Source organism: Oncorhynchus mykiss, chromosome 24, assembly GCF_013265735.2.
Source record: "Oncorhynchus mykiss isolate Arlee chromosome 24, USDA_OmykA_1.1, whole genome shotgun sequence".
In the NCBI taxonomy this organism is placed as follows: Eukaryota; Metazoa; Chordata; class Actinopteri; order Salmoniformes; family Salmonidae; genus Oncorhynchus; species Oncorhynchus mykiss.
Window position 1 is genome coordinate 16,387,320 of NC_048588.1, and position 72,089 is coordinate 16,459,408.

General features: G+C 43.8%; 3 protein-coding genes across 6 annotated transcripts in view; 1 reads left to right on the top strand and 2 right to left on the bottom strand.

Moving 5' to 3' along the window:
• gosr1 (golgi SNAP receptor complex member 1) overlaps nucleotides 1–2,192 on the top strand; it is a 64,989-nt gene extending 62,797 nt beyond the window's left edge. For all 4 annotated transcript variants that reach the window (XM_021582419.2, XM_021582420.2, XM_036961940.1 and 1 more), the window contains exon 9: nucleotides 1,442–2,192. In XM_021582419.2, coding sequence (XP_021438094.1) covers nucleotides 1,442–1,566 — 125 coding nt within the window. In that variant the 3' untranslated portion in view covers nucleotides 1,567–2,192. The remainder of the gene's footprint in view (nucleotides 1–1,441) is intronic.
• A 3,764-nt stretch (nucleotides 2,193–5,956) lies between these two features.
• LOC110503859 (trafficking regulator of GLUT4 1) lies at nucleotides 5,957–20,055 on the bottom strand. Its single transcript, XM_021582421.2, has 3 exons — nucleotides 18,869–20,055; nucleotides 9,099–9,225; nucleotides 5,957–8,769 (listed from the first exon to the last, which is right to left on the bottom strand). The coding sequence occupies exons 1-3, from the start codon at nucleotides 19,283–19,285 to the stop codon at nucleotides 8,759–8,761; spliced, it is 555 nt and encodes a 184-aa protein (XP_021438096.1). The 5' UTR covers nucleotides 19,286–20,055; the 3' UTR covers nucleotides 5,957–8,758.
• Nucleotides 20,056–26,365: 6,310 nt separating this feature from the next.
• On the bottom strand, nucleotides 26,366–34,962 carry aipl1 (aryl hydrocarbon receptor interacting protein-like 1). Its single transcript, XM_021582422.2, has 6 exons — nucleotides 34,700–34,962; nucleotides 33,881–34,060; nucleotides 30,279–30,467; nucleotides 27,475–27,651; nucleotides 27,085–27,226; nucleotides 26,366–26,887 (listed from the first exon to the last, which is right to left on the bottom strand). Exons 1-6 carry the CDS (start codon nucleotides 34,805–34,807, stop codon nucleotides 26,688–26,690), a joined length of 996 nt encoding a protein of 331 aa, XP_021438097.1. The 5' UTR covers nucleotides 34,808–34,962; the 3' UTR covers nucleotides 26,366–26,687.
• Between the last annotated feature and the right edge of the window lie 37,127 nt (nucleotides 34,963–72,089).

The window sequence follows — 72,089 nt, forward strand, 5'->3', positions numbered from 1 at the left end:
TTTTTGAGCAGTGTATATACACATGTCAGAGCAGCATTGGACTGAGACAGTCGCATAGTATAGAGTACAGTATATACATATGAGATGGGTGATGCAATATTTACAAACAATTAAAGTGACTAAAATACAGTATAATAGTATAGAGTACAATTTACACATATGAGATGAGACATTTAAGATACGGAGACATTAAAGTGGCCAGTGATTCCTATTATATGTCAATAGGCAGCAACCTATAATGTGCTAGTGATGGCTGTTTAGCAGTCTGATGGCCTTGAGATGGAAGATGTTTTTCAGTCTCGGTCCCAGCTTTGATGCACCTGTACTGATCTCGCCTTCTGGATGATAGCGGGGTGAACAGGCAGTGGCTTGGGTGGTTGTCCTTGATGATCTTTTTGTCCTTGCTATGGCATCGGGTGCTGTAGATGTCCTGGCGGGTGGGAAGTTTTCCCCCTGTAATGCGTTGGGCAGACCGCACCACCCTCTGGAGAGTTTTGCGGTTGTGGGCGGTGCAGTTGCCGTACCAGACAGTGATACAGCCCGACAGGATGCCCGCAATTGTGCATCTGTAAAAGTTTGTGCGTTTTAGGTGTTCTTTTTTAGCCTAACTTCTTTAGCCTCCTGAGGTTGAAGAGGCTCTGTTGTGCCTTTTTCACCACACTGTCTTTGTGGGTGGTCCATTTTAGTTTGTTAGTGATGTGTACGCCAAGGAACTTGAAGCTTTCCACCTTCTCCATTGCGGTCCCATCAATGTGGATGGGGGGGTGCTCCCTCTGCTGTTTCCTGAAGTCCACGGTCATCTCCTTAGTTTTGTTGATGTTGAGTGAAAGGTTGTTTTCCTGGCACCACCCTCCGAGCCCTCACCACCTCCTTGTAGGCCGTCTCATTATTGGTAATCAAGCCTACCACTGTTGTGTCGTCTGCAAACTTGATGATTGAGTTGGAGGCGTGCTTGACCACGCAGTCATGGGTGAACAGGGAGTACAGGAGGGGGCTGAGCACGCACCCTTATGGGGCCCCTGTGTTGAGGATCAGCAAAGAGGTGTTTCCTACCTTCACCACCTGGGGGCGACCCGTCACGAAGTTCAGGACCCAGTTCCGCAGGACGGGGTTCAGACTGCTCTAATTACGTTGATAACCAGTTTATAATAGCAATAAGGCACCTCAGGGGGTTGTGATATATGGCCAATATACCACTGCTAAGGGCTGTATCCAGGCACTCTGCGACGTGTTGTCTAAGAACAGCCCTTAGCCGTGGTATATTGGCCATATATCATACCTCCTCGGGTCTTATTGCTTGAATATACCCCGGCTGTCAGCCAATCAGCATTCAGGGCTCGAACCACCCAGTTTATATTTCCAATGTAATGATTATTTGAACAGTACATGTAATAAGAGGTGGTTGGCACTTGTTTCTGTTTGCCTTAACTTCCTCGTCCAGATCGTTTCCCAGCCATCAACAACCTCGTCCAGCGACTCAACCTGCGGAAGAGACGAGACTCCCTAATCCTGGGCGGAGTCATCGGCGTTTGCACCATCCTCCTGCTGCTCTACGCCTTCCACTGATGACGAACAGACCGGTCGAACAATCGTTACTTTGCGTTTGTAACATCGGAATCAGAACTCTGGAGAATGGGCTTTAGTGAGTGGAGGCTACTGGACAGACAGACACCCTCTTTGCCCAATCGCTTAACAGGATTGATCGAAGGCAGCATGGACTACCTGATTTTGTATTTAGCAGTGGGAGGGAAGGAGGAGAAGGATATGTGAGATGGAGCAGCACCTTTTTTCTTTTTTTATCAAAAGTTTGCTGTTCAACGCTGGTTAAGGGAACAGAGACCAAATGTACTGATATGACTAGATTTGAAATAATTATATATATATATATTTCAAATATATTAGTACATTGAGATAGGCCAAAGTCCATATATGACTTTCGCCCATCTCAAGGTAGTAATATATTTGAAAGAATTATATCTTAAAGAAAATTAAAAATAACACTTGCTTTAAGGAGTTTAATGCTCTGAAGACAGTCCCTCTCTTTCGTTTCCACCGTCTGTCTGATTTCTGTGATGGAAGGATTTTTAGTTGAATGGTCCTTTTTCGTGATGGGATATTCAGGAGGTTCGTATTCATCATGGGCTGTACATTGCATTATTAATAAATTATTCATTTACAGTATGTGATACTAGGCACTTATTTTATTTGTCTATTTCTTTTACTTCGACATGTATTGATAAAATGTATTTTTCATTGAAGAAACTCCAGTGCTGCAAATACAGTTATTCTATAAACAAAGGCCACATACAGGTGTATGGTTAAACTGAAACTGAAAGTCTCAGACTTCTTTCATTACGTGTTTCCTTCAACTCACAACCTCTACATCAGGGCTGCCCAACCCTCTTCCTGGAGATCTACTGTCCTGTGGGTTTTAGTCCAACCCTCTTCCTGGAGATCTACTGTCCTGTGGGTTTTAGTCCAACCCTAATTTAACACACCTGATTCTACTAATTAGCTGCTCAACAAGACCTTAACTAGCTGAATTAGGGTTGGACTGAAAACCTACAGATCTCCAGGAAGAGGGCAGCCCTGGGCTACATTCTAAGATTAATCTACAGTGCCTTGCGAAAGTATTCGGCCCCCTTGAACTTTGCGACCTTTTGCCACATTTCAGGCTTCAAACATAAAGATATAAAACTGTAGTTTTTTGTGAAGAATCAACAGCAAGTGGGACACAATCATGAAGTGGAACGACATTTATTGGATATTTCAAACTTTTTTAACAAATCAAAAAATGAAAAATTGGGCGTGCAAAATTATTTAGCCCCTTTACTTTCAGTGCAGCAAACTCTCTCCAGAAGTTCAGTGAGGATCTCTGAATGATCCAATGTTGACCTAAATGACTAATGATGATAAATGCAATCCACCTGTGTGTAATCAAGTCTCAGTATAAATGCACCTGCACTGTGATAGTCTGAGGTCCGTTAAAAGCGCAGAGAGCATCATGAAGAACAAGGAACACACCAGGCAGGTCCGAGATACTGTTGTGAAGAAGTTTAAAGCCGGATTTGGATACAAAAAGATTTCCCAAGATTTAAACATCCCAAGGAGCACTGTGCAGGCGATAATATTGAAATGGAAGGAGTATCAGACCACTGCAAATCTACCAAGACCTGGCCGTCCCTCTAAACTTTCAGCTCATACAAGGAGAAGACTGATCAGAGATGCAGCCAAGAGGCCCATGATCACTCTGGATGAACTGCAGAGATCTACAGCTGAGGTGGGAGACTGTCCATAGGACAACAATCAGTCGTATATTGCACAAATCTGGCCTTTATGGAAGAGTGGCAAGAAGAAAGCCATTTCTTAAAGATATCCATAAAAAGTGCCGTTTAAAGTTTGCCACAAGCCACCTGGGAGACACACCAAACATGTGGAAGAAGGTGCTCTGGTCAGATGAAACCAAAATTGAACTTTTTGGCAACAATGCAAAACATTATGTTTGGCGTAAAAGCAACACAGCTGAACACACCATCCCCACTGTCAAACATGGTGGTGGCAGCATCATGGTTTGGGCCTGCTTTTCTTCAGCAGGGACCGGGAAGATGGTTAAAATTGATGGGAAGATGGATGGAGCCAAATACAGGACCATTCTGGAAGAAAACCTGATGGAGTCTGCAAAAGACCTGAGACTGGGACGGAGATTTGTCTTCCAACAAGACAATGATCCAAAACATAAAGCAAAATCTACAATGGAATGGTTCAAAAATAAACATATCCAGGTGTTAGAATGGCCAAGTCAAAGTCTAGACCTGAATCCAATCGAGAATCTGTGGAAAGAACTGAAAACTGCTGTTCACAAATGCTCTCCATCCAACCTCACTGAGCTCGAGCTGTTTTGCAAGGAGGAATGGGAAAAAATGTCAGTCTCCCGATGTGCAAAACTGATAGAGACATACCCCAAGCGACTTACAGCTGTAATCACAGCCAAAGTTGGCGCTACAAAGTATTAACTTAAGGGGGCTGAATAATTTTGCACGCCCAATTTTTCAGTTTTTGATTTGTTAAAAAAGTTTGAAATATCCAATAAATGTCGTTCCACTTCATGATTGTGTCCCACTTGTTGTTGATTCTTCACAAAAAAATAGTTTTATATCTTTATGTTTGAAGCCTGAAATGTGGCAAAAGGTCGCAAAGTTCAAGGGGGCCGAATACTTTCGCAAGGCACTGTATTTAGCTTAATATGCCACTTAGCAGACATTTATCTACAGTGAGTGCATGCATACTTTTTTCATGTGTATGTGCTCCCCTGTGGTGATGGAACCCACGACCTTGGTGTTGCTAGCACCATGCTTTCACCAACTGAGCCACACAAGATCACTTGAAATACAGAGATCTGGAAGAGTGATCAGCATTCAGGCCTCTGTCCTTCTTCATGATCTAGGATCGTATACTGCTAAGGCCTACCTTGAGATAGGCAAAAGTCAACACACTTTAGGTCATACATTGATGTCAACTGAACATTTCCCCCAGCTCTAGGCTGAATAATTGCTTATTCGACTAACATTTAACATCACTAATATGAACGTTGATTTGAAAGATGCTACAGTTCTAAGAAGTTTAGTTTCTTTCTCTTGAAATTGTCAGTGGCATTTTAAGTGGTTTTAGTGGAAGTGGCTGGAGATGTTACAGTAAACAAAGCTGCAGCAGCTAGATTACTGTTGGAGGAATGAGGTGCTCTCACATTAATTCACTCTGACAGAATCTGTGTCACCCGCACACACTCCCTCAGACCTCTTTTGTAAAACTGTGTGCACCTGCCTGCTTGTGAGCATGTGTGTGTCGTGACAGCCACACTGCAGGGGAGATGTTACTGCAGTCTGTGGGGGGTGACGGCTTCCCCCCCAGGACTCTACAGGAACCTGTCATGTCTCCCCTGTCATCTCCATAGTCAATTACTGAGTTTTAAATGAATTACCTCGTCTTTCTGTCTCTGTTTTACATCTCACCATTTATCATCTGGTAACTAGACAAGGATGTTTTAGTCTCAGTTGACTGATATATTGAAGTTTGTTATATTTGTATAGCTACATGAAGTGGGATTATCGATAACCATTCCAAGTACACCAATTTTCTCATTTTTCATGTGATGTCACTCCTTTATTCCTTTCATTCTTTATCTCTTTTCAGGTTTCTTCTCTGAGGGTAAATGGGAACTGTATTTTGGCACCTGAGTGCAGTACTGCTATTGGTCTATAACTGGTTCAACAAACATCCTTACAGTAAACACAGCTAGCCTACTCTGGTGGTACAGTATAGAGTCTGAATATTTCATATCCTTTTGTCTGGTTTGAAGATCACTGGAGCAGAACTAAGTATTGTGTACTTTCACTGTGACTCAAGTTCCTCCACAAAGAAGAATAAAGTGAGTTTAAAAGGCTGATTCTAGCACAGCTCACAGATGCAGCTCACGTGAGGGTGTCTAATGACGTGTAGAACCACAAACAAGGAAAGGTGGCGTCACCAAAAAACACGACTATTTGAGAAATCAAGCAAACATTTTTCATCCCATTTTTCAGAGCAACAGGATATACCAAGGGGCTACTGCTGTAGCTAAAGATATCCAATCTTATTCTTTAATAATCAATCAAAAAAAATACTAAAAATGTTAATTCTTAGAGTAGTTAGAGTGTGTATATGCTAACATGAGGGTTTAGCTCCACAGCTTTTCCTGTTCTAGTGTTCCAGACAGGAACATTCACTTTGGTCATTGTCAGTGGAGCTACTGCTGCTTTACTCCAGATGCCACTTTAAAAGGCAGGTTGTCTGACCCTTTACACCCCCTCTCTGACACTACCCCTAGACCATTCCTCTATGACATACTCTGTCCATACACAAGCACAAACACACAGATCAATGCTATCCAAACCCACATAAATCAATCCAACTCACCGGAGACCATGCATGGTAATGTTTATTCCAGACATGCAGAATGTTCACAACAGAGATGGAAACCAGCATATACATATGCTATCAAAAGGGGAAGAAATAAGGACATAAAAAAATAGACATTAATTGAAAGTCACTGTTTTACTGACACAGAACAGCATGTATGCATCTCGCAGCAGAAAGATAGTCAGGGAAGTATGTGTTGTAAAAGTGGAATTCCATGTGTTAACAGTGAAATTACCAGACAAATGCGTCTTATAGGAATTATGTTGAATTTGGATGTTTAATGGCAGACTGAGTCACTGACTCTATCCAGCTGGATTGGGGTCTCTCCTCCCCCCCTCTCTCCTCTGCCGTTTACTCTTACTGTATGACAAAAGCAGCCGTCTACTTTCCCCCCCAAGGCAGGTTTCTAAAAGCCCTTTAGGTGTGTGTGGGAAGTTAGTTTGTGCATGCCTGTTGCCCAGAGATAAACATTAGAGCTCTTTCGACAGGGATGTGTCTTCAGCCCACCTGTCAAGTGAAGCACACTGTGGCTGTACGAGCGTGCTATTGTACAATATAACCTGTATAGCAACATCAACCTGCTGCCCTTTTTGTTATCATACCTAAAGATGTGCTGTAAGGCTGTCTTGAGTTCAGTGCTTTTAAACATCGTGACCATGTTGAGTCATTCAACAGCTGTGGTCCTATTTCTATTTGTTGTTTCTAGAAATACAGTACAGATGCCAAAAATGTTCACATTATATTGTCGAGAGTTTCCAGGTTTTATCTGGTGCTTTGCATGCTTAGACAGGGGCAGAATTGTTTTTTTATTCAGCAAGGAATTAACCAATGTGTGTTCATAGTTTAGAGGATTCAAAAGGAGACCTCAAATGTTAATATGGTGACCTTTTTCACCAATTACAGGTGCTTTTTCAATCATTTTATATCTCTTTGAACATTTTAAATTCAGGCCAGATCAATTCAATCAAATTATCATAGAATGATTTATCTTTGATCTCATGTGTAGCTAACACCTACATTAACCCTTGATAAGACAAGCAGTTGAATCAAGAAAATATGAATAATCATGTCAACTTACAGTATTGAAATCAAATGGAAGTTGAAGAGCATCAGTTACGAGAGTAATACAAACATGAATGTAAGTCCAAACAAGGTTGTTACGAAGCATCATGTAGTGGTACTGAAGGTTTTATAAGAGGTGTTATGACCTTCCAGTAAACATCTGAAGTGTGTCAATATAACAGTCCTTTGTTGTGTTGCCGCAGTAGAATTAGAACCAACTGTGGGACTTATTCCAGATGGCATGGTGACACATTTGAATACAGACAAATGAGTGTGTTACGGGTACAGAGAGAACTGCTGCAAATCAATCAATCAAACCTCAAAACAATGTTCCTTTAACGTTACAGTGGGTCATTACAATGACATACAAAAACCTGGGTACCGTTTAGCCCAAAGCATGCCTATATAATATTGCATATATATTCTTCATATAAATACATGTCATACCGATACAGCACGGTGGCAATAGGTTAAGGATTGGTGTTGGTCTCTGTAGTACTACAAAATACATTCAGTGAAACAAGTTACATTAACAGTCCAGGTAATGAGACCAGGTACTGGTGTAGGGTGGGTTGGAATTGGAGGGGGGGCAGTGGGGAAGGGGACAGTAATGGTTCTGACAAATTGAATATTCTCAGGCTTATGCCCATGTTCTGGCATGGATGTTTGGAGGGGATGGGGAGGATAGGCATGCGCATTAATATAGTCAGACCCCTCCCACAGCAAGGCAGGGGAGAAGAGGGTTGAAGGGGGGGTATTCTGTTTCTGTCCTTACCCACAGTCAACCCACATGGAGCCGAAACACTCACAGTATGTTCAATTCACTCTCCAAAGGCTCTAAGCAACTGGCTCGTTATATCCCAAGGTAAAAACACAGACAAACAAATATGAATTCACAAACTAAATTAAAAAGGTTGGCTATCTACAGTCAAGACATGCATGCAAGTGGTCTCTTATTTTTGTCAAAAACCTACAAAAAAACCAACATAAATTCAAAAACATCTTCTCTGAATTGTGTTCCCTGATCAAATATTACATCCTTCGGCAAACCATAGTAGGCGACAGCCACTGCCGGCCAGGTAGCCATCTTAACTTAAGTCTCAATCATCGCAGCCCAACATACACAACTTTTATAAAATGGGAATTGATATATTAATCTGTATATACTTATATTGCAAATATATCTGTATAGTTGTATATGCTTTCAATGCAGGCGGTCAGGCCAACTAGGTATATATGTAGGTTATTATTCAGCTGTCTTGATGTTTGGAGTCCATTTTCAAGGTCTCCTTCCATTCTTGATACAGAAAAGTTTGTATCACTTCATTCCTCTGTTCATCCCTCTCTTCTTCATCCTAAGACTATTTGTACTCCACAGAGAATCGAATGAGAGTAGCAAGTCCCTCAAACCAAAAGTCAATCGTCCAACGTTCTTTTGAAACACTTTTTATGTCAAGGGTTTTCTTTTTCATCAAGCAAATGTTACTGTAATCTAATGCATGCATATCTGGATATTTTTGCTTTGGTTTATTCATTTGCTAGTGTATTTCCTACTGCATTTCCTACTGCATTTCCTACTCTTCTTTAAACTTCTTATTTTTTTGCCTTGATCTTGATTACAGTGTGGAGCAGGTGATATTTTTTTTTCATCTCAGGAATCAACGGAATTTATATATTTTTTCCATGCTGCATCCTCTGCTTGGCTTGCAGCAGTGCTCTTGTTTCATAGTATATACACTGGTCACTTGGTTACTGTTCGGGAGGAGAGAGCGGGGGAGGTGAGAGACAGAAAGGTTAAGGTCCAGTCATTCCTACAGTATGACAGGCTGGTCTGTAGCTGAAACAGCAGAAAGGATACTCTCCTTGCCACAAAGCCAGCCTGCTATAGCTGCAGTCTTTAATCAATCCACACAGAGCACAGAAATCTGCTGAGCTGACACACAGACACACACACTTTCCAGGCATCAATGTGATTGATGACAGACTGGTGTATGTTTATGTATGTTCATATATTACCTTGAAATTGTTATGCAGTATGTGCATGTGTTTATGCACAGCAGCGGTGTGTGTGTGTTACTTACCAGAGACCGTTACAGACACGACTATGATGAGCACACCCAGGAATATGGAAACGACACTGAGGAGTCGAGCCAGTTTACCCAGTCTCTTAGCGCCGTCCATGTCTCCCGACTGCAGGCTGTTTCTTGACTGACGAGGAGAGGAGAGGACACACAACACAAGACCAGATGCATTTACACCCCCACAGAGACACAACCGTCACGACACAATTTGAGTTGTTACGTTTGACATTTTGGTCATTTAGCATACAATCTTATCCAGATCTTGAACTACACCTTTCTCATGTCATCTTTTAGTTATCTTATAGTCAAACTGTCTGACGTCTTACTTCCTGTCTGTATGACTTGTGCTCTTGTAGGAAACCTGAATCTTACAACTGAAACTCTAAAATCCATACAGAGATTCATGGGAAAACTTGTTCTCAAACATACCTGGACATGATTTAATTTGGCAGTTTCACTCAGTCACTGAAATATTTATCAGTTGCTAGTCCATTAATGCACAGAGAAATGACTTTAAAGTGGAATGAACATGAACGCTGAGAGATTTCCTACAGCTCGACAAAATTTGGGACCATTTCATTGCAGACCTTTTATTTATTTACACTTTTGCCAGGTTCTTTATTTAATATTTTACAATAACGACTTGACCAAGAGGTTATCCTTGTTGTATAAAGTATTTCCAATATTTGGAAACCACAGTGAGGCCTGTTGATTGATTGATTATCAAACTTTGTCTGCAAAGCCTTTAGGTTGCTATTGGTTGAAGTTGATGAACAGTGTAGTGTGGGCCTTACTGTAAATCACACAAGGCAGCTTTATACTGTACTATACGTATATCTGTTGCAGACAATAGAGACAGGTTGACAGACTGGAGTGGTGTGTGTGTGTGTCTAAGACGGGACCACAGGAGGTGATTGAGAGACACAAAAGACAAATACCTCTGATTATGGCACCGGGTTGCAATTACCCAGTTCCTAGAATGCCACATTCACCCATTAATCCGCCACTGCTTTTATCTTTGGATGAGCAGTAGAAATCCCCCCCTTCCCTCCCCCCCACACACACACAGCCCCCACTCCACTACACTGCATTATGGAGATCATTAGCTACAAAAAGATCTCTACTCAACAGGATTCTCTCCAAATGACCTCAGCCTCTTGACTCGGGTACTGTGGTGTATTATCTGTTTCTGTCATCACCACATCTAACGGATTGTAAACCAGAATCTAACCAATCATCTCAAAAAATATATAGGAAAACAACAAAATGCTAACCACAGATATACAGTACTATCTGAGCATGAACCAAAAGCACTTCAAGAAGCATGTGGGTGCTGTCCATGGTGCTGGACTGGCCTCTATGAGGGTCTATGTTTTAATTTATATCAAAGTCAGATCAGTTTTAACCACATAATGGAGGAATGAAAGAAGGAAACACTTTCAAAGTATTCTAACTGGGGGGAAATGACATAACTCTGAATTCAATTAGCCTTTATTAAACCATGACATCTATGGAGATGACTGGAGGCTCTGCTGTAATGGTGATCCCACTTCTAGAACACTTTCTTCCCCATCTCCTTCATAATACCCCTCCATTTTTCTCTTTTGATGATGAAAATGATATTGCATTGGCAGAATACAGTAATTCTCTATTAGCTAGGGATGCGTGTCTGTACAGTATGTGAACTTGCGTGAATGTGTGTGTATGTCTAAGCAAGGCGGGCTTCACCGTTTGCTGTTGTGTGTGTGATGCCCGCACTTATGTGCATTTGTGTCTGGCAGGACATCCAGATGTGGTTCAATACTTCCTGTTTAGAGCAGCTACTAGCTATGCATAATGCTGTGTGCATAGCGGCAGCCTCATTCAAATTCAGAACTGGGGGTGATAGTTACGTTTTTGAGCAGGCAGGGAGGAATGCAAATCATAATCTTAAACAGAACACAGTCATGCATTCTTTAAATGTCCTCTGATGCTTTAGGTCTTCTTAAGGACTGATCCGGGACAGCACCCTTCAATTGAATACATTATTTCTGCTTAGACCAGTGATGCTATATTTACTGTCTGATACTTTTTTAATATGCTGTCTGGTATGAGTACCAAAACTGTTAAGGGTTGACGAATAAATCCAGAAGACAACAGTACATGTGCAAATAGCACACCCCAAATGTAAATGCCTATAATATATAAGTAACTGCCAAAATAAAGGAAACACCAACATAAAGTGTCTTAATAGGGCATTGGGGCACCACGAGCCAGAACAGCTTCCATGCACCTTGGTATAGATTCTACATGTGTCTGGAACTCTTTTGGAGGGATGTGGCGTCATTCTTCCATGAGAAATCCCATCATTTGGTGTTCTTTTGATGGTGATGGCAAATGCTGTGTCAGGCGCCACTCCAGAATCTCCCTTAAGTGTTAAGATCTGGTGACTGACACACACACACACACACACACACACACACACACACACACTTTAAACCATCTCCTTTGAGACTCCTGTTTCCTCTTCTTCATTGCTTAATGAACTCAGGAGCCTCACCTGGGGTGGAAACCCCTGCTTTTTATACTTTGTATCCCTCATTTATTCAATTGTTTCCTTTATTTTGGCAGTTTCCTGTAGATATTGTCATTGAAAGCCTGTGTAACACAGAACGATTTGTAAGCAATTTTTGTTGCAGTTGCAGGTTGCAAACGACGTCATCTCAAGTAACTTTTCTGATAAACAAAGCAACTCAAACACGAATGAGATTACCCTTTTATCACAGCAGAAAACAACACTCCGTCCTCCCTCCCTCACTTGCTCTCCCTCTCCATCCCTCTTTCCCCCGTGTATCCCTCCCTTCATCCCTCTTCCCCCTACCCTTCCCCTGTCCTTCCTCCCTCTCCCTCTACCCATGAGCCTCGCTGTCTCTGGTGAGACAGGAACTCACACAGTGCACTGGAAGTCAGATAAGCCTGGGTCAAAGACCTCCAGCTGTATTCTCAGAAAGAGTAAAGTAAGTATGTGTGTGTGTGTGTGTGTGTGTGTGTGTGTGTGTGTTAGTAGCTGGGGGTAGGTGGAAGGGAGCCTTCAGACTATGTAATACATGGTTGTATTGATTTACAGGAAGAGGGAGACCTGCTCATATTTTTCTTATGAATGTGAAATTCAGCAAAAACCTGGCCTCTCATCCCACCTGCAGTACAACCAGGCAAGCCCACACAACAAGCACACACACATACCCCAGCCCTGTGGTTGTTCCCACTGCAGTTGAGGCTGGAGAGAGGTGGCGGGAGAAAGACAGAGAGAGAATCGGAGATGGAGAGAGAAGGACAGAATCAGAGATGAGATGGAGAGGAAGATGGCGGTAGAGACAGAGAAAGATGGAGAGAGAAAGTTGTAGAACATGGAGAGCTATGAGTCTCTAAGAAAGTGCTCTCCCTCCCTGCTGCTGCTGTCATTAATAATGAAGAGTGTGGTCCCAGGGATGGGAGCAGCCTGGAGGACAGGAATGGTCCTGTACATACACACACACACACACACACACAGAGAGAGAGAGAGAGAATTGTGCCCAACCCTGGCGTGTGTGTGTATGCCCGTGTGTATTCAGATAACTCTAAAATGACTCCTTTCCTTCTCTCCCTCTTTGAAGTAATCGCTGATCTAACTTGATTTGAAAGGCGAGATCAAGAGTTCCACTACGACCTAGCTTCTACCAATCCAGTCACGTCAGATCAGTGACCACTTTAAGGGAGGAATGACAGTAGGACACATTTCTACAGTATTGGAACGGAGCCCAAGGGCAGGGCAGGGTTAGGAAACCCTGGTGTGTAAGAGTTCACTGAAACCCCTAATTCAACAACTCCACAACTTTATCAGATGGATGTTACGTCCCTAAACAGACCACTGATCTTAACCACATTCAATTGGTCAGTCTATGTCTAAAAACAATTGGGTAGATTTTGAGAGTTAATTTACCAATCACATAATGTTTTGTTTTGTATTCCCATTGTGATTGGTACCTTAACTTATAGGACGCCATGTTAAGAGATCACTGATCTGACCGAGTTGGATCGGTGAAAACAATGTTTCTACCCTTCTGCTTACAACAACCTCATTATGTCAAATCAGATACAGTGGGGCAAAAAAGTATTTAGTCAGCCACCTATTGTGCAAGTTCTCCCTCTTAAAAAGATGAGAGAGGCCTGTAATTTTCATCATAGGTACACTTCAACTATGACAGACAAAATGAGAAGTTACCTGTATTAATGGCACCTGCTTGAACTTGTTATCAGTATAAAAGACACCTGTCCACAACCTCAAACAGTCACACTCCAAACTCCACTATGGCCAAGACCAAAGAGCTGTCAAAGGACACCAGAAATAAAATGGTAGACCTGCACCAGGCTGGGAAGACTGAATCTGCAATAGGTAAGCAGCTTGGTTTGAAGAAATCAACTGTGGGAGCAATTATTAGGAAATGGAAGACATACAAGACCACTAATAATCTCCCTTGATTTGGGGCTCCACGCAAGATCTCACCCCGTGGGGTCAAAATGATCATAAGAACGGTGAGCAAAAATCCCAGAACCACACGGGGGGACCTAGTGAATGACCTGCAGAGAGCTGGGACCAAAGTAACAAAGCCTACCATCAGTAACACACTACGCCGCCAGGGACTCAAATCCTGCAGTGCCAGACGTGTACCCCTGCTTAAGCCAGTACATGTCCAGGCCCATCTGGAGTTTGCTAAAGAGCATTTGGATGATCCAGAAGAAGATTGGGAGAATGTCATATGGTCAGATGAAACCAAAATATAACTTTTTGGTAAAAACTTGCCTCATCGTGTTTGGAGGACAAAGAATGCTGAGTTGCATCCAAAGAACACCATACCTACTGTGAAGCATGGGGGTGGAAACATGGGGCCATGTATCGTGAGATTTTGAGTGAAAACCTCCTTCCATCAGCAAGGGCATTGAAGATGAAACGTGGCTGGGTCTTTCAGCATGACAATGATCCCAAACACACCGCCCGGGCAACGAAGGACTGGCTTCATAAGAAGCATTTCAAGGTCCTGGAGTGGCCTAGCCAGTCTCCAGATCTCAACCCCATAGAAAATCTTTGGAGGGAGTTGAAAGTCCGTGTTGCCCAGCAACAGCACCAAAACATCACTGCTCTAGAGGAGATCTGCATGGAGGAATGGGCCAAAATACCAGCAACAGTGTGCGAAAACCTTGTGAAGACTTACAGAAAACGTTTGACCTCTGTCATTGCCAACAAAGGGTATATAACAAAGTATTGAGATAAACTTTTGTTATTGACCAAATACTTATTTTCCACCATATTTTGCAAATAAATTCATTGAAAATCCCACAATGTGATTATCTGGATGTTCTTTTCTCATTTTGTCTGTCATAGTTGAAGTGTACCTATGATGAAAATTACAGGCCTCTCTCATCTTTTTAAGTGGGAGAACTTGCACATTTGGTGGCTGACTAAATACTTTTTTGCCCCACTGTATCTCCTCAATGATGGACAGATACGGCTTTGAAGTATCCACATAAGGCATCATGACTCCTCATTAATGGTTGTTTTCCCCCAGGGCAAACAGTCAAAGAGCTGGGAGGTTGGTACATGTGGACAGTAAATTGGATTGTGCGTAGAAGGCTTGAATGAGGCAAGCCTGTATCTCTAAGGAAGAGAAAGACTGGAGAAAGTATTCCATTATTCTATTCCAGACGTAGACTGATGATTCACATAGTTTAATCCACTGTCATGTATTCGCGGAAACAAAGACAATGGTGCATTGTTTTATCCATACTACATTAAGAGGCTGTTTCCAGGGCACAGATTAAGCCTAGTTCGGGAGTAAAAAGCATGCTCAATGGAAAATCGCCATTGAAAATGCTTTTTAGTCCAGGTTAAATGTAGTAGGGTGTAGTACTATATCAGCAGAGCTACTTCAGTAATAGCTAATTTGCTGCTACAAATGCTTTTAGACTTTTACCTAAGTAGTATTTTACCGGGTGACTTTCACTTTTACTTACTTAAGTATGACAATTGGGTAACTATTCCACCATTGTCCTTTCCAAGTTTTCAGAGGGAATGCTGATTTCAAAACTACCCAACGTAGCAGCTGCACAAGATTACTAATAAGCCATTTAGACACGCACACACACACACACACACAAGGCTCCCCCTTCCCACACCTTAAAAGAAAGAGAAAAATATCCATTGGGCTGAGGCTTGAAGCTCATATTTCACCAGTGAACGTGCCGAGCGTGCAGTAGCAGTTTGGGCCTAGCAGTCAGTCCCATTACCTGGAAAGGCCTGCACAGCCAATAAAAGCCCATGACCTTGTCTCTCTCTGCCTCTCCACGCCACAGAATTGACTCCACGTCTTCTGCGTCTGCCAGCAGCAACCTCAATACCAATAGTCATCAGTACAGCTGTCTTACATCTGTTAAGCCTAACTTGCTTTTCTACTTACAGATCAGCATGAGTTGGCCATTGGTGGTTGAACAAGATATACTGTACAATATATAATATATATACTATTACGTTTTCTTATGCCTTAGGTGATTGAGCAATATACTGTATTATTAACCAGTTGTTTGGTATTCAGTGTTATGAAATTATGGAATGAATTTATCCACACGTGTTGATAAAGAATGTAGGCAAAAGTAATTTTCCCCTTTTTAAATAAAGATTTTAGGATTTATTATATTTTTCCCTTTTGATTAAACTCCTATCTGTTTCAGTGTTAGAAAATGTGTTCTAGCCAATCTGTAGGCTGCCTGAATAATCTTCACAAGTCCACCCCTGTGGCGGGCAGGTAATATTGTAATTTCCTATCCTGATGCTAGCCCTGTATTCCCCTTCCCTGTGTGTGTGTGTGTGTGTGTGTGTGTGTGTGTGTGTGAGAGAGAGAGAGATTGTCTTGCTCCCCTCAGGACTGAAAAGATGTTTATCAAAGCTACGTAGCTGGCTAACTGTTGCAATTTGCCCTCTGCAGAAAGGTTCAATTGACTTCTATCGCCTTCTATTGAGTTAGTGGCCATCTCTGGTTTCTACCCCTCCCATCTCATCTTCCCTCTCTTTCTCTCCCTCCCTCTGTCAGCTACGATGCTGGGTCCATTAGGAGAGAACTGTTGTTGTCAGAACTGCCATGTTTTATAAACTGAATGTTTTATTATTGTGTGCTATCCCTGTCTTTGAGTCATCCTGCAAGCCCAAAGATAGAAGACACATGCGCCAAATTGTGTTCTTCTAAACTGGCTAGAGCCATTTATACCTGGACCAAACTTATCTTATTAGAACACTAGCATAGAAAATGTAGCCTGCAGCAAGGACAGACGCCAACATGTAGGCCAGTCACAACTTAAGTCAGACACAAACTCTGTGGAGGTTTCAGCATCATAACCGCAGTGTAATGAGATCTATAAAAACACCTGAAACATCTCAGTACTTTCAACACAACCCTCTCCAAAACTTCTCTAGCTATTACACTCTTAGAAAAAAAGTGCTAAGGAGAACCATACATTTTTCTGTTTGTCCACATAGGAGGGGAACATTTTTTGGCGCTTCAAAGAACCCCATGTAAATGATTCAACCTATCTGGCTCTATGAAGGGTTCCAGGCCTTTTTTTGAGGGCCTAGTTATACTCTATATGGTTTGATACAACCGGTGTGCACGAGGCTTAACACTATAGCCTACATACACTGTGCCTCTCTTAGGGCTATGGAAGTCATGATATTTTGTCAGGCGGTTATTGTCATGCAAAAGACTGCCAGTCTCACGGTAAAGTACCGTTAATTAACATAAACAAGTTTAGCATCTCCAGGACTCCACAAATACACGCCACATACAAGCTGCTGATGCGTGCCTTTGGAACATCTACATTTAAAAAGTCTAATAAATAAATTGAATATAAACCATAACAATAAATCCATTATTTATTTTACGCAGGTCTAAAGAAACATAATATGAAGGACATTTATTTCAGAAGAACAAAATATGAGTTGGCCTACTGTATGTTATCTGGGTATGGGCCTTGCCATAGGCTGTAGCTTGTTCATTTAGCAAACAAGATATGCTTATAAGTCCTGTGCCATTATTTTATATTATACCACAGCATTGTTGAATACTCGTTTCTGATTGGCTAGAAGGGCATTCTAGAGTGGACATTAAAACCAGATAAAGGGACAGTTGGCAAAGATATTGGGACATCTTGCAATCATGACGCAGTAAGCGCCTACACACTTGCTACTTACTACAAAGTTACAGAACCACACAAACCGACATTTAATACATTGTAAACACTTAGGAAAGACTTAGCTAGGTAGCTAGCATTGATTTGTTTTTGCAGAGACATATTTTTTTGGAGGAACTGATGACCTAACGTGGTGAGTGATGAACATTCATTTCTCTGGTCCCTACTGCAGTGTTGCAGTCATGACGCAAGTGGCGCTATGCTGTCAAATCACGTTTCTAGGTTGAACAGCTGTTTTCAGCAACTGATATTTTTTTATTTGGTTGTCATATTGGCAGGTTTGCTAGCAACAAACTATTTAGCTAACTTCTACCCTAATTTTGGATTTGCAGTGCGATCTCCTCGTAATGAACACTGTCAAGTGTCCTGACGAGAAGGCAAACATTGTTATGGATGTATCCAAATGAATGTCAATCGAAAACAGCTACTGTCCATTTCGTTGTGTTAGGCTTTGAAACAACATCCACATCGAAAATGTGTTCCACACAGTTTCAACCTGTTGTTAAAACTTCTATCTTCAAATTGATCAATCCAACTCAATAATACACGATTTTAATCACAATGCATTTTGTGTGTATTACACATTTTTCTGTCTTTATCACGCATTATCAACTCAACTTTGTTGTGGCTAACATTAGCTAGGCTAGCTATGTGGCTAACGTTAGTTTGTTACGGGTGATGGATATGTCATGTGATCCCAGTTTTTGCGATCCCTCCAAATGTAAGCAGACTTTTGCTGAAAAACAATATAATTCTGGTCAGCATCCTCATTGATAAATCTGCTGCAACAAAGGCTACATCAATGTGCCAACACTGGCCATATTATTGCCCAACTGGGACATCATGTGCATGGCACCCAGTACAGGAAGTGCAAGTATGCTGCAAATCTTTTCTGAATGAAGCAGCAGGGAGGGCTGTAATTGAGTGCCTCCCCTCCCTTCCCACCTCCATTCCCACAAGGTAGGCTAAAGTAGTTGAAAAAATAAATGTGATCGATATACTGTCCTTTTCCCTTTATCATACAATTATTTGTTGAATAGTTGTAGATTTAGGCCTCTATACAATCCATATCGCGGAAATTCAGCGTTACAGCATGATTGAAATTTAAATATAATGTTCCGTGTTAGCAGAGACTGCATTCAAGGTAAACACTGCATATGTCGGCAAAATCGGAAATGACCTTTACATTTCTAGCATGCAATCTGTAAACTTCAGCGATACAGATTGAATAGAGCCCGTAGGCCTACACTTGATTACGAATGGATAAAAAGGGGCTTTCGAATTCAACTTGGCTATTGGGCTACGATTTAGTGGAAACAGTCTGCATTCTAAACAATGCTGTTTGAGGTTATTACTAGTGTTAATATCCTAGGTCTATTTTATTAAGAAATTGCAAATAATGATTCCCTTATATCCCGATGTTTCATATATCAACACAGCATGGACAGTGAATTGACAAGAAACGACAGGCGTTTTTAGACCCCACTTTCCTAGACAGCCGATAGATATCCACTTACCATAATTGAAAATAACAAAGCAACAATGCTGACGGGCCAGACAGGGCAGAAGCAGGACAATATGACCAGTATGAGGTAGTCTTTGGGCTTTTGCGCTTCTTGGACCGCGGCGTTTCCGATGGAAGATGTGCAACTGCGACTCAAACTGACCCGGGACGGGGAAAGGGGGGCAGCAGCAAGGTGCCCTGCAGAGCCCGACCTAAAGGGCAAACTGTGGCCGTTCTGGTCTACATCCAGGTTTTTGTCGCTCCCCACGTTGACTGTGAAGGAGGAGGACATTTTCATACCGTTGCCGCCAGCGGGCTCGGTGGTCACGGGGCTGAGAAGTTTCTCCGTCTCCTGAGACTCGTTGGCGGGTGCGCGACCGCTCTCACCCAGGTTAGATTTCTCGAATTCAGTGTCTATGTTGATTGCCATTTCTTCAAAATCCAAAATATTTAAATTAGTTTCCAATAGAGGAAAAAAATGCCTACTCGTGTAAAGTACTAAGACTGGTTATAGTGGTGCTATATTCCCATTCTTTGACCTGATAAAAAATATATAGTTTAATTTATTTTTCGATTTTACAATACAAGACTACTAAGACTATGACTACCCACTGTAACCAATTGCGTGGCAAGTTGATATATATACTAATGCACCATTTAGGTTGGCTATGTCAACCACATGCGTTATAAATCAACCCCCTTCAATTAGAGATAAAACATATAGTGGTATTTTCCCGTTGGATTTTCGCATAATTCCTCCTCTAGAATCAAGAATGCCTTCCGCCTCAATTCCGCATTTCCATTCAATCCATACGCGCTATCGGAAAGCGATCTCCTCTGAAATGTGCACTCCCTCTCTCCATCTGTAACGCCAGACCCAAAGAACAAATCACTCAGTGAAGCGCCTGTCGCCTGCCTTTTCAATCCCACCGCGATCCACAATTATTACCAGCTTTATATCTCACTTAAATAAACGTTTTCTTTTTCATTCAAAGTAATAAAGAATGACGGAATGAGATTATTTTCAAACAAATATACCCCTAGAAACAGAGAAAGTGAGTTTGTGTCCTGTGTGTTGTTCCGCAACGGGTCGTGTGTCAAGACTGTTTCTCACGCTGCAGCAAGAGAGCCACTGGGATGAACTTGTAGCAGAGCAGTGCGGCGCCCCCTCCCCGTACCACTCCTCTCCTCCCCTTTCTTTCTCTCCTTCCGTCCTTCCCAACATCAGCACCACTATGGAAGCGCGCCAGGAGCAGTAGAGGCAGGGCAGAATCTCTCTGGCGCTTTGATCCCCGCGTGGGACGCCTCAAAGCCTCTTATAATATAGGCTAATATAGGCCACTTATACTATTCAAATTTTTCAAATGTATAGATATATCATTAATGATCTTAGGTTTGTTTGTGTAGATTTGCTCAATGTCCCAAGGACACGCTTGATTGAAAACGTGTACACCGTGTGGTAGGAATGTTAATTGTCTTTCACTATGCTCCCTTTACGCAGCAGGTCAGGAACCTTATATAGCCTACTGGTAAATTAATACCAAATCAATAACCTACCACGGGGGTTGGTTTTATTTGTGGATACTGACATAGAAACTTTGTAGTTCAACCTTGAATTTAGGCTTCCATCCACATTCTGTATCGACTGATTATAAACAGTGGGTACACTTTTTCGGATACAGCATTTAAAGCTGTAACTAGATTGATACTATGTAGAGCCCTAAAGTGCTTAATGTAATGATACATGTTGTGTTTTCTGCTGCTATGGTCCAAAGTGAGGACCTATGACAAGTGAGGGCAGTTGGGTGTTTTCTGTTTTTGTGTCCTACACTCTTAAAAAAGGTTCCTTATAGGACCCAAAAGGGTTATATTGCTTGCTTCATATATGGATCAGAACCTTAGATGTTCTTCTTCACTGAACCAAAATGGTTCCATATGGTTCCCTGAATGGTGACATTTATGAATTATGGCTACTACTTTTAAATATAAATATTTTTTGCTAACAATATAATTGAATAAACAATTAAATAATGGACAATAGAATAAATACTAGCATCATTTTTAGAATGTATTGTCATTATATGCAACAACAAAAAGTTTGGAAATATGCATTGGTGGGCAGGAAGGCATGACTTTGTTTGAATGATGGCCCACATCAACTCTGGCTGACTTCTTTACAATACAATATAATGCAAAACAATGCAAATTTGTCCAGTTACAGCGAACAATAAAAATGTGTCTTCTGCTCCGTTCTCATTCCCCCAAACGGCAAACCTCAAACATACAGTTTAGATGTGCACATGTTTAAGTTGCAGTGCAGTGCCCCTGGACGAAGAGCATATTGTGTGGTTAAGGGCCTTGCTCAAGGGTCCAACGGAATTCAATACAAAACCTAGGAGGCTCGTGGTTCTCACCCCTTTCCACAGACTTCCACAGTAATGATGACAGCTTCAGGAGGACATCCTGCATGAACTGACATGTTGCCCACCCAATCAAAGGATCAGATAATTAATTTAGTACTGAAAGCATAATCTACAGCTAGCTAGCACTGCAGTGTATAAAATGTGCTGAGTTGTTGAGTCAAAGAGAGAAAAATACAATAGTTGAACAGTTTTGAACAGATGTATTTCTTCAAAAATTAAGGAGAAGCAAGAGAGAGGGAGAGTGAGCAAGCTATATTTCTACTTTCTTAGCTATTGAATGTAGCTAGCTAGTTTAGCCTACTCAAACACCTGGCTCAAAAAGAGAGGGATGCTATGTTACCTAGCTGCTATGGCTATCCAACACTAGAACTCTTCCAAGTCAAGGTAAGCTTTTGGATTTATACATTTATTGCCACTGGGGACCGCCGATGTAACTGCTAAACTGCTTGCTAACTGTACACTGTACTGCATGATTGTAGCGGGTTTACTGACGCTTTGGTTCTACTAGCTATGTTGACTTGACGTTAGCTAATATGGTGACATCGATGTAGGCTCTGTGTAGTGGTTCGCGGTTATGACATGAAGGTTTGGCCTGGAAAGGTTTTTTCACCGTGTCACTGACGGCTGATGTGTTGTGCACTGAAGTCCACAAGCGAAGTGAATAGGTGAGAGGAGGAGAGGGCATAGATGTGAGAAGGAATTATCCATTGATCAAAGGAATCATGCTATTTGTATGTGGCAGCTATGAAAGTGAACTGTGTTTGTGTGTGATCAGGGGTGTATTCATTCTGCCGATTCTGTTGAAAAAAAGTTTCTTATAGGGAAGCAAACGGAACAAAACGGGGATAAACATACCTGAATTTGTCCAATAGAAACTCTTGTTTGCGACTGTTGGACTAATGATTACACCCTAAATCAGCTAGATGCAGGCAAGAGTGTGCAAGGCAGTATTGAATGTATCACTGTCTGTCACCTTGATTACTCAAATTTCTCTCAACCTGTGCACCTACGCTGTAAACTTTCATTCATAGGCTCAGTTGTAGCAACCTCATGATGGGTATAGGGACATTATGAGTGTCATGTAGTAGCCTAAACCTATTGAGCTGGGTGAATGGAATATGAATGACATCCAATATGTTGTAATAGAAAGAAGGCCATGCTCCAAAAAAAGAATCGTCCTCCCTCATCTTAAAGAGCACGACCGCCACTGGCAGACATACAGTATATAATTACTATGATGTAGAAGACCAATACATGCAGTTGTTGTCAGCTGCAGCCGAAAGAGAGATCCTCTGCCTCTGATGGTCCTGGGTTACTGACAGACTGAGCAAAACATAGTGTGTTAAAAGTAATGTAATGATTAACTAGGCTATTGTATCATCAAGACTTATTATACATCATTTATTATAAATCATTTTATGCATACCTCCTCTCAGTCAGCAACGGTCTTCAAATGGCTTCATGAAACATGGTCCCCTCAATTGACTCCATACTGAAATACTGAAATAAAAGTATCAATTAGATCATTGCCAATGCTCTATTTGGCATGTCCCAAAAGAGTTAGCTGGCTAACTTGTAAAGTGGTAAATTAAAGTAGCCTAGCTAGATTTTTCTGTTTAGCTAGCTAAGTTAGCTAGCTTACAAACATGCTCAAATTCTAATAACGTTTCAACTTTTTTTAAATCTAGCCTATCATATTATTTTGGCTTCATATATTTGAATTAAAAAAGGTACTTTGCTTATCTCTTCATCATCGCATTTGTTTTCAGAAATAACAAAACATTCCGAAAAGCTGTGGTTGTTCAATGCACATTTAACAAGGTAAAAAATCCCGAACTATGTTTTGCAATGCTCCCATGTAGAGAAATAGAGCCTGAGAGAAGAGCCTATTCATCATGGGAGAGTGGGAAATGTGGTGCCCCAGTGTCCAAGTACACTACACGTAGATGTGTGTGAAAACACTTCATCACTGGTAAGACATTTCACTTGTTTAGTATAGTCTGTAACTCCACTCAATACTTGAAGCTGTATAGTCCGTCTGTTTGTGTTGTTGGTCTAGATGAATGTTCTGGTTGGTAGCTGGTCGGTAGCACTCACTCACTCACATGGCTGCTACCTCTGTCATGAAAAGGGACACGAGGGTAGTGAGAACGCTCGGGAGCAGGCATTGTTGAAATGTAATCTTTAGACATGTTGTACTTTTCTTAAATGTAGTTTGTAATTTACTAAAACAAGCAGACAAAAATAAAATTGCATTTGAAAAAAAGTAAAGTTTTTGCTGTAACCTAGGTAACCACCGGTTATTTTCCAGGCAGGCAGGGCAGCGACGTTCTATCTTATACCGACCGGGACTATGCTTTTATTAAACACATTATTTCCTCTTGCTTCTATCTAGCATTTAGTTTGCAACAGCATAGGTTTGTATGAACCTTTCTGTTTGCCACTCAGACCTCTGCAACAATGTTGCAAAATATGATTTCAATCTCCCCCTGCCATAGAGACATAACGTGTCAGACGTCCAATAGACATTTTTTTGACCAGGTGAAATCATGAAGCTGCATCATTATGTCACTTGTGCGCCCTCTCCGGCCTCTAGGTCACCAGACTGCTGATTCTTGTGCACACCTGTCACCATCGTCACACGCACCAGCGCCTCATGACACTCACCTGGACTCCATGACCTCCTTTGATTACCTCCACTATATTTGTCACCCCCCTTCCTTCTTTCCTCAGGTGCTATTGACTCTGTTTCATGTCAGTGCGTTGTTTGTGTTTCTTGTTTTATGTACCGTTTATTTATTAAACACTCGCTCCCTGTACTTGCTTCCCGACTCTCAGTGTACATTGTTACAGAATAACACCTCACCTAAGGGAAGCATCAGGGAGTGTTTTTTGTTTGTTTTTGTGTTGGAACGTATGTTGGATCCTGGTGTCAGTACTAGAGCTACCGGGGAGGCCTCAGCCGGCTCCTCAGGCTCTCACACCTCAGCCGGTTCGTCGGACTCTCACATTTTTTGTTAATACTAGATAGGGTTCTTTAATCTCATCAAAAAATCTAAAGGTTCTATAAACCCCAAAAAAACATTTTTTCTAAGAGTGTACAGAGAATGGGATATGACAAACAGGGGATTCCCTGAATGAAAGTGAGCTCGCTGAATGACATCGACCTGATACTGTACACAAATACATGTGGCTCTCAGACATTTACCCAATTATATTACATAACTTACTGGTGCCAGCTGTGGGTGGGTGGGTGTGCTGTCTATCATGCCATTGTGGGAGTGTCTCCATCACTAACCTGTATGTGACCCCTATCTATCACTCAGACACTGCAATTACCTATCATTCCTTTCACAGCAAAGTGACCCTTCATGTTACCATGCAGGCCATCGGAAGGCATATCAGGTCAACACAATAACTTAGAGCAGGGTTCTCCAATTATGCTCCTGGAGAGCACGGGGTCAGGCTTTTGTCCCAGCCCAGCACTAACACTTCCTGTTTCCAATAATCAACTAATCGAGCCTTTAGTCTCGACCATGATTAGTGTAACAGGTGTGTTAGTGCTGGGCTGGAACAAAAGCTAGAAGCATCTGTTTTAGAGTGTCCTCTGTTGGAGACCTTTGTTGGAGATTGTACTGCCATTGTGCCATACTGGTGAATTAATTATCATATCAACTTTTATAGTACAGTATTTAGCCCTGAGGTGTATGCTATAGAAATAATGCCATCTAGTGGAATGTAATGGTGGCAACAAGATACAGAGAATTGGCTAAGCTTATTGACGGTATACATTTTTTGTCAGTGTATGAAAATCCCATTAAACAATATAGATACACTATATGAACAAAAGTATGTGGACACCCCTTCATTAGTGGATTCAGATATTTCAGCCACACCCATTGCTGACAGGTGTATAAAATCGAGCACACCGCCATGCATTTTCCATAGACAAACATTGGCAGTAGAATGGCTTTAACGAAGAGCTCAGACTTTCAACGTGGCAGCGTCATAGGATGCCACCTTTCCAACAAGTCAGTTCGTCAAGTTTCTGCCCTGCTAGAGCTTCCCCGGTCAACTATAAATGCTGTTATTGTGAAGTGGAAACGTCTAAGAGAAACAACGGCTCAGTCGCTAAGTGGTAGGCCACACAAACTCACCGAATGGGACCGCCCAAGTGCTGAAGAGCATAGCGCGTATAAATTGTCTGTCCTCAGTTGCAACACTCACTACCAAGTTCCAAACTGCCTCTGGAAGCAACGTCAGCACAATAACTGTTCTTTGGGAGCTTCATGAAATGGGTTTACATGGCCAGGCAGTCGCACACAAGCCTAAGATCACCATGTGCAATGCCAAGCGTCGGCTGGAGTGGTGTAAAGCTCGCTGCCATTGGACTCTGGAGCAGTGGAAACGCTTTCTCTGGAGTGATGAATCACGCTTCACCATCTGGCAGTCCGACGGACGAATCTGGGTTTGGCGGATGCCAGCAGAACACTATCTGCCCAAATGTAAAGTCTGGTGGAAGAAGAATAATGGTCTGGGGCTGTTTTTCATGGTTCGGGCTAGGCCCCTTAGTTCCAGTGAAGGGAAATCTTAACACTACAGCATACAATTACATTCTAGACGGTTCTGTGCTTCCAACTTTGTGGCAACAGTTTGGTCAAGGCCCTTTCCTGTTTTAGTATTCAGAATGACAATGCCCCCATGCACAAAATGAGGTCCATACAGAAATGGTTTGTCAAGATCGGTGTGAAATAACTTGACTGGCCTGCACAGAGCCCTGACCTCAGCCCCATCGAACACCTTTGGGATGAATAGGAACACCGACTGTGAGCCAGGCCTAATCGCCCAACATCAGTGCCCAACCTCACTAATACTCTTGTGGCTGAATGGAAGCAAGTCCCCGCAGCAATGTTCCAGCATCTAGTGCAAAGCCTTCCCAGAAGAGTGGAGGCTGTTATAGCAGCAAAGGGGGGACCAACTCCATATTAATGCCCATGATTTTAGAATGAGATGTTCGAGGAGCAGTTGTCCACATACTTTTGGTCATGTAGTGTGCCATGGATTAAAAGAAAGAACAAAATAACATATTCATTCAATATCTGATGAGTACATAATCTACACCAAGATTTATTTGCATTTTATGACTGGATGCAGTACTTGTTGGGCTTCAACCATTCAAGTCAGACATAATGGATACATGTTCTACCCAAATGGATTGACCACCAAACAATGTTCCAGGAAAAACATAGATAAATAAGTAACAATGATCTAGGATACATTTTCTCTCTCTTTCTCTCACTCCTGCTTTGCCCATCTCTCCTCTCTTCCTCCACAAGCACCATCTGTGCTGTCCACTTTAACTTTGACATTGACCCTCCCCCTCCATATCTGCATATCTCCTGGGCCTTGTCAGAACATGCCCTTGTACTTGACTTTATCCTCCTCATTCTTCTCCTCCATCCTCATGTTGAGGACACCCAGGTCCTTCTTAACAGCCTTCTTCATGCCAGGGTCCAGATCTAGAACCCTCTCAAAGTCAGCCCGCGCCTCAGCTTCGTTCCACACCTCAATGTGGGCCTTCCCTCGCACGTAGAACGCCTTCATTTCACCTAGGATGAACACACGCATATGCAAACAGATAGAGAAGCACACACAGGCAGATACAGAGATAATGTTTTAAAAAATATTTTCGCTTTGGGCTAGACCCTAATTTACATTTCTTCACACTTCGCCCATTGACTATTTGTTGTTGCCTGAAGTGCTTTTCCTGTAAGGTTTCATAAAATATTGTGTGTGCCTGAGGTACCTGGGTGCTGATTGATGATGTCACTGGTGTGCTCTATGACCTCATAATACTCCTCCATACGGAGCAGACACTGGCAGTAGTTGAGAGTCAGCATGTTCCCCATCTTCTCTAGCTTCAGCCAGGGGGCTTCCCATGCTTTCTCCTGGGGGAGGGGGATACACACTGTTACACACCATGGATGAATACATTCATATATGCACGCACGCACCCGCACACACACTGACATACACATACAAACACACACACATACAATTCTCAAACACACAAAGCATCGAGGGTGTACTTTGTAAATGGAAGTCATGATTAAAATATGGTTATACTCAAGAACTCTGAAAACTAAAGCCAAAGTCATTATTCCACACCGCTATTCTTGATCCGTTGTTACAGTACCTTGTGCTGTATGTTCTTGATGCAGACTATGGCCTCTTTGTATTTGTTGGTGGCGTCCTGGTAGCGCCCCAGTTTGTAGAGCTTGTTCCCCTGGCCGTGGAGCAAGGGCACAGCCTTCAGTCTCTCCTCATCATTCAGAGCCCACGACTCCCTGTCATACTCACTGGGCTGCTGCACCTGGGATACACAAACACAAAGGCAGACAGGCACGGACACACACATATACACACACACACACACACACACACACACATTTGTGTTACTATCCTTGTGGGGACCAAACAATTGATCCCTAATCAAAATCTTTTCCCTAACCCATAAACCCATAATCTAGACGCATACACAAATACGGTGACTGAGTTTATAAGGAAGTGTATAGGAGATGTGCTACCCACTGTGACTATTAAAACCTACCCTAACCAGAAACCGTGGCTAGATGGTAGCATTCGCGCGAAACTGAAAGCGCGAACCACTACATTTAAATTGCAAGGCGACTGGTATTATGGCAGAATATAAAAAGTGTAGTTATTCACCCCGCAAGGCAATCAAACAAGCTATACGTCAGTATAGAGATAAAATGGAGTCGCAATTCAACGGATCAGACACGAGACTTATGTGACAAGGACTACAGACAATCACGGACTACAAAAGGAAAACCAGCCACGTCGCCGAGACCGACGTCTTGTTACCGGACAGGCTAAACACATTCTTCACACAATGTGATGATAACACAGTGCCTCCGACGTGGCCCGCTACCAAGGACTGTGGGCTCTCCTTCTCCGTGGCCGACGTGAGTAAAACATTTAAACGTGTTAACCCCCGCAAGGCTGCCGGCCCAGATGGCATCCCTAGCTGCATCCTTAGAGCATGCGCAGACCAGCTGGCTGGTGTGTTTACGGGCATATTCAATCGCTCCCTATAGGCAGGCTGCTGTCCCCACATGCTTCAAGATGTCTACCATTGTTCCCGTACCCAAGAAGGCAAAGGTAACTGAACTTAATGACTATCGGATCATATTACCTCTACCTTACCTGCCACCCTAGACTCTTCAATTCAATTTGCTTACCGCCCCAATTGATCCACAGACCATGCAATTGCAATAACTCTGCACACTGCCCTATCCCATCTGAACTAGAGGAATACCTATGTAAGAATGCTGTTTATTGACTATAGCTCAGCATTCAACACCATAGTACCCTCGAAGCTCATCATTAATCTCGAGGCCCTGGGTCTGAACCTCCCCCTGTGCAACCGGGTCCTGGACTTCCTGACTGGCTGCCCCCAGGTGGTGAAGGTAGGAAACATCACCTCCACTCCGCTGATCCTCAACTCTGGGGCCCCACAAGGGTGCGTGCTCAGCCCCCTCCCGTACTCCCTGTTCACCCATGACTACATGGCCAAGCACACCTCCAACACAATCATCAAGTTTGCAGATGACACAACAGTAGTAGGCTTGATTACCAATGATGACGAGACATACTATAGGGAGGAGGTGAGGAATCTAGGAGTGTGGTGCCTGGAAAACAACCTCTCACTCAACATCAACAAAACTAAGGAGATGATCGTGGACTTCAGGAAACAGCAGAGGGTGCACCCCCCTATCTACATCGATGGGACCGTGGAGAAGGTGGAATACTTCAAGTTCCTTGGCATACATATCACTGACAAACTGAAATGGACCACCCACACAGACAGTGTGGTGAAGAAGGTGCAACAGAACCTTTTCAACCTCAGGAGGCTAAAGAAGATTGGCTTGTCACCTAAAACCCTCACAAACTTTTACAGATGCACAATTGAAAGCATCCTGTCGGGCTGTATCGCCACCTGGTACGGCAACTGCACCGCCCACAACCGCAAGGCTCTCCAGAGGGTCTGCCCAACGCATTACCGGGGGCAAAGTACCTGCCCTCCAGGACACCTACAGCACCTGATGTCACAGGAAGGCCAAAAAGATTATCAAGAACATCATCCACCCGAGCCACTGCCTGTTCACCCAACTATCATCCAGAAGGCGAGGCCAGTACAGATGCATCAAAGCTGGGACCAAGAGACTGAAAAATAGCTTCTATCTCAAGGCCATCAGACTGTTAAACAGCCATCACTAGCACATTAGAGGCTGCTGTCTATAGGCATAGGCTTAGGTACCACTTTAAGGAATGGAACACTAGTCACTTTAATGATGTTTACATGTCTGGCATTATTAATCTCATATCTATATACAGTATTCTATACTATTCTACGGTATCTTAGTCACTTAATGTTTACATATCTGGCATTACTCATAGGTATATACTGTTTTCTATACTATTCTACTGTATCTTAGTTCCGCTCTGACATCACTCGTCCATATGTATATAGTCTTAATTCATTCCTACTTAGATTTGTGTTAATTGGGTATATGTTGTGCAATTTGTTAGATATTACTGCACTGTCAGAGCTAGAAGCACAAGCATTTCGCTACACCTGCAATAACATCTGCTAATCATGTGTATGTGACCAAAAATGTTTTATTTGTTTTGAACCTAACACCTAAGCCTAAAACAGCTTTTTCCTTTTGGAGACCAGTGAAATGTCCCCACTTGTCCGAAAGTTCATTGTTTTGCTTTCCTTGTGAGGACTTTTGGTACCCACATGCATAATAAATCAAAAACACAGACACGCACACACACACATACACACAGAGAATATGAGCAAGATCAGTGTGTGTCTTGTGTGCGCAATATGTCTGTATTTGTGTGTGTGTGTGTGTGTGCAATATCTGTGTATGTGTATGTGTCTCTGTGTATGTCTCCATTCCCTCTAACCTTGACCAGTTCCAGTACAAAGTAGAGAGGCTGAGGCTCCTTCTGTAGCTGGTCCAGGTCATCATAGCCCAGGGTGTGGTAGGCAAACATGTTGGCCATGCCACACGAATGGATGTGCCAGTCCACAGGGTCCTTGCCCTCCGCGATGCGCCGCAAGCTCTTGGCCACCAGGGGGTAGAGGCCAGTGTGCTGGGGAAAGAAAGAGAGACAGACACAGAGAGACAGGGCAAGAAAAGTTAACCAGAGCTAAATGATATAAGACATGTCATTGAATTAGTCTTTTCCTGATATAGGCGTTTCCCTTTTTTCACGGAATTGATCGGATTAGAATGGGTGGAGTATGACATTGCTCTTTGTCTTTCATACTTAGTCTGTCAATCAAACCAGAAAGGACCCTGGATAAATATTGTATTTGTGAATACACAAATATCTTTGAAACCCGGTCTATTCTCCTCAACTGAACTATGTATCCAATGTAACAATATTGCCCTCCACTGGCTGGGATGAGTAAACAATTCATTTTACCTTACCGGATGTATTAATGTGAAGCTTCCGCTTGGCGTTTCCACTCACTAAGCCCAGTGGCTGGCAGTGGGAGAAGATGGAACTAGATGGATTTTAGCCGACATTCTGCACATTTTCTCATCGATTAAACATTTGATCTTAATACAGTATTCTGTTCCCAAAACTAAAATACGTTAGGAACAGAGTGGACTAAGTTTTGTAGACTTTACCCTTTGCCAAAGTAAAAAAAAAAAAAATTTTTTTTTTAGAAGGAGTGGAAAGGCAAATTGAGTTATTGCACATGCCCACTTCACAGAGTAGGCGTTCTGCCCACCTCCTTCCTTGTTCTGCCCACTATGACTCATTTGTTCACGTTTTAAATGACAGGTTGTGGTTATTTTGGTTTACTTATAAAAATCTTTGCTAGTAGGGTCACTCAATGTAGCCTACTGTATAGACAGAATGTAGCCTTCTGTATAAATGTAGCCTACTGCGCCCAGGTTGTTGTTACTAGATAATGAATGAATGGCTGTACCCCAGCTGGTTTAAAGCCCGTCCCAGGGTTTCTTTATGGTCAGCAGTAATCACAGGCGATTAGGGAAAGGTGAAGCTGCTGGGGATTAATTACACTCTCTAAGCTCTCCACCTGATGTCTCCTCCACCAACATACACATACAAATGCACATACGCACTCAAATGCGCACACACACAGAATTAAGCACACAATATATGTTATACAAACACAGCCAGACTCTAGCAGACACAAATAACTGAGGGGAAAAGAAGTCCCCCAAAGATGAAAATAGAACACACACACAACACCCTCACTAGCTGGTGTTTTAGATTGCAACCTTAGGTTACCCTCAATGGCTGGTGTTGGAGATAGCAACCTTAGGTTACCCTCAATGGCTGGTGTTGGAGATAGCAACCTTAGGTTACCCTCAATGGCTGGTGTTGGAGATAGCAACCTTAGGTTACCCTCACTAGCTGGTGTTGGAGATAGCAACCTTAGGTTACCCTCACTAACAGGTGTTGTAGATAGCAACCTTAGGTTACCCTCACTAGCTGATGTTGTAGATAGCAACATTAGGTTACCCTCACTAACAGGTGTTGTAGATAGCAACCTTAGGTTACCCTCACTAACAGACGTTGTAGATAGCAATCTTAGGTTACCCTCACTAACAGATGTTGTAGATAGCAACCTTAGGTTACCCTCACTAACAGGTGTTGTAGATAGCAACCTTAGGTTACCCTCACTAACAGATGTTGTAGATAGCAACCTTAGGTTACCCTCACTAACAGGTGTTGTAGATAGCAACCTTAGGTTACCCTCACTAACAGGTGTTGTAGATAGCAACCTTAGGTTACCCTCACTAACAGGTGTTGTAGATAGCAACCTTAGGTTACATACAACAGGTGTTGTATGTTGAACAAATACACATTGAGTGTACAAAACATTATGAACACCTGCTCCTTCCATGACATAGACTGACTAGATGAATCCAGGTGAAAGATATGATCCCTTGTTGATGTCACTTGTTAAATCCACTTCAATCAGTGTAGATGAAGGGGAGGAGACAGGTTAAATAAGTATTTTTAAGCCTTGACACAATTGAGACATGGATTGTGTACGTGTGCCTTTCAGAGGGTGAATAGACAATACAAATATGTAAGTGCTTTTGAACGGGGTATCTTAGTAGGTGCCAGGCGCCCTGCAACGCTGCTTGGCTTTTCACGCTCAACAGTTTCCTATGTGTATCAAGAATGGTACACCACCCAAAGGACATCCAGCCTACTTGACACAACTGTGGGAAGCATTGGAGTCAACATGAGCTAGCATCCCTGTGGGACGCCTTATTCACCTTGTAGGGTCAGAAGGGTATTCTTAATGTTTTGTACACTCAGTGTAAGGTCACACTTTATTTGGATAGTCTGTATTTCCCATCTGTAGATGCTCTAGAAATGGTCATACTATCAACAAACTACCTGTTGATAAGCAACTGCTTCCTAAGATTACAGTTAGGGTTAAGGTTAGGGTTAGAGCTAGGGTTAGGGTAAGTAAGGGTTAAGTTTAGGGTTAAGATAAGGGCTACGGTTAGGGTTAGAGCTAGGGTTAGGGTAAGTAAGGGTTACGTTTGGGGTTAAGATAAGGGCTAAGGTTAGGGTTAGGGTAAGTAAGGGTTAAGTTTAGGGCTAAGGTTAGTGTTAGAGCTAGGGTTAGGGTAAGTAAGGGTTAAGATAAGGGCTAAGGTTAGGGTTAGAGCTAGGGTTAGGGTAAGTAAGGGTTAAGATAAGGGCTAAGGTTAGGGTTAGAGCTAGGGTTAGGGTTAGTATATATTTAGTTGAAATGTTACTGATATTCTGTAGACTATCCACATAAGGTGTTACCAAATATAAATATATAACCAAACCCCTGGAAAGCCTACAATTGCAGACACAATACGTTGAAGAACACAGATAACACAGACAACTGAAAGTAGGGCATATATTTTCCGAAAATGTGTGCTTTTCAAAGCTAACTAGAGATGTCTGAGAAGGGACATATACCAAAAAGGGGAACTGACAGAAACATCTGTATCCTTTCAATCGTGGGTTGAGGTTAAGTTGTTTCTAACTGTCATCATTATGACACACAACACTGGCAATGCACACACAGAACAACAAAGCACCTGTATTAGGTGTATGATATTAGGTGTATGATATTCCAGTGTGTTTGTATTGTGTCTCATGCTACTGAGAGAGTTATTGAGATATTTAAGTGTTTACTCAGTATGCTCTGAATAGAAGGAGCTTTTGTGTTTTTGACAATACTGTAAAATGGGTGGTGTCTCTTTTAGTTCCTTGTAAGATGCAAGCCGACTATCATGAGAGACTTTAATCTGATGTGATTGATACCTTAGCTTTTGTTAAATGTCTCCCTAGTTAAAATATTTAGGAATTGTTCGATTTTCCTTCAAGTTTACTTAGGACAAACCTTTTTTAATTGAGAGTTGACTTCTGGAGAGTTGTTAGAGTTGTATTTAGAATCTAGACTCTAATGTTTGAATAGGAAGTATGCTACTATGGCACTGCATTGTGGGAGAATGAGTCTTACTCACGGTGACATCGCACCAGAACTCGGCCACCTCTCCGATCCTCATGGAGGTGAGCAGGGTCTCCCAGATCTCCAGCTTGAACATGTTCCCGATCACCACCTCCATTGGCACGCCCGTCACCTTACTGTCGTCTATCACCGTACGATCATCATCACACAGCTGGGTACGGAAATGGAAGGTCACCTGTGGAGGGGGGGTGAAGAAGAGGGGATGATGTGGAGGGGGTGAAAGGGGAAATGGAGGAGGATGTACAGTATGGAAGAGGTGTAGGAGAGAAAGGAAGAAGACTTTTGGATTTAGAGTCATTTTCCTCCAGATTCTCCAGTTCCACCAAATGCCACCCCTTTACACACTGATCATACTGGTGTGGGTATGTGGTCCCTGTTGACAGGCAGGATGCGACATTATAAGATATTGTACCATGTCATTACTAATGGAATGTCATATGACTCCATAAGTAAGACCATTTTATTTGCCTAATGTGAGTGAGACAAACATTTTATTTTCTGGATCTACACAATGTTCTAGAATCTATTGCAACCATCTTCTTTACAGTAATCAGATTTGTCTGGAACTGGAGACAAAGCACTGGATGAGTAACTGTCTGTGGCCTAGATAAAACCTCCACTATTTGAGATAGATGGAGGATAGAAAAGTCAATAGATGGAGTTATGTTTAAATAGATAGATTCAGATCAAGAGAAATAGAACGAGAGAAAGACTGAGGATTATAAATTAAGTAGAGAGATTGAAATCGATGAATTTGGATAGAGATTGAGAGGTTGAAGCAGAGGAATACGTTGAGATGGAGAGTGAGGCCTACCTTGGTCCCAGTAATGAACCGGGGCATCTCAGCTGTCCCTCCATACAGGATGGTTTTCTTAATGCCTTCCACCCCCAGGAGCATGGTCCCATCCATATCTGAAGACATTTTTCTGTATGGCTGTCTGTCTGTGTAGAATAAATAAATAGGTGTGTGTATATAATGTGTGTCTGTCTGTATGTGTTTCTGCTAGGCTAGTTTATAGCAGGTGTGAGGCATAGAGAGGTATGAACACACATTACTCCTTGATGATTAGGAAAGGGATAATGAGATTAAGAATCCCTCCTCCCCTCCTCTCCTCCTCCCCTCTCCCCATTCATCCATCCCTCAATCAGCTCTTCTCAGCATTTCTCGTGATGACTATCTATCATCTGCTGGATTAGAAACATCCAGAACGGGATAGAAAAACACTACTTCAAGCCCACAGCTACAAATCTTTGAAATAGGGGTAAAATGTACTAAGCATAATAATAATTTTGTCAATAACAAGGTATTACTCGCCTGAGTTAAAGTACCTCATGATAAGCTGTATACCACACCGTCTACCAAGAGAGTTTCCATCTATATTTTTCATTGCCCTCTATATACCATCACAAACCGATGCTGGCACTAAGACAGCACTCAACAAGCTGTATAACGCCATAAGCACATAAAACAATTCTCATCCAGAAGCGGCGCTCCTAGTGGTCAGGGGACTTTGATGCAGGCGAACTTAAACTCTAGACCACCTTTACTCCATACACAGAGACGCATACAAAGCTCTCACTCACCCTCCATTTGGCAAATCTGACCATAATTCTTTCCTTCGGATTCTTGCTTACAAGCAAAAATGAAAGCAGGAAGTACCAGTGACTCGCTCAATAAGGAAGTGGTCAGATGACACAGATGCTACGCTACAGGACTGTTTTGATAAGACAGACTGGAATATGTAGCGGGACGTTGTCCCCACAGTGACCACACGTACATATCCCAACCAGAAGCTATGGATTAAAGGCAACAACTGCAATGAGCTGAAGGCTAGAGCTGCCGCTTTCAAGGAGTGGGACACTATTCAGGACACTATGCCCTCAGATGAACCATCAAACAAGCAAGCGGCAATACAGGACTTAGATTGAGTCCTACTACACCGTCCCTGACGCTCGGCGGGTGTGGAAGGGCTTGCAAAATATTACGGACTAGAAAGGGATACCCAGCCATGAGCTGCCCAGTGACGTGAGCCTACCAGACTAGCTAAATGCCTTTTATACTCGCTTCAGGGCAAGCAACACTGAATCATGCATGAGAGAACCAGCTGTTCCAGACGTGTGTGATCAGACTCTCCGTAGCCGATGTGAGCAAGACCTTTAAACAGGACAACATTCACAAGGCCGCGGGGCCAGACGAATTACCAGGACGTGTACTAAGAGCATGCGCGGACCAACTGGCAAGTTTCTTCACTGACATTTTCAACCTCTCCCTGACCGAGTCTGTAATACCTACATGTTTCAAGCAGACCACCATACTCCCTGTTCCCAAGAAAGTGAAGGTAACCCGCCTAAATTACTACTGCCCCGTAGCACTCACGTTGGTAGCCATGAAGTGCTGGTCATGGCTCACATCAACACCATCATCCTGGAAACCCTCGACCCACTCCAATTCGCATACCGCCCCAACAGATCCACAGATGATGCAGTCTCAATCACACTGCCCTTTCCCACCTGGACAAAAGGAAAACCTATTTTATTTTACCCCATTTTTCTCCCCAATTTTGTGGTATCCAATTGTTAGTAGCTACTATCTTGTCTCATCGCTACAACTCCCGTACGTACGGGCTCAGGATAGACGAAGGTTGAAAGTCATGCGTCCTCCGATACACATCCCAACCAAGCCGCACTGCTTCTTAACACAGTGCGCATCCAACCCGGATGCCAGCCGCACCAATGTGTCTGAGGAAACACTGTGCACCTGGCAACCCTGGTTAGCGTGCACTGCGCCCGGCCCGCCACACGAGTCGCTGGTGAGCAATGAGACAAGGACATCCCTACCGGCCAAACCCTCCCTAACCTAGACGACACTATGCCAATTGTGCGTTGCCCCACAGACCTCCCGGTCGTGGCCAGTTACGACAGAGCCTGGGCGCGAACACAGAGTCTCTGGTGGCACAGCTGGCGCTGCAGTACAGCGCCCTTAACCAATGCGCCACCCGGGAGGCCTAATGCTGTTCATTGACTACAGCTCAGCTTTCAACACCATAGTGTCAAAAAAAGCTCATCACTAAGCTAAGGACCATGGGACTGAACACCTCCCTCTGAATGGATCCTGGACTTCCTGATGGACCGCCCCCAGGTGTTAAGGGTAGGCAACAACACAACTGCCATGCTGATCCTCAACACGGGGGCCCCTCAGGACTGCGTGCTTAGTCCCCTCCTGTACTCCATGTTCACCCATGACTATGTGGCCAAGCACGACTCCAACACCATCATTAAGTTTGCTGACAACACAACAGTGGTAGGCCTGATCACCGACAATGATGATACAAACTATAGGCAGGAGGTCAGAGACCTGGCAGTGTGGTACCAGGAAAGCAACCTCTCCCTCAACGTTAGGAAGACAAAGGAGCTGATCCTGGACTACAGGAAAAGGAGGGCAGAACACGCCCCCATTCACATCGGCGGTGCTGTAGTGCAGCGGGTCGAGAGTTTCAAGTTCCTTGGTGTCCACATCACCAACAAACTATCATGGTCCAAACACACCAAGACAGTCGTCAAGAAGGCACGAAAACACCTTTTCGCCCTCAGGGGACTGAAAAGATTTGGCATGGGTCCCCAGATCCTCAAAAAGTTATACAGCTGTACCATTGAGAGCATCCTATCCAGTTGCATCACCACCTGGTATGGCAACAGCTCGGCATCCAACAATAAGGTGCAACAGAGGGTAGTGCGTACAGCCGGGCATATCATTGGGGCCAAATTCCTGCCATCCAGGACCTACATTACCAGTCAAAGTTTGGACACAGCTACTCATTCAAGGGTTTTTCTTTATTTTTACTCTTTCCTACACTGAAGAATAATAGTGAAGACATCAAAACTATGAAATAACACATGGAATTATGTAGTTACCAAAAAAGTGTTAACCAAATCAAAATATATTTTATATTTGAGAATCTTCAAAGTAGCCACCCTTTGCCTTGATGACAGCTTTGCACAATATTCGGCATTCTCTCAACCAGCTTCATGAGGTAGTCAACTGGAATGCATTTCAATTAATAGGTGTGCCTTGTTAAAAGTTAATGTGTGGATTTTCTTTCCTTCTTAATGCGTTTGAGCCAATCAGTTGTATTGTGACACGGTAGGGGTGGTATAAGCAAAGAGAAATGACAGTTCATCATTACTTTAAGACATGAAGGTCAGTCAATCTGGAAAATTTCAAGAACTTTGATAGTTTCTTCAAGTGCAGTCGCAAAAACCATCAAGTGCTATGATGAAACTGGCTCTCATGAGAACCGCCACAGGAAAGGAAGACCCAGAGTTACCTCTGCTACAGAGGTAGATTGACTAGCCTCAGAAATTGCAGCCCAAATGAATGCTTCACAGAGTTCAAGAAACATCTCAACATCAACAATTCAGAGGAGACTGCGTGAATCAGGCCTTTATGGTCGAATTGCTGCAAAGAAACCCCTACTAAAGGACACCAATAAGAAGAAAAGACTTGCTTGAGGCAAGAAACATGAACAATGGACATTAGACCAATGAAAATCTGTCCTTTGGTTTGATGAGTCCAAATTTGAGATTTAGGGTTCCTACCGCTGTGTCTTTGCGAGACACAGCGTAGGAGAACAGATGATGTGTGGTTCCCACCGTGAAGCATGGAGGAGGAGCTGTGATGGTGTGGGGGTGCTTTGCTGGTGACACTGTCTGTTTGATTCATTTAGAATTCAAGGCACACTTAACCAGCATGGCTACCACACCATTCTGTAGTGATATGCCATCTCATGTGGTTTGCACTTAATGGGACTATCATTTGTTTTTCAACAGGACAATGACCCAACACACCGCCAGGCTGTGTAAGGGCTATTTGACGAAGAAGGAGAGTGATGGAGTGCTGGATCAGATGACCTGGCCTCCACAATCACCCGACCTCAACCCAATTGAGATGGTTTGGGATGAGTTGGACCGCAGAGCAAATCAGCCAACAAGTGCTCAGCATATGTGGAAACTCCTTCATGACTGTTGGAAAAGAATTCCAGGTGAAGCTGGTTGAGAGAATGCCAAGAGTGTTTAAAGCTGTCATCAAGGCAAAGGGTGACTACTAATCTCAAATAAATATTTTTAGAATTTATTAACACTTTTTTGGTTACTACATGATTCCATGTGTTATTTCATAGTTTTGATGTCTTCACTATTATTCTACAATGTAGAAAATAGTAAAAAATATTTTTTTTAACTCTTGAATGAGTAGGTGTGTCCAAACTTTTGACTGATACTGTATATACTAGTCTGTGTCAAATTGGGCCTTCCTATGTCACTCCCTTTGGTTCCTTCCCCAGGCGTTATTGTTTCTGTTTCAGTTTCATGTCTGTGCGCTGTTAGTGTTTCTTGTTTTGATCATGTTCGTTCATTTATTAAATGTATTCACCCCCTGAACTTGCTTCCCGACTCTCAGCGAACACATTACAGAATAATGCCTCACCAAAGGGAAGCATCAAGGAGTGTTTTTTGTTTATTTTTGTGTTGGAGGTGATGTCGGGTCCAGGTGTCAGTACCGGAGCTACCAGGGAGGCCTCAGCCGGTTTGTCGGACTCTCATGCCTCAGCTGGCTTGACAGGTTCCCATGCCTCAGCTGGGTGAACAGGTTCCCGTGGCTCGGCCAAAGCAACCGGGGTGGCGACCGGTCCGCTCCTGATCCCCGAGATTGTCCCTTTGGTTGGCGTCCTGCGGCTGGAGCCGCTCGCCGGGGAGGGGGTATTGTCACATATGCTCTCTCTCCGGCGCTCTAGGTCGCTATGCTCCCTCACCTCAGCCGCATTGACATGTTCCCGCGCCTCAGCAGAGGTGACCGGTCTGGTCCTGATCCCTGGGATCATTTTAGTCGGTGTCCTACTGCTGGAGGGGGTACTGTCCCGTGTGCTCCCTCTCCGGCCTCTAGGTCACCAGGCTGCTGATTATTGCGCACACCTGTCACCATCGTCACGCACATCAGCACCTCATGACACTCACTTGGATTCCATCACCTCCTAGATTACCTGCCATGTTCATGTCACTCCCTTTGTTTCCTTCCCCAGGTGTTATTGTTTCTGTTTCATGTCGGTGTGCTGTTTCAAGTGTTTCTTGTTTTGTTTACGTTCATTTATTAATGAAATGTATTCACTCCCTGAACTTGCTTCCCAACTCTCAGCGTACATCGTTACACATGGACTGTTCTCTCTGCTACCACACAGCAAGCGGTAGTGGAGCGCCAAGTCTAGGTCCAAAAGGCTCCTTAACAGCTTCTACCCCCAAGCCATAAGACTGCTGAACAATTCATCTAATCCCCTCCCCTCCTATAGTTTTACACTGCTGCTACTCACTGTTTATTATCAATGCTTAGTCACTTTACCCCTACCTACATGTACCCCCACACATTGACTTGGTACTCCCTGTATATAGCCTCGTTATTGTTATTCTTTTGTGTTACTTCTTTAAAAAAATTTACTTTAGTTTATTCAGTGAATATTTTCTTAACTCTTTCTTGAATTGCATTGTTGGTTAATGGCTTGTAAAGTAAGCATTTCACCGTATTCGGCACATGTGACAAATACAATTTGATTTGATTTGACATCCTAAAGTTTCTAGTTTCTATTCAGTCATGATCAAAGGGAAAAGAGGAAGACCGTCATCCATCTCATAAAGGTCTGTCCGACTCCTTCCAATTTAATATCCTGTGTTGTTGAGGTAGATGCGAATGTAATAGAATGTATTAGATATTTTAGAGTAGAACATGGTTTCCATTCCACAGGAAATTTCCTGGATTTGCCAATATCAGGATGAACAGATAGGAGTTTTACAGAGCACTGAGAAATGTCTATGTCAGGGTAGGCAATTATCCAACGCTGGTACTGTGGACTCTGTGACCTCAGCTTCATACATCACATCTGCCACCCATATGTGCTGCTGAGTGTGTGTGTGTGTGTCGGTGTCTGTGTGCGTGCGTCCATGCATGCCTGCATGAGTGTGTGTGTCTGTGTGGGCGCACCCGTGTGCACGTTCAAGCGTGTGCGTCCATGCAGACGTCTGTTTGTGTGTTTTTAAATCCAAAGCTCCTGTGGCGGTGTATGTTGCAGCCAAATCCAGTAAATAGTGAAGCAGCATTTCTACTCAAGTAAAGAGAACATCAGGGTGTGCCAGTTTCTTTTCTGGAAATTCTAACTCTTTTCAAGGAACTCTAATAGGCTACTCTATTACAAGCATAAGAAAACCAAAACAACCTCCAGGTAACTGCCAAAGTAAAGAAAACTCTTGAGTAGATGAGGGATACAATGTATATTGAAAGAAGATGCTTCCATATAGGTGTGGTTCCTGAGTTAATTAAGCAGTTAACATCCCATCATGCTTAGGGTCGTGTATTAAAATGCTGGGCAGGCCATTCTTTTGGCTACCATGGCTATGTAGGATGACAATGCCCCAATTCATGAGTGGACACTGAATGGTTTGAAGAGCATGAAAACGATATAAACCTTATGCCAACCTAATTGAACACTTATGGGAGATTCTGGAGTGGCGCCTGAGACAGTGTTTTCCACCGCCATCAACAAAACACCAATTTTTCCCCCACATTTTTTGTGGCAGAATGGTGTCGGATCTTTCCAATAGAGTTCCAGACACTTGTAGAACCAATGCCAAGGTGCATTGATGCTGTTCTGGATAGTGTTCGCACAATTACCTGTTAAGTCACTTTATGTTGGTGTTTCCTTTATTTTGGCAGTTACCAATATTTCAAGTGGTTTTATAGTACATTATGAATCTATAATGTGATCATTTAATGCCAGATGTACAGTAGGTGGAACCCAAGACCCTATAAGACATAAGCTGTTTTCAAGTTTGCGTTACACCAAGTTTGCGTTCTACCAATCATGGATTGTGCGACAGCTCGTTATGTATCTGGACCATGGTCAGGCTAGTAACAGGGTGATTTGTTGCCCACTTGTGGCTACGTCAGGTATACACACGTCAATGAGCTGGATTTACTGAAATTACTAGGTCATAGGAGCAGCAGTTGAATTAACAATTGAATGTATGGATAGTAAATAAATACAAATGGATGATATTCATTGTCCTTCAAGAATGAAAGTCTTAGTGAATGAAATGACCTCATATCTTGCCATCACAGATGAGATGATAATGTGATAGAGCACCTGAGTTCAGTTCTATGGAAAACATGCCATTGCTCTCTGAAAAGGAACAACTAGTTTGACCTAACCCTGTGTCTACTGTATGACATATTACTGTATGTTTTTATAACTTTGGAAAGTATGTTACAAATACCACAGTCAATATTTGCCTATGCAGGACGAAGTTGTCATGTATTGTCATGTTGTGTCTTGTTTCTGTCCTTTCTCTTCACCCTGTCTCCCTCTGCTGGTCGTATTAGGTTACCTTTTCTTCCCCTCTTTCCCCCCAGCTGTTCCTTGTCTTCTCTAACTACCTCGTTCACCCCTTTTCCCACCTGTTCCCTTTTTCCCTCTGCTTCTGTCTTTGTCGGATTCTCGTTTGTGTTACTCATGCCTGAACCAGACTATCGTTGTGTTTGCTGCAACCTTGTCCTGTCCTGTCGGAATCTGCCTGTTCATCTAACCTTGTCCTGTCCTGTCGGAATCTGCCTGTCCATCTGAGCCTACGTGTGTTTCATCATTAAAGAAACTCTGTTTTGTTAATTCGCTTTTGGGTCCTCATTCACCGCATAACAGAAGAATCCGACCAAGAATGGACCCAGCGACTTCGGATCCTCTCCACTCTGCCGTCGAGATCCAGGGAGCGATGCTAGGCAGACACGAGCAGGAATTGTCTGCTGCTCGACATGCCGTTGAGACCCTGGCCGCCCAAGTCTCCAACCTCACAGAACAGGTTCACCATCTCCGCCTCGATCCACCGGCCACTTCCAGGGCTTTCGAATCTCCGGAGCCCAGAATCAATAACCCGCCGTGTTACTCTGGGGAGCCCACTGAATGCCGCTCGTTCCTCACCCAGTGTGATATTGTGTTTTCTCTCCAGCCCAACACTTACTCCAGGAGCACAGCTCGTATCGCCTACGTCATATCTCTCCTTACTGGACGGGCTCGTGAGTGGGGCACGGCAATCTGGGAGGCAAGGGCTGAGTGTACTAACCAGTATCAGGACTTTAAGGAGGAGATGATACGGGTTTTTGATCGTTCTGTTTTTGGGGAGGAAGCTTCCAGGGTCCTGTCTTCCCTATGTCAAGGTAATCGATCCATAACAGACTACTCTATTGAGTTTCGCACTCTTGCTGCCTCCAGTGACTGGAACGAGCCGGCTTTGCTCGCTCGTTTTCTGGAGGGTCTCCGCGCGGAGGTAAAGGATGAGATTCTCTCCCGGGAGGTTCCTTCCAGCGTGGATTCCTTGATTGAACTCGCTATTCGCATAGAGCGACGGGTTGATCTTCGTCACCGAGCTCGTGGAAAGGAGCTCACGTTCTCCGTTGCCCCCCTCTCCGCATCACTACCATCTTCCTCTGCCGGCTCGGGTGCTGAGCCTATGCAGCTGGGAGGTATCCGCATCTCGACTAAGGAGAGGGAACGGAGAATCACCAACCGCCTCTGTCTCTATTGCGGTTCCGCTGGTCATTTTGTCACTTCATGTCCAGTAAAAGCCAGAGCTCATCAGTAAGCGGAGGGCTACTGGTGAGCGCTACTCCTCCTGTCTCTCCTTCAAGATCCTGCACTACCTTGTCGGTCCATCTACGCTGGACCGGTTCGTCAGCTTCCTGCAGTGCCTTAATAGACTCTGGGGCGGAGGGCTGTTTTATGGACGAGACCTGGGCTCGGGAACATGACATTCCTCTCAGACAGTTAAGGGAGCCCACGGCCTTGTTCGCTTTGGATGGTAGTCCTCTCCCCAGGATTCAGCGTGAGACGCTACCTTTAACCCTCACTGTCTCTGGTAATCATAGCGAAACCATTTCTTTTTTAATTTTTCGTTCTCCTTTTACACCTGTTGTTTTGGGCCATCCCTGGCTAGTTTGTCATAATCCTTCTATTAATTGGTCTAGTAATTCTATCCTCTCCTGGAACGTCTCTTGTCATGTGAAATGTTTAATGTCTGCTATCCCTCCTGTTTCCTCTGTCTCTTCTTCACAGGAGGAGCCTGGTGATTTGACAGGGGTGCCGGAGGAATATCACGATCTGCGCACGGTGTTCAGTCGGTCCAGGGCCACCTCTCTTCCTCCACACCGGTCGTATGATTGTAGTATTGATCTCCTTCCGGGAACCACTCCCCCCCGGGGTAGACTATACTCTCTGTCGGCTCCCGAACGTAAGGCTCTCGAAGATTATTTGTCTGTAGCTCTTGACGCCGGTACCATAGTCCCCTCCTCCTCTCCCGCCGGAGCGGGGTTTTTTTTTGTCAAGAAGAAGGACGGGTCTCTGCGCCCCTGCATAGATTATCGAGGGCTGAATGACATAACAGTGAAGAATCGTTATCCGCTTCCTCTTATGTCTTCAGCCTTCGAGATCCTGCAGGGAGCCAGGTTTTTCACTAAGTTGGACCTTCGTAACGCTTACCATCTCGTGCGCATCAGGGAGGGGGACGAGTGGAAGACGGCGTTTAACACTCCGTTAGGGCACTTTGAATACCGGGTTCTTCCTTTCGGCCTCGCTAACGCTCCAGCTGTTTTTCAGGCATTAGTCAATGATGTCCTGAGAGACATGCTGAACATCTTTGTCTTCGTTTACCTTGACGATATCCTGATTTTTTCACCGTCACTCCAGATTCATGTTCAGCACGTTCGACGTGTCCTCCAGCGCCTTTTAGAGAATTGTCTTTTTGTGAAGGCTGAGAAGTGCACTTTTCATGCCTCCTCCGTCACATTTCTCGGTTCTGTTATTTCCGCTGAAGGCATTAAGATGGATCCCGCTAAGGTCCAAGCTGTCATTGATTGGCCCGTCCCTAAGTCACGCGTCGAGTTGCAGCGCTTTCTCGGCTTCGCGAATTTCTATCGTCGTTTCATCCGTAATTTCGGTCAGGTGGCAGCTCCTCTCACAGCCCTTACTTCTGTCAAGACGTGCTTTAAGTGGTCCGTTTCCGCCCAGGGAGCTTTTGATCTCCTCAAGAATCGTTTTACATCCGCACCTATCCTTGTTACACCTGACGTCTCTAGACAGTTCGTTGTCGAGGTTGACGCGTCAGAGGTGGGCGTGGGAGCCATTCTTTCTCAGCGCTCCCCCTCTGACGACAAGGTCCACCCTTGCGCGTATTTTTCTCATCGCCTGTCGCCGTCGGAACGTAACTATGATGTGGGAAACCGCGAGCTGCTCGCCATCCGCTTAGCCCTAGGCGAATGGCGACAGTGGTTGGAGGGGGCGACCGTTCCTTTTGTCGTTTGGACTGACCATAGGAACCTTGAGTACATCCGTTCTGCCAAACGACTTAATGCGCGTCAGGCTCGTTGGGCGCTGTTTTTCGCTCGTTTCGAGTTTGTGATTTCTTATCGTCCGGGCTCTAAGAACACCAAGCCTGATGCTTTATCTCGTCTCTTCAGTTCTTCAGTAGCCTCCACTGACCCCGAGGGGATTCTCCCTGAGGGGCGTGTTGTCGGGTTGACTGTCTGGGGAATTGAGAGGCAGGTAAAGCAAGCACTCACTCACACTCCGTCGCCGCGCGCTTGTCCTAGGAACCTTCTTTTCGTTCCCGTTCCTACTCGTCTGGCCGTTCTTCAGTGGGCTCACTCTGCCAAGTTAGCCGGCCACCCTGGCGTTCGGGGTACGCTTGCTTCCATTCGCCAGCGTTTTTGGTGGCCCACCCGGGAGCATGACACGCGTCGTTTCGTGGCTGCTTGTTCGGTCTGCGCGCAGACTAAGTCCGGTAACTCCCCTCCTGCCGGCCGTCTCAGGCCGCTTCCCATTCCCTCTCGACCGTGGTCTCACATCGCCTTAGATTTTATCACCGGACTGCCTTCGTCAGCGGGGAAGACTGTTATTCTTACGGTTGTCGATAGGTTCTCTAAGGCGGCTCATTTTATTCCCCTTGCTAAGCTTCCTTCTGCTAAAGAGACGGCACAAATCATCATCGAGAATGTTTTCAGAATTCATGGCCTTCCGTCAGACGTCGTTTCGGACAGGGGTCCGCAATTCACGTCTCAATTTTGGAGGGAGTTTTGCTGTTTGATTGGGGCTTCCGTCAGTCTCTCTTCCGGCTTTCACCCCCAGTCTAACGGTCAAGCAGAACGGGCCAATCAGACTATTGGTCGCATCTTACGCAGTCTTTCTTTTCGTAACCCTGCGTCTTGGTCAGAACAGCTCCCCTGGGCAGAATACGCCCACAACTCGCTTCCTTCGTCTGCGACCGGGCTATCTCCTTTTCAGAGTAGCCTCGGGTACCAGCCTCCGCTGTTCTCGTCTCAGTTTGCCGAGTCCAGCGTCCCCTCCGCTCAGGCTTTTGTCCAACGTTGCGAGCGCACCTGGAAGAGGGTCAGGTCTGCACTTTTCCGTTATAGGGCGCAGACTGTGAGAGCTGCTAATAAGCGTAGAACTAAGAGTCCTAGATATTGTCGCGGTCAGAGAGTTTGGCTCTCCACTCAGAACCTTCCCCTTAAGACAGCTTCTCGCAAGTTGACCCCGCGGTTCATTGGTCCGTTCCGTATTTCTCAGATCATTAATCCTGTCGCAGTACGACTTCTTCTTCCGCGATATCTTCGTCGCGTCCACCCGGTCTTCCATGTCTCCTGTGTTAAGCCCGTTCTTCGCGCCCCCGCTCGTCTCCCCCCCCCCCCCATCCTTGTCGAGGGCGCACCTATCTACAGGGTCCGTAAGATTTTGGACATGCGTCCTCGGGGCCGTGGTCATCAGTACCTAGTGGATTGGGAGGGGTACGGTCCTGAGGAGAGGAGTTGGGTTCCCTCTCGGGACGTGCTGGACCGTTCGCTGATCGATGATTTCCTCCGTTGCCGCCAGGTTTCCTCCTCGAGTGCGCCAGGAGGCGCTCGGTGAGTGGGGGGGTACTGTCATGTATTGTCATGTTGTGTCTTGTTTCTGTCCTTTCTCTTCACCCTGTCTCCCTCTGCTGGTCGTATTAGGTTACCTTTTCTTCCCCTCTTTCCCCCCAGCTGTTCCTTGTCTTCTCTAACTACCTCGTTCACCCCTTTTCCCACCTGTTCCCTTTTTCCCTCTGATTAGGTCTCTATATCTCTCTCTGTTTCTGCTTCTGTCTTTGTCGGATTCTCGTTTGTGTTACTCATGCCTGAACCAGACTATCGTCGTGTTTGCTGCAACCTTGTCCTGTCCTGTCGGAATCTGCCTGTTCATCTAACCTTGTCCTGTCCTGTCGGAATCTGCCTGTCCATCTGAGCCTACGTGTGTTTCATCATTAAAGAAACTCTGTTTTGTTAATTCGCTTTTGGGTCCTCATTCACCGCATAACAGAAGTCTACACACACACACACACACACACACACACAGAGCATCAGAGAACAGCTTGGGTGGTGTGACGCAGGCTCTAAGAGTGAGTCACTCTGACACAAAGGCTGACTTAAGGCACCATTATTACCCAGTTACGTCTTCAACAGGTGTAGAAAGACAGCAATGCAGCCGTTTTTATCTCCATATCAAATCATTTCTGGGTAACAATTAAGTACCTTACTGTGATTGTTTTAAATTAAAATGGTAAAAAAATGCAAGAATATTGCTAGGACTGTCTGGGAGTGGTCTGAGTGTGTAATGGAAAACTGAAAACTAGCTGTTATTGACACAGAGGTTTGGATCTCGCTTTCAAATGTACTAATTAACCGCCTGGTGATGTCACCAGGCAGACCAACACTCCATTCCACCAAAACAAGCTGACATTTCAGGCCGTCTTTTCAAACAGAATTATCATAATTTTCACATTTTCACAATAGTATTTCAAACTCATAGTGTAGAAATATACAGTACCAGTCAAAAGTTGCGTTGTGTTGTGACAGGGTTGGTATACAGACGATAGCCCAATTTGGTAAAAGACTAAGCAAAGAGAAACAACAGTCCATCATCACTTTAAGACATGAAGTTCAGTCAGTCTGGAAAATCTCAAGAACTTTGAAAGTTTGTTCAAGTGCAGTCGCAAAAACCATCAAGCGCTATGATGAAACTGGCTCTGAGGACCGCCACAGGAAAGGAACACCCATTTACCTCTGCTGCAGAGGATAAGTTATTTAGAGTTACCAGCCTCAGAAATTGCAGCCCAAATAAATGCTTCACAGAGTTCAAGTAACAGACACATCTCAACATCAACTGTTCAGAGGAAACTGCGTGAATCTGGCCTTCATGATCGAATTGCTGCAAAGAAACCACTACTAAAGGACGAAGAAGCACAAGAAATGAACATCAGACTGGTGGACATCTGTCCTTTGGTCTGATGAGTCCAAATTGGAGAGTTGTGGTTCCAACTGCCGCATCTTTGTGAGACACAAAGTAGGTGAACAGATGATATCCGCATATGTGGTTCCCACCGTGAAGCATGGAGGAGGAGGTGTGATGGTGTGGGGGTGCTTTGCTGGTGACACTGTCAGTGATTTATTTAGAATTCAAGGCACACTTAACCAGCATGGCTACCACAGCATTCTGCAGCCAACAAGTGCTTAGCACAAGTGGGAACTCCTTCAAGACTGTTGGAAAAGCATTCCAGGTGAAAATGGTGGAGATAATGCAAAGTTGTCATCAAGGCAAAGGATGACTACTTTGAAGAATCTCAAATATAAAATATATTTTGATTTGTTTAACACTTTTTTGGTTACTACATGATTCCATATGTGTTATTTCATAGTTTTGATGCCTTCACTATTATTCTACAATATAGAAAATAGTACTGGGGGGCTGAGGACAGGGCTTTGTGCAGGCCAGTCAAGGACACCCACACCGATCTCGACAAAACATTTCTGTATGGACCTTGATTTGTGCACTGGGGGATTGTCATGCTGAAACACAAAGTTGGAAGTACAGAATCGTCTAGAATGTCATTGTATGCTGTAGAATTAAGATTTCCCTTCACTGGAACTAAGGGGCCTAACCCGAACCATGAAAAACAGCTCCAGACCATTATTCCTCCTCCACCAAACTTTACAGTTGGAACAATGCATTCGGGCAGGTAGTGTTCTCCTGGCATCCGCCAAACCCAGATTTGTCCTTTGGACTGCCAGATGGTGAAGTGTGATTCATCACTCTAGAGAACGTGTTTCCACTGCTCCAGAGGCCAATGGTGGCGAGCTTTACACCACTCCAGCCATTGATTGGCATTGGGCGATCGTAGGCTTGTGTGCAGCTGCTCGACCATGGAAATACATTTAATGAATCTCCTGATGAACAGTTATTGTGCTGATGTTGCTTCCGGAGGCAGTTTGGAACTCGGTAGTCAGTGTTGCAACCGAGGACAGGCGATTTTTACACGCTATGTCACTGAGCACTTCAGTACGGGCCATTCTAGTGCCAATGTTTGTGTATGGCGATTGCATGGCTGTGTGCTTGGTTTTATAGACCTGTCAGCAACGGGTGCGGCTGAAATAGCCGAATCCACTAATTTGAAGGGTGACCAAGGTTGGCCATGTTGTGTAGGACAATCACATTTTTGACTGCACTGGGTCTCTTAATAATCTGTGCTTTCTCTGATGCATTAGTTCCCTTTGATGACGTCATAAGCTATTTGTGTCAATGTAATCTTGCTGCTGGTATTGAGACATATTTAAAGGCCATTCATTCATGAATAGGACTGAGCCTGATGCTTCCGTGATGGAAAAGACTCAAACGCACACAGGTGCGTTGACGTGTGACACACTTTCATTTCTATGGCTTCAGAGGGAGAAATAATTTCTGCGTGTGTGTGTGTGTGTGTGTGTGTGTGTGTGTGTGTGTGTGTGTGTGTGTGTGTGTGTGTGTGTGTGTGTGTTCACTTTACTTATGCTTAGGTAACCTAAAAACAGTGTGTTTGTGTGTCTGCCAGGTTAGGTTTTGTAGCATTTGTGTGTGTCCTCCTTCCTTGCCTTGACATTTAGCGCTGAGCCAGCAGAAGGGCAACCACCAGCAGGGTTACAGCAGAACATACGCACACACACACACACACACACACACACACACACACACACACACACACACACAAGCCTGAGTCTCAGCAGATATGACAGAGTGGACTGAGTCCCTTGTGAATCACAGGCACCCTGGCCAGACATCTCCTCTTAACTGCCTCATCCTCTCCCTGTGATAGACGCATACACACAGGCACGTCTCAGACACACAAGCAAGCAAGTACGCACGTACATGCATAGACGACGTAGTGATTTCCAAGTAACCAATGATATTGTATCATCATATTATCATTGGACCATTGCTGGTGATGATGCGGATGATGATGATAAAGACGATGATGATGATGAAGACGATTTTAAATGGCGATGCTGATGATGATGGTGATGGTGAAGACAACGATAGTGGTGATGATGGTGATGATGGCGATAAAGACGATGGTGATGATGATAATGATGGTGATGATGGTGATGATGATGGCGATGATTATGATGATAAAGACGAGGTGATGATGATGAAGATGATGGTGATAGACGACGGTGATGGTGGTGATGATGATGATGATGACAAAGACAATGATGACGATGAAGACGATGGTGATGATGATAAAGACGATGATGATGATGGTGGTGACGATGGTGATGGTGGTGATGATGCTGATAGACGATGGTGATGGTGGTGATGATGATGATGATAAAGATGTTGGTGATGATGATGGTGATGATGTTGGTGATGATGATGATGATGATGATGACAAAGACAATGATGGTGATGATGACGATGAAGACGATGATGATGATGATGATGATGATAATGGTGATGTTGATGATGGTCGTGCCTGCTGGGCCTGGTGACTGGCAGCTGGTGGTGGGCAACATGTCGGCACGACCCCACGCCCCCAAATGGTGGGATGGTTCTGGAAGGACAGGGGAGTGAATCATGCCCCAGAGATATGACAGGCAGGGAGCAATGACCTGCCTTGTGCTTCAGAGCTGTGTGTGTGTGTGTGTGTGTGTGTGTGTGTGTGTGTGTGTGTGTGTGTGTGTGTGTGTGTGTGTGTGTTGCATGCACTTTGCATTTGTGCGTTTCACACACCTGTTTCTGCCTAAACCTGTCTGTCCGTCCACCCTTCTGACTACAGTACTTGTCCTACTTACCTTGGGGTATGTAAGGTCTTAAACCTACATTATGCTATGATAAACATACATATGTAACAGTGACATGACTTAACAGCCACACGGGTTTGTCAAAACCAGGGCAATAACAGGAGTTATAATTACATAACCTCTAGAAAACAGCAACTCCTCCATACCTCTCTCTTGTAGCTGTAGTACCTGTAACTGTAGTACCTGTAGCTTTAGTACCTGTAACTTTAGTATCTGTAGCTTTAGTACCTGTAACTGTAGTACCTGTAACTGTAGTACATGTAGCTGTAGTACCTGTAGCTGTAGTACATGTAGCTGTAGTACATGTAGCTGTAGTACCTGTAACTGTAGTACATGTAACTGTAGTACCTGTAGCTTTAGTACCTTTAACTGCAGTACCTGTAGCTGTAGTACCTGTAACTGTAATACCTGTAACTTTAGTACCTGTAACTTTACTATCTGTAACTGTTGTAGCTGTAGTACCTGTAACTGTAGTACCTGTAACTGTAGTACCTGTAGCTGTAGTACCTGTAGCTGTAGTACATGTAGCTGTAGTACCTGTAACTGTAGTACATGTAGTTGTAGTACATGTAGCTGTAGTACCTGTAACTGTAGTACATGTAACTGTAGTACCTGTAGCTTTAGTACCTTTAACTGTAGTACCTGTAGCTGTAGTACCTGTAGCTGTAGTACCTGTAGCTGTAGTACTTGTAGCTGTAGTACCTGTAACTGTAGTACCTGTAACTGTAGTACATGTAGCTGTAGTACATGTAACTGTATTATCTGTAGCTGTAGTACCTGTAGCTGTAGTATCTGTAACTTTAGTACCTGTAGCTGTAGTACCTGTAACTGTAGTACCTGTAGCTTTAGTACCTTAAACTGTAGTACATGTAGCTGTAGTACCTGTAACTGTAGTACATGTAGCTGTAGTACCTGTAACTGTAGTACATGTAGCTGTAGTACCTGTAACTGTAGTTCCTGTAGCTGTAGTACCTGTAGCTGTAGTACCTGTAGCTGTAGTACCTGTAACTGTAGTACCTGTAACTTTAGTACCTGTAATTTTAGTATATGTAACTGTTGTAGCTGTAGTACCTGTAACTGTAGTACCTGTAGCTGTAGTACCTGCAACTGTAGTACCTGTAGCTTTAGTACCTGTAACTGTAGTACCTGTAGCTGTAGTACCTGTAACTGTAGTACCTGTAACTGTAGTACCTGTAGCTTTAGTACCTTTAACTGCAGTACCTGTAGCTGTAGTACCTGTAACTGTAATACCTGTAACTTTAGTACCTGTAACTTTACTATCTGTAACTGTTGTAGCTGTAGTACCTGTAACTGTAGTACCTGTAACTGTAGTACCTGTAGCTGTAGTACCTGTAGCTGTAGTACATGTAGCTATAGTACCTGTAGCTGTAGTACCTGTAACTGTAGTACCTGTAACTTTAGTACCTGTAACTTTACTATCTGTAACTGTTGTAGCTGTAGTACCTGTAACTGTAGTACCTGTAACTGTAGTACCTGTAGCTGTAGTACCTGTAGCTGTAGTACATGTAGCTGTAGTACCTGTAACTGTAGTACATGTAGCTGTAGTACATGTAGCTGTAGTACCTGTAACTGTAGTACATGTAACTGTAGTACCTGTAGCTTTAGTACCTTTAACTGTAGTACCTGTAGCTGTAGTACCTGTAGCTGTAGTACCTGTAGCTGTAGTACTTGTAGCTGTAGTACCTGTAACTGTAGTACCTGTAACTGTAGTACATGTAGCTGTAGTACATGTAACTGTAGTATCTGTAGCTGTAGTACCTGTAGCTGTAGTATCTGTAACTTTAGTACCTGTAGCTGTAGTACCTGTAGCTGTAGTACATGTAGCTGTAGTACCTGTAACTGTAGTACATGTAGCTGTAGTACATGTAGCTGTAGTACCTGTAACTGTAGTACATGTAACTGTAGTACCTGTAGCTTTAGTACCTTTAACTGTAGTACCTGTAGCTGTAGTACCTGTAACTGTAATACCTGTAGCTGTAGTACATGTAGCTATAGTACCTGTAACTGTAGTACATGTAGCTGTAGTACCTGTAACTGTAGTACATGTAGCTGTAGTACCTGTAACTGTAGTTCCTGTAGCTGTAGTACCTGTAGCTGTAGTACCTGTAGCTGTAGTACCTGTAACTGTAGTACCTGTAACTGTAGTTCCTGTAACTGTAGTACATGTAGCTGTAGTACATGTAGCTGTAGTACCTGTAACTGTAGTACATGTAACTGTAGCACCTGTAGCTTTAGTACCTTTAAATGTAGCACCTGTAGCTGTAGTACCTGTAACTGTAGTACCTGTAGCTGTAGTACCCGTAACTGTAGTACACGTAGCTGTAGCACCCGTAACTGTAGTACCTGTAACTGTAGTACCTGTAACTGTTGTAGCTGTAGTACCTGCAACTGTAGTACCTGTAACTGTAGTACATGTAACTGTAGTACCTGTAGCTGTAGTACCTGTAACTATAGTACATGTAGCTGTAGTACCTGCAACTGTAGTACCTGTAGCTTTAGTACCTGTAACTGTAGTACCTGTAGCTGTAGTACCTGTAACTGTAGTACCTGTAACTGTAGTACCTGTAGCTGTAGTACCTATAACTGTAGTACATGTAGCTGTAGTACCTGTAACTGTAGTACATGTAGCTGTAGTACCTGTAGCTGTAGTACCTGTAACTGTAGTACCTGTAACTGTAGTACCCGTAGCTGTAGTACCCGTAGCTGTAGTACCCGTAGCTGTAGCACCCGTAACTGTAGTACCTGTAACTGTAGTACCTGTAGCTGTAGTACCTGTAACTGTAGTACCTGTAACTGTAGTACATGTAGCTGTAGTACCTGTAGCTGTAGTACCTGTAACTGTAGTACCCGTAACTGTAGTACCTGTAACGGTAGTACCTGTAACTCTAGTACCTGTAGCTGTAGTACCTGTAGTACCTGTAACTTTAGTATCTGTAGTACCTGTAACTGTAGTATCTGTAGTACCTGTAGTACCTGTAGCTGTAGTTCCTGTAACTGTAGTACCTGTAGTACCTGTAACTGTAGTAACAGTAGTACCTGTAACTGTAGTACCTGTAACTGTATTACCTGTAGTACCTGTAACTGTAGTACCTGTAGCTTTAGTACCTGTAACTGTAGTACCTGTAGTACCTGTAGTACCTGTAACTGTAATACCTGTAGCTTTAGTACCCGTAGTACCAGTAACTGTAGTACCTGTAGCTTTAGTACCTGTAACTGTAGTACCTGTAGTACCTGTAACTGTAGTACCTGTAGTACCTGTAACTGTAGTACCTGTAGCTTTAGTACCTGTAACTGTAGTACCTGTAGTACCTGTAGTACCTGTAACACCTGTAGCTTAAGTACCTGTAGTACCTGTAACTGTAGTACCTGTAGCTTTAGTACCTGTAGTACCTGTAACTGTAGTACCTGTAGTACCTGTAACTGTAGTACCTGCAGTACCTGTAACTGTAGTACCTGTAGCTTTAGTACCTGTAACTGTAGTAACTGTAGTACCTGTAACTGTAGTACCTGTGTTGTCCAGTAGGAGGACTGGAAGACCAATCCCAGGCCGCATCTTCAGCCCTTCCCTTTAGCCTGACGTTAGCCCCCTTATATACCTTATCCACAGCCCTAGCCCTACTATATATACACTCTTAGAAAAAAGGTTTCTACTTGGAACCCAAAAGGGTTCTACCTGGAACCAAAAAGGGTTCTTTAAAGGGATCTCCTATGGGGACAGCCGAAGAACCATTTTAGTTTTTTTAAGTAACCCCCAGTCCCATATAACCCAAGCCACAATTGGCCATTAACTCTTCATCTCTGGTTTTCTCCTAGTCACAACTCTCCCTGACAGAGCCTCATGCTCCTGCCCTGACCTTTAGCTACATACCTCTGCACGTAGCAACCAGTACAAAGGGCACATGCACACAGCAGTCACACACACTCACTGTATACCACCCCCACCCACACAGACACACACACACACACACACACGCTACTGCTGACACAGCCACCCTCACACAATCACATTCTATAAGCTGGATAACCCTGGGAGACCAGCTGAGTATTGTGGGATGGAGGTGAGAGTCCCACTCACAGATCAAATCAAATCAAATTGAATTTGTCACATGCACCGAATACAACAGGGACAGCCTTACAGTGAAATGCTTCCTTACAAGCCCTTAACCAACAATAAAGTTTTAAGAAAAATAAGTGTTAAGAAAGTATTTACTAAAATAAACTGAAATAAACATTTTTTTTTTTAAATACTCAACTTAAATAAAAAAATAACAAATAATTAATGAGCAACAATACAATTACAGTAGCGAGGTTATGTACAGGGGTTACTTGTACAAAGTCAATGTGCGGGGGCACAGGTTAGTCGAGGTAATTGAGGTAAAAGTACATGTTGGTAGAGGTAAAGTGACTATACATGGATAATAAACAGAGAGTAGCAGCAGCGTAAAAATGGGGGTGGGGACACTGCAAATAGTCCGGGTAGCCATTTGATTTGGGGGTAGAAGCTGTTAAAGAAGCCTTTTGGACCTAGACTTGGCGCTCCGGTACCAGTTCAGAGCCTGATTTCAGACCTTCAGACCTCTCTGGACGCACAGGGAGAGGATCAAACAGAAATAGAAAAAAGCAGAACAACAAACTCTGACACACACACACACACATACACGCACACTCACACACGCACACACACACACACACACACACACACATACACATACAGTGCCTTGCGAAAGTATTCGGCCCCCTTGAACTTTGCGACCTTTTGCCACATTTCAGGCTTCAAACATAAAGATATAAAACTGTATTTTTTTGTGAAACATCAACAACAAGTGGGACACAATCATGAAGTGGAACGACATTTATTGGATATTTCAAACTTTTTTAACAAATCAAAAACTGAAAAATTGGGCATGCAAAATTATTCAGCCCCTTTACTTTCAGTGCAGCAAACTCTCTCCAGAAGTTCAGTGAGGATCTCTGAATGATCCAATGTTGACCTAAATGACTAATGATGATAAATACAATCCACCTGTGTGTAATCAAGTCTCCGTATAAATGCACCTGGACTGTGATAGTCTCAGAGGTCCGTCAAAAGCGCAGAGAGCATCATGAAGAACAAGGAACACACCAGGCAGGTCCGAGATACTGTTGTGAAGAAGTTTAAAGCCGGATTTGGATAAAAAAAGATTTCCCAAGCTTTAAACATCCCAAGGAGCACTGTGCAAGCGATAATATTGAAATGGAAGGAGTATCAGACCACTGCAAATCTACCAAAACCTGGCCGTCCCTCTAAACTTTCAGCTCATACAAGGAGGAGACTGATCAGAGATGCAGCCAAGAGGCCCATGATCACTCTGGATGAACTGCAGAGATCTACAGCTGAGGTGGGAGACTCTGTCCATAGGACAACAATCAGTCGTATATTGCACAAATTTGGCCTTTATGGAAGAGTGGCAAGAAGAAAGCCATTTCTTAAAGATATCCATAAAAAGTGTTGTTTAAAGTTTGCCACAAGCCACCTGGGAGACACACCAAACATGTGGAAGAAGGTGCTCTGGTCAGATGAAACCAAAATTGAACTTTTTGGCAACAATGCAAAACGTTATGTTTGGCGTAAAAGCAACACAGCTGAACACACCATCCCCACTGTCAAACATGGTGGTGGCAGCATCATGGTTTGGGCCTGCTTTTCTTCAGCAGGGACAGGGAAGATGGTTAAAATTGATGGGAAGATGGATGGAGCCAAATACAGGACCATTCTGGAAGAAAACCTGATGGAGTCTGCAAAAGACCTGAGACTGGGACGGAGATTTGTCTTCCAACAAGACAATGATCCTAAACATAAAGCAAAATCTACAATGGAATGGTTCAAAAATAAACATATCCAGGTGTTAGAATGGCCAGGTCAAAGTCCAGACCTGAATCCAATCGAGAATCTGTGGAAAGAACTGAAAACTGCTGTTCACAAATGCTCTCCATCCAACCTCACTGAGCTCGAGCTGTTTTGCAAGGAGGAATGGGAAAAAATGTCAGTCTCTCGATGTGCAAAACTGATAGAGACATACCCCAAGCGACTTACAGCTGTAATCGCAGCAAAAGGTGGCGCTACAAAGTATTAACTTAAGGGGGCTGAATAATTTTGCACGCCCAATTTTTCAGTTTTTGATTTGTTAAAAAAGTTTGAAATATCCAATAAATGTCGTTCAACTTCATGATTGTGTCCCACTTGTTGTTGATTCTTCACAAAAAAATACAGTTTTATATCTTTATGTTTGAAGCCTGAAATGTGGCAAAAGGTCGCAAAGTTCAAGGGGGCCGAATACTTTCGCAAGGCACTGTACACACACACACACACGCACACACACACGCACACACACACGCACATATACACACACGCACACATACACACACACACACACGCACACACACACACACGCACACACACACGCACACACACATACACTCACACACGCACACACACACGCACACACACATACACTCACACACGCACACACACACAAACACGCACACACACACACACACACACACACACACTTCCCATGTGTTCCACAGTGCTGAAGGAACATTACCCCTACTACAGAGCTAGATTTCTCATGTATCGTCAGTGGTGGAAAAAATACCCAATTGTCATACTTGAGTAAAAGTAAACATACAGTACCTTATTAGAAAAGGTGTAAAGTAAAAGTGAAAGTCACCCAGTAAAATACTACTTCAGTAAAAGGCTAAAAGTATTTGGTTTTAAATATACTTACAGTGGGGCAAAAAAGTATTTAGTCAGCCATCAATTGTGCAAGTTCTCCCACTTAAAAAGATGAGAGAGGCCTGTAATTTTCATCATAGGTACACTTCAATGTGATCCAGAAAATCACATTGTAGGATTTTTAATGAATTTATTTGCAAATTATGGTGGAAAATAAGTATTTGGTCACCTACAAACAAGCAAGATTTCTGGCTCTTCTTTAAGAGGTTCCTGTCCTCCACTCATTACCTGTATTAATGGCACCTGTTTGAACTTGTTATCAGTATAAAAGACACCTCTCCACAACCTCAAATAGTCACACTCCAAACTCCACTATGGCCAAGACCAAAGAGCTGTCAAAGGACACCAGAAACAAAATTGTAGACCTGCACCAGGCTGGGAAGACTGAATCTGCAATAGGTAAGCAGCTTGGTTTGAAGAAATCAACTGTGGGAGCAATTATTAGGAAATGGAAGACATACAAGACCACTGATATTCTCCCTCGATCTGGGGCTCCACGCAAGATCTCACCCCGTGGGGTCAAAATGATCACAAGAACGGTGAGCAAAAATCCCAGAACCACACGTGGGGACCTAGTGAATGACCTGCAGAGAACTGGGACCAAAGTAACAAAGCCTACCATCAGTAACACACTACGCCGCCAGGGACTCAAATCCTGCAGTGCCAGACGTGTCCCCCTGCTTAAGCCAGTACATGTCCAGGCCCGTCTGAAGTTTGCTAGAGAGCATTTGGATGATCCAGAAGAAGATTGGGAGAATGTCATGATCAGATGAAACCAAAATATAACTTTTTGGTAAAAACTCAACTCGTCGTGTTTGGAGGACAAAGAATACTGAGTTGCATCCAAAGAACACCATACCTTCTGTGAAGCATGGGGGTGGAAACATCATGCTTTGGGGCTGTTTTTCTGCAAAGGGACCAGGACGACTGATCCGTGTAAAGGAAAGAATGAATGGGGCCATGTATCGTGAGATTTTGAGTGAAAACCTCCTTCCATCAGCAAGGGCATTGAAGATGAAACGTGGCTGGGTCTTTCATCATGACAATGATCCCAAACACACCGCCCGGGCATGAAGGAGTGGCTTCGTAAGAAGCATTTCAAGGTCCTGGAGTGGCCTAGCCAGTCTCCAGATCTCAACCCCATAGAAAATCTTTGGAGGGAGTTGAAAGTCCGTGTTGCCCAGCAACAGCCCCAAAACATCACTGCTCTAGAGGAGATCTGCATGGAGGAATGGGCCAAAATACCAGCAACAGTGTGTGAAAACCTTGTGAAGACTTACAGAAAATGTTTGACCTTTGTCATTGCCAACAAAGGGTATATAACAAAGTCTTGAGATAAACTTTTGTTATTGACCAAATACTTATTTTCCACCATAATTTGCAAATAAATTCATTAAAAATCCTACAATGTGATTTTCTGCATTTTTTTTCCTCATTGTGTCTGTCATAGTTGAAGTGTACCTATGATGAAAATTACAGGCCTCTCTCATCTTTTTAAGTGGGAGAACTTGCACAATTGGTGGCTGACTAAATACTTTTTTGCCCCACTGTAAGTATCAAAGTAAATGTAATTGCTAAAATATACTTGTTAAAAGTGAAAGTAAAAGTATAAATAATTTCAAATTCCTTATATTAAGCATATTTACGGATAGCCAGGGGCACACTCCAACAAACGGAGCATTTGTGTTTAGTGAGTCCGAGCAGATCAGAGGCAGTAGGGAGGACCAGGGATGTTCTCTTGATAAGTGCATGAATTTGACAATTTTCCTGTCCTGCTAAGCATTCAAAATGTAACGAGTACTTTTGGGTTTCAGAGAAAAAGTACATTATTTTCTTTAGGAACGTGGTGAAGTAAAAGTAAAAGTTGTCAAAAATACAAGTACAGATATCCCAAAAAACGACTTAAGTACTTTACACCACACGTCTATGGGACCCTTTGACCTACTCAGGTTGAGGAGGAAATAAATGGTCAGTTGTTCTTCAGATTCAGTGAACCAAGCACAGACTTCCGTTAGCTCCCCCAAGCCTACACTTTGGCTTTAGCTCAGTGGGTTTACACAGTCTTGTGGCATGCAGCTGCAGATAACTCAGTGTTCAAACCCAGTCAGTCACTTAAACATGAGCTCCCTCCCAGTGGTAGTGAATGGTACAGTATGAGGACTGGGAAATGTAGGGAACACCTACTGCGAACTCATTCAGCTCATGTATGGAGTCAATACAGCTAATCCCACTGTTTACTTAAAACAAGAGCTTGGACAGCCCACACACCATAAGCTCTACACAGACACACAAAACACACACACACATACACACACACACACACACACACACACACACACACAGAAATAGGTCATTTGGTTTAAAAGTAGCCTGGGAATGCATATCGTCCTGGTTCATACACAAAATAACAATAACATGCTAAACAATATACAATTCATTACACACACAGTTAATAAAACATTCCAATAAAGAAAGCAGACAAATAACACAATTCTAAATCTCTTAGCAGATTCAATTCAATACCTCTGCTCTTCATCATGATCAAATTGAGTTATGATATAATGACGGTGACCTTTAGTGCAAACCTTACTGGGATGTGAGAGGGAGGAGGAAGGGTGTTGAGTGTGATTGAAATGAGCAATATCTTCAATCCTAATCTGGGGTCATCCCAGATCTGTGGATTAAAGGGGGAGAGGAGGGCATACTGTAGAACACGTCTGACCTCAATACATTTAACTTTAAACCGGTGGGCCTCGACAATGCAGACACACCTCTTACTGTAACATCACCTGGGTTACCTTCAGCAGGAGCATACGAGACCAAATGTTTTGAAACGTGAAACAAAAATCAGCATTTTTATTGAGTTCCCCTTCTGATAAAATGTTCTCCTACCAGTTCATGCCTACCTATAACCTCAACTTGTTAAAGCAGGCCATATTTTAAACTAAACTCACTGAACTCTATCTCGCTTGAGGAGGGGGTGGCTTTTAAAACAGCGTAATTTCCAACCCTATAAGGAAATCCATTGAAATGTTAAGACATTTGCACCAAGAAGCCGGCAGCATGCTCTGGTCTCTGGTAGGCGATTGCTCTGTCTGCTCTAATTTCTTGCATGTGGCCTGCCGGGAGACCACGAGGCTGCGTTCAGCAGTAGCAGGCAGCGTTTCTCTCTGTAAGCAGCTATTGACTATTTCCTCAAGTACGCACGAGGCACAAACACGCACGCACACAATGTGTGAGGCACGTACTCATATGCGCATTATACACATGCACTACACACATCCCAATGAGGCCCTTGCTGCTGGATGAAATCAAAGGCCAGCCTGTTCTCACGTTGGCCCTGCATGTGGCACACACGCTCATGCAGGCAAACACACACACACACATGCACACATACATTTACAACACATTGCTATTGTCAGAGGAATGAGGAACATTATCGCCCACAGTCATTAGGGACTTGTTTGTCCAAGTCCAAGTCCAAGTTTCACCTTTGTGATTGTCCAACAGTAAATCAGTGTCTGTGTGTGTGTATAATGTAATTATGTACAGTACCAGTCAAAGTTTGGACACACCTACTTATTCAAGGTCAAAGTCTTTATTTTTACTATTTTCTACAATGTAGAATGAAAGTGAAGACAACAAAGCTATGAAATAACACATACGGAATAATGTAGTAAGCAAAAAGTGTTAAACAAATCAAAATATATTTTAGATTTTAAATTCTTCTAAGTAACCACCCTTTGCCTTGAGGACAGCTTTGCAAACTCTTGGCATTCCCTCAACCGGCTTCACCTGGAATGCTTTTACAACAGTCTTGAAGGACTTCCCACATATGCTGAGCACTTGTTGGCTGCTTTTCCTTCACTCTGCGGTCCAACTCATCCCAAACCACCTCAATTGGGTTGAGGTTGGGTGATTGTGGAGGCCAGGTCATCTGATACAGCACTCCATCACTCTCCTTCTTGGTCAAATAGCCCTTACACAGCCTGGAGGTGTGTTGGGTCATTGTCCTGTTGAAAAACCAATGATAGTCCCACTAAGCGCAAACCAGATGGGATGGCGTATCGCTGCGGAATGGTGTGGTAGCCATGCTGGTTAAGTGTACTTTGAATTCTAAATAATCCCCCCCCACTATCACACCTCCTACATGCTTCATGGTGGGAGCCACACATGCAGAGATCATCCGTTCACCTACACTTTAGTCACGATGAAGCATGGTTCCCACTATGACAATAGTATTGTTTTCTAACTTGTTTTCATTTGTCTCTCCATTATCTCTCCATCACCCCTGCTCTTTCTGTCACTATCTGCCTATCTGCCTCTCTTTTACTCTCTCTCTGTCTCTCTGTCTCTCTGTCTCAGTCCCATATGTAGGTTGTTGCCATGTCACTACTTCAGTACATGTTGTTCTGTACTCTGTCCTGGGCTGGCTGGCCCACAGCACAGAAACAGGAATCAAACATGATACCCCTACCACACAGGCTTGACTGCAGATCACGTTTCACATACAGTACAGTGTCCGTGTGTGTGTGTGTGTGTGTGTGGGGGGGGGGGGGGGGGTCTGTCTGTGTTTCTGTCTGTCTGTGTATATTGGCGAGCTATAGGTACCGAAGCAGTAAAAAGCGTGTCTGTGAAAGTGTTTTATTTTTTTTAATTTACATTTGTTGACTTTTTTGTAAAGTGTGTTGCACTTTAAATAAAATGTGACTTGACTTGTGAGAGCAACACCCTGTGTTTGGTATTAAGAACCAAGTGTGAATATAAGCAACAGTGGCTGAGACATAAACACATAAGCACTTGCTATCCATTTGGCTCCCCCCCCCCCGCTCTCTCTCTCTTTCTTTCTCTCTTTCTCTCCTTTCTACTTCCCTCTCTCTTGCTTTCTCTCTCTTTATCTCTCTATTTCTCTCTTATGTAGGATTAAGTTGTCAGGTTCCATTGAACTCTCAGTACCCTCGACCACACAAAACCTTCTAAAGGTACTTAGGTACTACAGTTATTTATAACTAAGTGTTGTGTAACCCTCTGCTTTCAATGTACCTAACCACCCATAGATAGTATCTGAGTGGACACACTGTCATGGTTACTTGGACACAGCAGAAGTGGTGTGTGTGTGTGTGTGTGTGTGTGTGTGTGTGTGTGTGTGTGTGTGTGCATGTGCAGATTAATTATTTGGTAAATGTACTATGATTTAGGGCTCTATTCAAGCTGTATAGCGGAAACTCTGTGTTACAGCGTTATTGAAATTTAAAGGCGATGTTCCTACATTAGTGGAGATTGCATTCACGGTAAACAATGCAGATATCGGCTCAGTAGGAACTTACCTTTACATTTTTAAGGGCTCGATTCAATCTGATCTGCTTTAGCCGACAGAAAAACAGCTTGTTTACAAGTTTTCAATTATTATTATTTCTCTATAGCCTACACTTTCTCATTCTGATCTTCTAACGTCAGTGGGACGGGTGTGGCATCATGACAATGATCACAAGAGCAGCTGCTCACCAATTTGAGTGCTCCAATGCAGTTACACCTCTGACGCCACCAAAACATCACCTATGCGAGTGTCGGCTATCGCCAGTTAATCCAGGCCTAAATTGTAGATTCAAATAAAGTATTTAATATGTATGTATGTCCTGGTAAGCTGGAGGTACACCTAAGGACTGTGTGTCTTGGAGAGAGAGAGAGAGAGAGTGTGTGTGTGTGTGTGTGTGTGTGTGTGTGTGTGTGTGTGTGTGTGTGTGTGTGTGTGTGTGTGTGTGTGTGTGTGTGGCTGTTCTGTCCCTTTAACGAGATTGTCTGGTCGCTGATGTGTGTCGGTCTGCCCTGGTCAGACTTTCCTTTCCGAGGAATTACGCAACAAGCATTCTGTGGACCCGATCGGGAAATCGTCTAGGTGACGGCAAGTCCTCCTCTAACGTCACAGCCCAGGATTAACCACGGCAACCAGTCAGTAGATTAAAGATACACAATACCTCTGTCTCCTTCTGTTACCTCTCCTACTCCTCTTTCCCATTCTCTCTCTCTCTTTAACTCTCACCTCCTTGGTCACCATATTTCTCTCCCTACAGCCCACCTATAGAGAAGTCTGGGGGATGTCTATATCTGGAGTCTTACACTGCAGGGCTGGGGCCCAGGGCCTGGGTGCAATGTGTAACACACATAATGGCCTGGATTGCCTGGCTGCCTGCTGGCTGGGGCCTCATTGAAATGGGAGGCTTGTCAGGGTCTGGGGCACAGTGGTGGGTGGGTGTGCATACTACATAGGTTCTCTCTCTTTCTTTCTTGGTCTTTCTCTCTTTCCCTGGGTCCTGGTCTCTGTATCACATTCACTCTTTCTTTCTCTCTTCTTCTATTGGTTTCTGCTATATCACCATGGGCACACTCTACACGTTGTGCTGTACCCTCTCCCCTATATCACCCCTCTCTCTCTCTCTCTCTCTCTCTCTCTCTCTCTCTCTCTCTCTCTCGCTGGCTAGCATCAGTCGCCTTACCACGTGGGTTGGTTTTTCCAGGGCCACCCGATGAAGTCAGCATTAGAGAAGAGAAGGAGGGGGGAGGGAGCAGCAGTAGCCAGGGTGTCCAAACATGGAAACTGAGACATACAGTACGGGGGAGGAGGGGCCACACTTTTCCACTTCCCTCTAAATCACACATTAACACATACAGTACCAGTCAAAAGTTTGGACACACCTACTCATTCAAGGGTTTTTCTTTATTTTACTGTTTTCTACATTGTAGAATAATAGTGAAGACACCAAAACTATGAAATAACTCATATGGAATCATGTAGTAACCAAAAAAGTGTAAACAAATCAACATACAATATATTTTATATTTCAAATTGTTCAACGTAGCCACTCTTTGCCTTGACGACAGCTTTGCACACTCTTGGTATTCTCTCAACCAGCTTCATAGGGTAGTCACCTGGAATGCATTTCAATTAACAGGTGTGCCCTATTAAAAGTTAATTTGTGGAATTTCTTGCCTTCATAATGTGTTTGAGCCAATCAGTTGTGTTGTGACAAGGTAGGGGTGGTACACAGTAGGTAGCCCTATTTGGTAAAAGTCCATATTATGGCAAAAACAGCTCAAATAAGCAAAGAGAAACAACAATCCATCATTACTTTAAGACATGAAGGTCATTCAATCCGGAAAATGTCAAGAACAAGTTTCTTTTAAGTGCATTCGCAAAAACTATCAAGCGCTATGATGAAACTGGCCCTCATGAAGACCACCACAGGAAAGGAACACCTAGAGTTACCTCTGCTGGAGAGGATAAGTTCCATAGAGTTACCAGCCTCAGAAATTGCAGCCCAAATAAATGCTTCACAGAATTCAAGTAACAGACACATCTCAACATAAACTGTTCAGAGGAGACTGTGTGAATCAGGCCATCGTGGTCAAATTGCTGCAAAGAATCCACTACTAAAGGACACCAATAAGACAAAGAGACTTGCTTGGGCCAAGAAACATGAGCAATGGACATTAGACCAGTGGAAATCTGTCCTTTGGTCTGATGAGTCCAACTCTGAGATTTTCGGTTCCAACTGCCATGTCTTTGTGAGACAAAGTTGTCACGACTTCCGGCGAAGTCGGTCCCTCTCCTTGTTCGGGCGGCGTTCGGCGGTCGGCATCGCTGGCCTTCTAGCCATTGCCGATCCACCTTTCATTTTCCATTTGTTTTGTCTTGTCTTCCCACACACCTGGGTCCAATTCCATAATTACGTGTTGTGTTTTTAACCCTCTGTTTCCCCCATGTCCTTGTTGTGCGAAGGGTTTTTGTCCCATTGTATATATTTATTGTTTTGTTCACAGTGATTTTTACGATTAAACTGCGGCGTTGTAACACAGTCTTTGCTCTCCTGCGCCTGACTTCTCTGCCGCCAGTACGCACTCCTTACAGAATTCCGGACCAGGACATGGGGGAAACAGAGGGTTAAATACACAACATGTAATTATGGAATTGGAACTGGGTGTGTGAGAAGACAAGACAAAACAAATGGAAAATGAAAGGTGGATCGGCGATGGCTAGAAGGCCGGCGACGCCGACCGCCGAACTTTGCCCAACAAGGAGAGGGACCGACTTCGGCGGAAGTCGTGACAAAAGTGTAGGTGAACGGATGATCTCTGCATGTGTGGTTCCCACCATGAAGCATGGAGGAGGAGATGTGATGGTGTGGGGATCCTTTGCTGGTGACGCTGTCAGTGTTTTATTTAGAATTCAAGGCACATTAACCAGCATGGCTACCACAGCATTCTGCAGTGATACGCCATCCATCTGGTTTGGGCTTAGTGGGACTATCATTTGTTTTTCAACAGGACAATGACCCAACACACCTCCAGGCTGTGTAAGGGCTATTTGACCAAGAAGGAGAGTGATGGAGTGCTGCATCAGATGACCTGGACTCCACAGTCACCCGACCTCAACCCAATTCAGATGGTTTGAAATGAGTTGGACCGCAGAGTGAAGGAAAAGCAGCCAACAAGTGCTCAGCATATGTGGGAAGTCCTTCAAGACTGTTGGAAAAGCATTCCAGGTGAAGCTGGTTCATAGAATGACACACAGCTGTACATTTCAATGAAACATGGTGAAGCCCCAAAATTGCCCTCGCTAGAAGCATGTGTTTCAGACATAAGGAAGTGGATGGCTGCAAACTTTCTACTTTTAAACTCGGACAAAACAGAGATACTTGTTCTAGGTCCCAAGAAACAAAGAGATCTTATGTTGAATCTAACAATTAATCTTAATGGTTGTACAGTCGTTTCAAATAAAACTGTGAAGGACCTCGGCGTTACTCTGGACCCTGATCTCTCTTTTGACGAACATATCAAGACTGTTTCAAGGACAGCTTTTTTCCATCTACGTAACATTGCAAAAATCAGAAACTTTCTGTCCAAAAATGATGCAGAAAAATGTATCCATGCTTTTGTTACTTCTAGGTTAGACTACTGCAATGCTTTACTTTCCAGCTACCCGGTTACAGAACTAAATAAACTTCAGTTAGTGCTAAATACGGCTGCTAGAATCCTGACTAGAACCAAAACATTTTATCATATTACTCCAGTGCTAGCCTCCCTACACTGGCTTCCTGTCAAGGCAAGGGCTGATTTCAAGGTTTTACTGCTAACCTACAATGGGCTTGCTCCTACCTATCTCTCTGAGTTGGTCCTGCCGTACATACCTACACGTATGCTACGGTCACAAGACGCAGGCCTCCTAATTGTCCCTAGAATTTCTAAGCAAACAGCTGGAGGCAGGGCTTTCTCCTATAGAGCTCAATTTTTATGGAATGGTCTGCCTATCCATGTCAGAGAAGCAAACTCAGTCTCAACCTTTAAGTCTTTACTGAAGACTCACCTCTTCAGTGGGTCATATGATTGAGTGTAGTCTGGCCCAGGAGTGTGAAGGTGAACGGAAAGGCTCTGGAGCAACGAACCGCCCTTGCTGTCTCCGCCTGGCCCGTTCCCCTCTTTCCACTGGGATTCTCTGCCTCTAACCCTATTACAGGGGCTGAGTCACTGGCTTACTGGTGCTCTTTCATGCCGTCCCTAGAAGGGGTGCGTCACTTGAGTGGGTTGAGTCACTGATGTGATCTTCCTGTCTGGGTTGGCGCTCCCCCTTGGGTTGTGCCGTGGCGGAGATCTTTGTGGACTATACTCAGCCTTGTCTCAGGATGGTAAGTTGGTGGTTGAAGATGTCCCTCTAGTGGTGTGGGGGCTGTGCTTTGGCAAAGTGGGTGGGGTTAAATCCTTCCTGTTTGAACCTGTCCGGGGGTATCATCGGATGGGGCCACAGTGTCTCCTGACCCCTCCTGTCTCAGCCTCCAGTATTTATGCTGCAGTAGTTTATGTGTCGGGGGGCTAGGGTCAGCTTGTTATATCTGGAGTACTTCTCCTGTCTTATCCGGTGTCCTGCGTGAATTTAAGTATGCTCTCTCTAATTCTCTCTTTCTCTCTTTCTTTCTCTCTCTCGGAGGACCTGAGCCCTAGGACCATGCCTCAGGACTACCTGGCATGATGACTCCTTGCTGTCCCCAGTCCACCTGGCCGTGCTGCTGCTCTAGTTTCAACTGTTCTGCCTGTGATTATTATTATTTGACCATGCTGGTCATTTATGAACATTTGAACATCTTGTCCATGTTCTGTTATAATCTCCACCCGGCACATCCAGAAGAGGACTGGCCACCCCTTATAGCCTGGTTCCTCTCTAGGTTTCTTCCTAGGTTTTGGCATTTCTAGGGAGTTTTTCCTAGCCACCGTGCTTCTACACCTGCATTGCTTGCTGTTTGGGGTTTTAGGCTGGGTTTCTGTACAGCACTTTAAGATATCAGCTGATGTACTAAGGTCTATATAAATACATTTGATTTGATTTGAGAATGCCAAGAGTGTTTAAAGCTGTCTTCAAGGCAAATGGTGGCTACTTTGAAGAATCTCAAATATATTTTAATTTGTTTAACATTTTTTTGGTAGGTGTGAAAAAGCTTTTGACTGGTATTGTACATATAGATTTTTGCGCAATTTCTCTGTTATACGGTGGGCAAAGGCCGGCCCCCTAACAAGGCGATAAGCTGAGCTGAGGTCACGCAAACTCCAATTCAAAGAAAAACGCAGGATCAACAAAGAGACCTGCTCTAACTCTGTCATCAGTTAGACAGCCAAGACCATGGATCGTAAACAATTAAAAAGAGCCTATAAACGTAGAAAGAGCCCATTCTATATTGTCATTCTGATTGTCTGGGTTTGGCTCCACAGTGGGTGGCCTTGGCTGCCAAGTGGGTACAGCACAGGCTTCCAGTTATATCTGAATAAAGAGAGATAAGAAAAATCAAGAAAATATCATAAAATGCATTGTTAGTATTACCTCTTCTCTATTTGAGTCAGATGAACAGAGTAATTATAATTATTTGGGATGTATCCCACCTTCCCTATCTCCTGCTTAAAGAGTGTTTCCATTAGAAGCCACAAAGTCAAAATTGGCTATAAAAATGTGCTTTTTGGTGTTGATTTCAGGTTGGGGTTAGGCATAAGGTTAGCAGTGTGGTTAAGGTTAGGGTTAGGTTTAAAATCAACTAAGAACAGAAATTGTAGAAATTAAGTACGGAATTACGACTTTGTGGCTGTGTTAAGTAGTGATGACCCTTAAAGAGAGAAAGCCATAAGCTTTCCCAGACACAGTCCTTAAGTGGCCTGCCTTCTGTGAGGGGACACAGGGCCCTGCTGGTCCCCCTTGGTAAAGGTCAGGGTGCATTGTGGTAACGTGCTAGGTCAGGCGGGGGTTAGGTCAGGTTGGGGTTAGGTTGCACACCGGCAGCGTTTTTGTCTCCATCCCGTCAGCCGGTGGGTAATCCTAACCCTAAGCAGCTTTCACAGACGATTTCACCAGGCTAGGGGGAATTTAGGAAAGGTTTGTAAACCTCTTCAGAGCAAAGCCAGACTTGGCTTCTGGATGGCAGTGGAACCTCTTCCTCCTTTTCTTTCCGTGGTTGCTTGAGAAGACCAATGATGACTCATTGTGCAGTTCCCCTCCTCTTCTTCCTCCTTCCTTCCCAATGGGTTTCAGTATGGATGGATGGAGGCATTGAGGAGAAGTGGTGTGTGTGTGTGTGTGTACACACACATAAGTTCCCTTCTCGTCCATTACCTCTTATTAACTAATAGGGTCCACAGACTAACAGTGACAGTGACATTCATTCTAGGAACAGGAGAGGGAGAGATTAGGTCATCCTGTGTTATGAGTATCCATTGAGGTCTCAACATAATCATGTAATCATACTCATTTCCCAGAGGAAAAAAAAGCTTTGCTTTCCTCCCAATTGCATTGGGATTGAGCGACCTTGGCTATGTGCACATACACACACTCACTCAAGCAAGCATGCAGACACACACACACACACACACACACTCTATACCTCTAGCCTTGGCTAAGAATGCCTGAGATTGCTGTGACCTTCCGGTAGGGTCAGTTTTAGAGTCTGCTGACCTGTCACCTATAAGATAATCTTCCAGTGACCTGGGGTCACCCTTGTGTGTGTGTGTGTGTGTGTGTGTGTGTGTGTGAGAGAGTGAGACACCCTGCTAATGGAACTACAGTATGTCAACATGTCCCAGTGAGTTAGCTGGTGTGTTGCAGATTCCAAAGTGCAGGCACTGCCATTCAAATAGGTCAGAACTTCCAGAGGTAGCATTATGCCTGGAAACTACCGGGCAGTTACTCATTACCTTTTCCAGTCAAGTACTGTAAGCAGGGTTCAAATACATGTGTATTTGATCATTTGTGTGTATTTGATCATTTGTGTGTATTTGATCACTACCGGGCATTCACTTATTTTATGTGAATTTTTGTGTTTTTAAATAATGTGGCCCAAATCAACTACTTCTTTTGGAAGTATTTACACGTATTTTCAAATATTTTCCTATAATTATCCTACTATTTGAAAGTATGTGCATTTGGTAGGATACTCTAAGCGTATTTGTTATAGTGAAGAGATATATCTACTCACAGTTCAAATAATACAAACACAAAGAACAATGTTTTCTCTCTGTGCAATTCCATTTATTATCATGAATGAACACAGTCCAAGTGACATACAGTGGAATTATGTAGCATACCTTATTATACATAGCGTTTTATAGCATATCAAAACACATACCGTACACTTGCAGATCTCAAGCGTCCATAGTTTAAATGCATGGTTAAGTGTTGGTGTGCTTTGTGACTGTAGCTAACTGACCGTGCTTTGTGTGGTCAGGCTGGGAAGGATGACATGAGGGTGTGGGGTAACCTCTGTCCTGTCACGTCTCTCTACTGGCTGGTTCCCTCTCTCCCTCCATCTGTCTGACTACCTCTGTCTCGCTCTCTGTCTCGCTCTCCCTCTCTCTGTGTACCCCTCCTTATCTCTCTCTCTCTTTATCCAGTTGGCAGATGAAGTGACTCTAGGGCGGGTAAGGGTGTCCAAGGACAGGGGCACTTCTGAGAGGGCATAGGTGGGGTACAGCTCAGAGAGGATATGCACGCGCACACACACACACACACACACACACACACACACACACACACACACACACACACACACACACACACACGCACACAGTCCCTAACAGACACACCTGCCACATGTATCCTTGTCAGGTGGAGCAGACCACAGCAGAGCAGCCAGGATTATGTGTATGTCTTTAAGTCGAGCCAGTGAGCCTCGGCTCGGCGCCCCCCCCCGCAATCTCTTAATGCACTCGCAGGCCGATTGCCTCAGAGCGGATCAGGTTGGAGACCTTGGCCTGTGACCTGACACACCCAAACAAACAACGGGAGACACACACACACACACACAGAGGGATACACACACACAAACAGAGACCCACACACACACACACAGACATACTACTCTCTAGGTCACAGCTCTGCCCTGACAGCAGTGCTTCTGTTCCATGCTCAGAGGGGACTGGCAGTGCTTGCCAGAGAGGATCAACTTGTGAGAGTGGGATAATTCTGTCTGAGGGATGTGTGTGTGTGTGTGTGTCGCTCTGTCTTTGTGTGTTTGCATATATGTGTGTTTGTGTGTGTGTGTGTGTTTGTCTCTACCTCAATGTGTGTGTGTGTGTGTGTGTGTGTGTGTGTGTGTGTGTGTTTTAAGATGCTAGACAGAAGAGGAAGGAAGAGGAGCGTGACAAGACAACAAGATAAGGAGACACTATCAAAGAGATAACAGTACGAAACAAAAAGCTAGCCTACCAACAGCCCAAAAACAGAGACGGATAAGTTAGACAACAGAGAGAAAATGCATGGAAAGAAGGGGGGAAAGATAGGAAGGGCTGCTCGTTTTCCAGCTCTTGGCTCCACATGTTCCTAGACTGTAGCGGCCGGGGCATCTGGAACATTCTCTACATTTTGTTCTCATCTGGAGGGGAAGATTTTGAGAGGGCCACGCTCTCATATCCTGTTCTTGCCAACGCCGACACCGCCCTTGAAGTCAGATTTATGGCGTGCTGAGGGTCAGGCGCTGGGATGTAGTGTGTGTGTGGGTGTGGACGTGTTTAACAGAAGTCCCCACAAGAATTGTAAACAAACAAAAATGTGACCAACTGTGGATATTTTGTTAGTCCCCACAAGTTCAAATGCTATTTCTAAGGGGTTTATGATTAAGGTTAGAATTAGTGTTAGGGTTAGAATTACGTTAAGGCTTACGGTTAGGAGCT

What these genes read in the sequence shown, in the direction of transcription:
- LOC110503859 (XM_021582421.2), bottom strand. Translation starts at nt 19,285, where the DNA reads ATGGCAATCAACATAGACACTGAATTCGAGAAATCTAACCTGGGTGAG. An exon ending in CTTTGTTATTTTCAATTATG is followed by an intron (nt 9,226 to 18,868) that starts GTAAGTGGATAT and finishes TCTCCTCGTCAG; the next exon opens with TCAAGAAACAGCCTGCAGTC.
- aipl1 (XM_021582422.2), bottom strand. Translation starts at nt 34,807, where the DNA reads ATGTCTTCAGATATGGATGGGACCATGCTCCTGGGGGTGGAAGGCATT. An exon ending in GGTTCATTACTGGGACCAAG is followed by an intron (nt 34,061 to 34,699) that starts GTAGGCCTCACT and finishes CCCCCTCCACAG; the next exon opens with GTGACCTTCCATTTCCGTAC. An exon ending in TTGTACTGGAACTGGTCAAG is followed by an intron (nt 27,652 to 30,278) that starts GTTAGAGGGAAT and finishes TGTGTATCCCAG; the next exon opens with GTGCAGCAGCCCAGTGAGTA.